At 36.6% G+C, this 72,089-nt stretch overlaps 3 protein-coding genes and 1 long non-coding RNA gene across 4 annotated transcripts; 1 reads left to right on the forward strand and 3 right to left on the reverse strand.

The window, feature by feature from the left end:
- Window positions 1-59: 59 nt before the first annotated feature.
- On the reverse strand, window positions 60-3,334 carry LOC115719296 (trihelix transcription factor GTL2). The gene is made up of 2 exons (XM_030648276.2): window positions 2,364-3,334; window positions 60-2,099 (listed from the first exon to the last, which is right to left on the reverse strand). The coding sequence occupies exons 1-2, from the start codon at window positions 2,951-2,953 to the stop codon at window positions 224-226; spliced, it is 2,466 nt and encodes an 821-aa protein (XP_030504136.2). The 5' UTR covers window positions 2,954-3,334; the 3' UTR covers window positions 60-223.
- A 2,508-nt stretch (window positions 3,335-5,842) lies between these two features.
- LOC115719111 (multisubstrate pseudouridine synthase 7) lies at window positions 5,843-14,398 on the reverse strand. The gene is made up of 20 exons (XM_061110451.1): window positions 14,153-14,398; window positions 13,770-13,851; window positions 13,461-13,667; window positions 12,597-12,802; window positions 12,059-12,131; window positions 11,279-11,335; window positions 10,950-11,029; window positions 10,795-10,857; window positions 10,593-10,680; window positions 10,183-10,286; window positions 9,940-10,042; window positions 9,745-9,818; window positions 9,499-9,563; window positions 9,214-9,392; window positions 8,956-9,023; window positions 8,807-8,867; window positions 8,635-8,672; window positions 8,452-8,520; window positions 8,016-8,349; window positions 5,843-7,782 (listed from the first exon to the last, which is right to left on the reverse strand). The coding sequence occupies exons 1-20, from the start codon at window positions 14,350-14,352 to the stop codon at window positions 7,756-7,758; spliced, it is 2,178 nt and encodes a 725-aa protein (XP_060966434.1). The 5' UTR covers window positions 14,353-14,398; the 3' UTR covers window positions 5,843-7,755.
- On the forward strand, window positions 5,988-6,826 carry LOC115719112 (mitochondrial import inner membrane translocase subunit TIM23-3). Its single transcript, XM_030648031.2, has one exon. The coding sequence runs from the start codon at window positions 5,988-5,990 to the stop codon at window positions 6,540-6,542; it is 555 nt and encodes a 184-aa protein (XP_030503891.2). The 3' UTR covers window positions 6,543-6,826.
- A 26,037-nt stretch (window positions 14,399-40,435) lies between the features above and the next one.
- Window positions 40,436-40,861, reverse strand: LOC133033958 (uncharacterized). Its single transcript, XR_009685961.1, has 3 exons — window positions 40,736-40,861; window positions 40,593-40,651; window positions 40,436-40,520 (listed from the first exon to the last, which is right to left on the reverse strand). It is a non-coding gene; the product is annotated as an uncharacterized LOC133033958 (long non-coding RNA).
- Between the last annotated feature and the right edge of the window lie 31,228 nt (window positions 40,862-72,089).

The raw sequence follows: 72,089 nt of genomic DNA on the forward strand, positions 1-72,089 counted from the left end.
GTAATGTAGGTACTAGAGTGTGGTATATATATAAATATATACATACTATTACATATATATGTGTGTAATTATGTAATTTTATTAAGATCAAAACCAAGGAAGGGGTAGTAGGGTACCGCATATTATTATTGTCAATAAATGCACACATGCACACACACTGATCACTCACAAAATAAATAAATAAATAAAATTAATATGCAACAAAAGAAAAAAAAAATTATGATCAGAACTCAAAATCAAAAGCCGTGGATGCCACGACTACTACTGCTTCCTCTTCTTCTTGATGGTGATCATCACGAATAATAATATTATTATTATCTGATAATGAACTCATCTCACCATGATTATGATGATGATGATGATCAGCTGGAGTAGTAGTAGTAGTAGTAATTGGAGAATGGTGGTCGCCGTTATTATTCATTGTAATAATAATATGATCATCCTGACGATGATCATGATTATTATTATCATTAATGTTATTATTATTCTGGGCTTGTTGAAACGACGTTGAAACAAGTGTCGTACTAGTAGTACTACTACTTCCTTTGTTATACAAAGAGCTTAACTGGTGAAAATAAGGGCAAGTCCTAGAGTCAACTGACCTCTTCTTGTTAACATCTTTGGTTTTTCTGAAGTACTTGTTAATGTTCTCCCACTTTTCTTTACACCTCTTGGCACTTCTTTTGTATCCCAACTCCAACATCCCTTGTGAGATTCTCTCCCAAAGAGGAGCTTTATGATTATGATGATGATGATGATGGTGATGATCTGATGTTGATGATGATTCTCCTGTAGCTGTAGCAGTAGTGACAGTACTGTAGAGATTGCACCTTAGGTTAATCAAGGCCAAGACTTCATCTCTCGGCCACCTCTTTCCCAAGTCTTCTTTGTCATTTATGGAAATAGGGTTTTGGACTGTTTTGATGGCTGATGACGTGGCAACTGGCTTATTAGTAGGAGTAGTAGCTGTTGATGATGAGAGTACTACTACAATATCCTTATTACTACTACTACTACTAGGTTTTTTATCATCATAATGAGGATGATGATGATTGGTTTGGTTTTTTTCAAGGTGGGTTATTGTTGGATTTGGATTTGAAGGAGGAGGAGGAGGAATATTTAAAGAAGAAGAAGAAGAAGAAGTGAGAGAAACTACATTATCTTTGTTGTTGTTATTACTAATATTATTATTGTCTAATTTGGTGAGTTGGGTGACCTTGTTCAAGAAGTCAATGATTGAGGCTTGTCTATCACCAGCAAGGGCTTGTTCATGAGCCATAATCTCAAGCTCCTTGTTCATTCTATCCATCTCTTGCTTCTTCCAAGCTTCTTCAATAGCAACTTTCTCTTCGTCCCTCTTAACCATATCTTCTAGAAGCTTGTTATGCATCTCCTCTTGTTGAGCCATCATCTTCTTCACAATCTCCTCACAAAAACCCTTGAACATATCAAACTTCATCATCTTGTTACTACTATGGTTCTTCTCATCATCACCATCATCATCATCATCATCATTATCACCATCATCATCCCCATCACCATCATCATCATGTTGTTGTAGTGATGATGACCTCTTTCTCTTCTTCTTCTTCTTCTTATTGTTGTTGTTTTCATTATTATTATTAATGCCACTTTTTGATATCTCCACTCCTCCAACAGCTGATACTACAACTTTTTCAGTCATCTCATCAGAGTAGTACTCCTTCGAATTCCCACCAAGCAGTAGTACTGTTTCGTTTCTTGTCGAGTCTGATATTTCCAATTCTTCCAATTCCAAACCTTGTCGATTATTCCCATTTCTTTTCATCACTTCTAATTCATCACTTGGATTTTCCTCCACACTTTGATGGTCCTTTTCATCCCCAGCTGTAGTACCATTGTGATGATTCTGATTCTGATGATTGTGATTCTGATGATGACCACCTTGGTTATTTTGGCCATGGTAGAGCTCTTCTAGCTCACTCAGCTGATTACACAACCTACTATAGCTTTTGCTACAGTTACTGTTATGATTTGTGGTGGTGAAGTACTGACTTTCCTCTTCGAATTTCTCTTTACACTTCTCTGCACTCCTTTTAAATCCAAGCTCTGCTAGCTTTCTGTGTCCACTCACATAATAACACAAAACATATGCAAAACATCATTAATTAAAACCCTAATTAACTACATACATATATATAACAATTTTTTAGTTTGTATTTTTGTTGTTCTTAATTTTCTAATGAAATTCTGTCACTCTTGTATACAATTAATTTTCCTTTTTCTTTTTACACTATAAAAATTTCTAGATAATTCCAAACAAAAGGAAACAAAAAAAACAGTTGGACACACACACATATATGTATATATGTAGTATCACATACCTTGATACATGTTCCCAAGTGAAATCCGGGAACCAATTCTCCATAGTAGATCTGATCCCCAACAGTGCCAGAACTTCATCTTCACTCCAGGGCTGCTGCAGATGAAGTTGATGATGATGATGATGATGATCAACGGTTGGTATTAATTCTGGGATTGGTGTATGGGTTTGCATCATCTCCAAATCAACATGGGAGACCAAGTTGTTCGGTCCCGAGGCAGCGGAGGCGGTGGCTTGTTCATCAATTTGTTTATGAAGATGGTGGTTAATAAGCTTGGGGTGTTGCACATGGTGCAACATGGGGTGTAAGAAGTTGTTGGAGTGGTGAAGAGGAGGAAGGAGTTGATGATGATGAAAAGGATTATGATGATGATGATGAGATTCATGGGCATGGTTAGGGGTAATAGTAGTGGTGTAATTGGCATGAATGATATGATCAATGGAAGAATTAGAAGAAGAGAAGGGAGTAGTAGTAGTGGTGGTGGTATTAGTGGTTGTGGTGGTGGAGAGAGGGAGTAGTGCTGCTACTGAATTGGGTCTTGAAGAGGCTATGAATTGGTGCAACTGGTCTGGTACTCCACCATTGAACATCTTTGTAGGAATTTTGTGTGTAGATAGATAAGAGTTTACTACTCTCTAATGATCTTTTTTTTTTCTCTCTCTCTCTTTTTTGCTTTTTTTTTTTTTCCTTTACCCTTTTCTCTCTACCCTTTTGGTTTAGCTCTCTCTCTCTCTCACTGTAAATTAAATTTGGAAAACATTGCAACACTCACACATCACTCCAAAAAATATATCAATCTCTCTTTCTCTCTCATATATATCAATTAAGGAGTTTTGTCCTATCATGCAAGAGAAATGACCAGGGCAGTACCACTCCCTTTAAGAAGAAAGTGAAGTCAGTACCCTCTCTAACTAATAAAAGCTTCTTTAGACTGATATGATATCTCCTCTCTCATTTGCACACTGAAAAAATAAATAAAATAAAAGTGATTAATGTTCTAAATTGCTCATCAAAATCCATTTTAAAATTACCCAGTAATCTTAATTTTAAGGCTGCAGCAGCAAGTTATGACAAAAGCCTAGCTAGGTAAAGCTATAATAGCTAAGCTACTAAGTAAGTACTAGCTAGCTAGTCAGTTATATGATTGGGGAGAGCGTTGTGAAGACGCGCTAGGGGGTGAGAGTGGGGAATGGGGAAGGCAATGTGGGCTGGAAACTGATACAAAAAAAATTCAATATTATTTTGTCCAATATTTTGTACCATTTGGGATCGTTTAGAATCCTATGCAGTAGCTGTTGCTCATGATGGTGTAATTAACGGCAAGGGGATGGCAGGACACGTGAAAACATGCAGAGACTGGGACCAATTAATTTAAGGAAGGGTTTATATCACATGGGAAACACCACACCATAAACCTCCATACATCCTCTTCATTTGGGGACACTTTTTAATTCAAACCCACCTTCCCTTTCCACTTGGGGGTTTTTCATATCATCATTAATCATATGTATCACTATTAATTTTCATTTTTAATGGAATGGAATGGAATGGTGTAGTGTGTGTGTGTATTAATTCCAAAAGTGGGAAACAAAAGGGTATTCTTGTCTTTTGATTTATTTTGTAGAATGAGTTTGTATTTCCATCTAACTAACCCTTTTAATTTGTAAATGAACTTGCTGTACCATATAATATGGTATAATTTCACACATGGTATGCTTCAATTTGTATTAATATGCATATTGAAGTTTTGTATTCAATTGTTATCATGAATATGTTGCAAGTAACGGAACAAGAACACTAAATGGGATATGGACAAACCTAACTTACATGGAAATACTCAAAGCTCACTTTAGCTTTGTATGTTTGGGTCTTACACAAAAGTGTCCAAGTTGGGCTTTAATTCAATTTTGGGCCCATACTGACCCACATGTGCTGCCCTCTTATTATAGCTTAAGAAAAAACTCTCCTCTTAATTTGAACATCATAAATATCCCACCATAGTAATTTGAACTAATATATCAAACACATTATATCCTAAACTCTCTTTCCCTATGAGTATGGCTCCAAAAGAAAAAAAAAAAAAGGTTGTCAAAGTAAGATGTATATGGGCCTTTGGCGGGCATGATATTTAATGCTCTATAACACAATACCACATTATTCACTATTTTGGTATGAGTTGTTGAAAGAGACTGGTCACAACTTGTAATGAATACAAGGGAACATTGTAAAAAGTTCAATTCTTCCTTGGTCGTTGTTATCCTTTCCCAACCACATTGACAAGATGTGTATGCAAAAATTATAGGGCAATATGGAGGAGCCTTCATTCATTTTTATTATCATTTGAAGAAAGCAAATACATTATTGTTTCAATTGATTTTCATAATATTGACTTTACTCATTGATTTGTTATTAAACTCCGTTTTAATTAGTATGCCCAAATTTTTTAATTTCTATTTTGATTGAACATGTTTGCATGTGCCTAAGTTGCTTTCTAATAAACAATAATAGTAACAAGCATTTCTTACTTTCTAAATTGTCTTGTAAATACCTTTTTTCTTTAACTTTATACACAAAATATGTACAAAAATGTTTCTTTTTTTATTTATTTTTTATTTTTTTGTAAACAGATGCACACAATTGTTAAAGAGTGCATAGTTTATACACAAAATGACAAAATATGATGTATATGTTTAGTCCTCATATTTTTTAAAATAATTATAACTAATAAGAGTACACTATTATCATAACGCGAGTAAAAAGAAAATACAACTTTTTTTAAAAAAAAAAAAATTGGTGAGACATAAAAATTAATATTTTACTCGTGAATTTTGGAATCAAATATTACTTACTCATAAATAAATAAAAATATATAAAATTTATGATTAAACTACACCCTCTACTACTTTGAGAACAAAAAATTACAACATATATTATATAAAAAATGGTAAAAACATTTTCATAATAATGAGGTATAAATCATTAAAGTATAATAAATGCATTACACCATTTGGGCCCAAGTTGCTTCACGAACGCGTATAGAGTCATATGTTAGCCCATAATAATTACCCAATGATGAGTTTGGGCTTCGGAGTTTCTAGTGCCGAAGCTTCCGTGCTCAGTCGCTGAACCTTTTTTTTCTTCATTTTTTTAGGAGTGTTACTGTGAACCTCCTGTTACAATTTTTTAATCAATCTCTACGCTCGAAAATATATGTCGGAATATTTTTTTTCAATTATTTTTTTACGGAGGTGTTCGTTATGCTTACAACATCATTCCTGTAAATTTTTAAAAAAATTCGAATAATTTACAATGCTAAAAATACATTTAAAATTTTTTAAACGTACATAAAAATTAACTAAAAGATTATAATAAAAAATTATAATTAGCACTCATTTTTCTTTTTTTCCTTTTTGTTCTTACTGATCGTTATTCCGTGAAAATAATAAATAAGTTATTAATTAATTAATTAATTTATTTTTAAGCTCAAAGATGCCAAGTCAGCTAAGCCCAAAACCCTGTTAGTTCCGCCAACGTCAATTTTGCTAGGGTTTTCTTTAACCCAGAAATTTCTCTCTAAAACCCTCTCCATCTCTTTCTCTCTCTTGTTGACCTTGCTCGATTCCAATGGCGGATTTATCTAGTTCGAACAACGATGAGCGAAAGGGCCGGCTTTACAACCCGTACCATGATCTCCATGTCCCGATGCAGAACCTCTACAATCTTCCAACCGCACCAGAACACCTCTTTATCGAAGAAGCCTCAAAGCCTCATCGATCATGGGGTGAGAACCTTCAATACTACACCGGTTGTGGTTACTTGTCCGGTGCGATCATCGGCGGCGCCAAGGGATCCATAGAAGGTCTCAAGGCAGCTGAGGCAGGCGATACGCTCAAGCTCCGCGTTAACCGTGTTCTTAATTCGGGCGGCTCACTCGGACGGAGGTACGGAAACACTCTTGGCATTCTTGGATTGATCTTCGCCGGTTTGGAAAGTGGGGTAATTCAATTAAGAGGTCAAGATGATTTGTTGAATACTGTTGTGGCTGGACTTGGGACTGGTGCGCTTTATAAAGCGGCGGCGGGACCGAGGTCGGCGGCCATTGCTGGTGCCATCGGAGGGATTGCGGCGGCGGCTGCAGTTGCGGGGAAGCAGGCTGTCAAGAGATACGTTCCGATATAGTGAAAGTTTATAAAGTTAGAAATTAGAATGTGTTTGGATGGTGGGAAAACTTCTTGGGGAAAATGGGCTTATGGGTTGTTTTAGTTGTTTTTTTTTTCTTACAGGTTAATCCATTGCATTGGGTATAAATTTAATAGTTTAGTGTTCAATGGTTTGTGCTCAAATTTGTCGATTTTTCATTTTGTGAGGCTGATATGATACTGGCTATGAAATTTGGTTCTGAGGTATTTAGCTGTAAGAGAGTATCCTTTCAATGGAAAAGAAAAAGGTTTATTAAATTCTTATATTTGGGTGAGAGTATGTTTAGTTTCTGTCATGATTTCTCAACTAAGACTACAAAAATGCTCACTTATGGAAAGAAAACTGACAAATATTGTCGTGTTTCTGTTATGTAAATGCAGAAAGGGACTTGTAAAAATGACTATTAGGTCACTCACTAATTAGTTTTTTTTTTGTAAGAAATTATACATGTATAAAAGCGTAGATGCTGTACTCCTTTTTCAGCAAAAAATAAAAAAAGAAAAGAAATTTACTCTGTAATCTCAACGTGATGACGAGTCTTACAAAAACTGGCCTAGCGTAGATACAAGACAGGTTGTCAAGTCAAGTTGATTTGGGGGTGAACAAGTGACCAATTTTGGGGTCAGCCACTTGTGGTTAGCTGACCGATCTTAATCAATTTGATTTGGGGGTTGGCCATTTTAGATTTTAGATCTTGTTGGGTAGAGTTGTCTTGTGAGTAATGTACTGGTGTTCTCATTATTCATTTATCTTTGTGTTGGATTTTATCTGATATGGAAGATATGATCTGGGATTGATGCTTTTGTTTAACTTTGTTGTTAGGTTGGAAACATATTTAAATAGATTGCTAAGGGGTGCCTGACATGAGGTGTCAAGCCATTGTAGTTTAATATCTGTATTACATATTTCAATTCAATAAATAAAATTGAAAACTGCTTAAAGGAAGATTGGTAATCGTGTCATACTAAAAGGTGATCATAGATGACTTGAAAGGATCATATTGTTAAGGAAAAGAATACAACCTTTGTAAAGGTGAAATTTTACAAATTGTATCGAAATACAAATTTAAAGCTAATACCTCTCTCCTTACAAAGGTGGAATTTGTAAAATATGGTACTCAAAACTGTGACATGGGCCCCTAGGGGGGTCATTTCCCCTGTCAAGGAATGCCATGAAACTTCTAACGCGCTCCCTAGTTTAACGTTTTATGGAAAGCGACCTGTACACAATCCAAAATAATAATTAGTAATAATACAGATAACTTTAGAAGATTGATATGATCATTACATTTGCCAAGCAAAATAAGCACAAAACGATTGATAGTATGCAAGTTTATCACCAGATGCTTTGGACTGATGGCGTAGTAAACTTGAATTCAACCATTTGGGTTGCAGAAATTTATCATTAAAAACATAATGAAATAATGGAATTCTTTGTAGAGTGAAAACATACGGAAGTTGATGTCTTCAGAAGCTCTCTGATGGCCATTGTTGCATAACAAGACGCCGGGAGAGTAAAACTAAGCTTGAGAGCTGTTTGGGCGTCTTGGAATTTAGGTTCAATTAGCATTCCAACTTCTCTCTTGCCACCCACCTCTTTGTCGTCTGCTTGAAGTTTTATGTCATTCTCAGAGGGGTTCAATCTTTCTGAGCAATCAAATTCATTTATCCCTTTGCTTTCATTGACTCCAAGCTCTTCCACAGGTTTTGAGCGTTTAGATTTAGCAACAACGTCTAAATCTGTTTCTGCTAGAGGTATGTTGCCATCGGTGTATTTCAGTAATTCCCTATGATAACAAACGAAAGCAGCAGTTATATACCCCACAAGAAATGACTTCAAAAAGCCAAAGACAAAAGGGGAAAAGAAAGTGTAAAAATTAGAAGCATACCATTCGTAATCGACTGGTTTTTGAAAAACACGCCTGTAACTACCAGTCATACTAGTAATTGAGAATTCTCTGAATTATGATGGAAACCTTTTATTAGAAGAAAATGAAGGCAAGTTTGATAGCAGGGGTTAAGAAAGAAGAAAAAAGGTGGTAGTGAAGTGATCAAGTAAACTGTAAACGTACTTGACATTGTGTACACTCTCTGTTAAACTGATTGTGTCCTGAATTTGATAGTAAAACCAAAAATTAGAAGACTCCCCTTTCTTTTTTAGCCAAAACAATATTAACCCAGGAACTTGGAGTAAGCAAAGATAGATTATAAACCAACAACAAAATTAGAAAGATATAAAATCACCTTCATTGCCAGATCATGATAAACTTGGGCAATGTCATTTGTTGGAAAAATTACTCTTGAACTACCAAAAGCATTGAAACAACAGATCAGGAAAGAACCATAACATATACACAAAAATATGAGCGAGATGCAGGCTGATAATTTTATACCCAGGTAATGGAAGAACAACATCATCAATGGTATAATTTCCATTAAGGATATCTTCTGCAGTAACAGCCTGAGAAAAGAAAAACAATCATACTTCTCAAGTTTTTACATAGGCAATCACCTTCGGCAATTTAATTTCAATAACCGCCAAAATAACAAATACAATTAATCGTCAATCAGAGCCTTACAACAAATTGAATTAGAGGCAATCTGGTAAATAAGCAGCACAAAAAAGCTTACAGCAAACAAAGGGCACAAACCTTTACAGGATTTTTCTTTTCTTCGGGAAGAACAGTGTCAGAGATTTCATCTAGTTCGTGAGCTTCAAGTGTATCATTAGGGTCTTCTTCTTCACACTCAGCATTACCAATTTCTTTCGCCTTCTCAATATCATGTTCTTTACAATATACTAAGTCTCCCACCACAACATGGTCAGTTCCTGCAACACGATGAAGAATAGTGAGATAGTTACACACAGGCTACAACAAGCACCTAAATACCCAGATAATGTCTTCTGAGATAGAAAAAACAAATATAAGAATTACCATGTTTTTGCACCCTTGTACTAGCTGCGTGATTCCACAAATAGCTTTGGTAACTATGGACATACCTAAATAACACAGTGATAATAATATGATCAATTTTCCAGTTTAAAATTGCATTCGACTACCATTTCTGAGGACCACAAATATTCTCTCTTAGGTCAAGTCAACTTAATGCCCAGCAAAATCTCCCAAAAAAAATCTACGAAGTAAAAAGGGAGAGGGAGAGAGAACAAAAGAGCAACTTACATCATTCTCAAAGTTCTCGGTATTGCTTTCAGAGCCTGCAGGTGGTTCCCAGGACATTTTTTCAAACACTGCAACTGTATGAGAAAGGAAGGAATGTGTGTGTCTTTACTCTTTAGAACTTATGGGAGCTCTAAACATTCGCCAAGTTTTATAAAATGAAATTAAAAATGCAGAAAATATTGCTGAAAAACTTACTACTGCCCTCTCAGCAACCAGGTATCGAGGTAACTGTCTCAGAGTCCCATCGATGTCATTAGTTTCCTTATAGTATTGACGTGCCATCGCAATTGTATTTCTTTGTAATTAAATGTCAAGATGAAGACAACACATAAAAGTTTTTCAAAAACAAGAATTTCCTAAAGCAGCTTGGAAATCCTAGAAGATTTAAAAGAAAAATATTATTTAGCCAGAGTTAAATGAAGAAACTAGAAGAGGATATCTCCTTCTCTTGGATCAAGAATCATGTTTACAGCTGCTTCCCACTCTCCCCTGAGTAGCTTAGACCCAATAAGATAAGTTGGCACAGAACCACTTCCGAAGCGCTGAAATTATTCAAATTCATGTCAGTTAGTTTACAGTGCATTGATTAACTTACTAGCTAGACTTGCACACGAAATTGGTGAGAATAATACTTTGATGTCCAAAGTCGTCTTATCATGGTAATAAATTAATAAAAACACACATCTTCTAAGCAGCATATTCATTAAAGAGAAAAGAAAAGAAAATGAGCTGAGACGAGAAGCCTCAAAGATACACAGATACAAACAGGAGAGAGAGAGAGAGAGAGAGAGAGAGAGAGAGAGAGAGAGAGAGAGAGAGAGAGAGAGAGAGAGAGAGAGAGAGAGAACTTGTAGACCAAAGTAATTAATAAAGCCCTGTCTTCCTAAGGCACTTGCAGCAGCTCTGATGGTCTCTTCACAATCTGCAACAACTCCTCTGAAAAATATGTCAGTGCAATGAGTACATACTGGAGAAATTTAAGTGGATTTTAAGAGCATCTAAACAATAACAATAACAATAATAATAATAAGATCTCAGAGAGACCCTCACCTCAATGTGACTGTAAATCTGTTACCCCAGAGTTGGCCAAGGACAAGTCCTTCCTTGACATAGCTGGGAACAATCCAGTTTATTAGAATTTAGACATGCAAATATACAAACTAAGCATGAACAGAAGAAAACAACTTAGAATTCATTTATCTTACCAGAAATCACCCACTTTAATACCAATCAACCTATCATTGAGAGCAGCTAATTTCTTAGCACGCTGCTTGAAAACAGTAACCTGAATTGAAAAATAAACCATCCATTTTAAGCATCATTTTTCATCTTTATCTATTCAAAGAGTTATATTTCTTCAACTTATCAGTTGTCCTTTGGTAATTTTCACTGATTGTGAAGAAATTTATTTTAAGATACACGTGCACTTGGCATATAAATGTAAAATGTTATACTTTTACCATAACTCAGCAATATCAATGTATCCACAGAATCATTATCTTATCAACAGAATAACTGCAAGTTAGAACATCACCCTTTGAGTCGACACAGCACGCTTATCCTTTGTCCCAGCAAACCCAAATGACCTTGGCTGCAGACAAGATATTACTTAGTTAACCAGTATATTTGAGAAGTTTGACATATCTGTCCTATAAGCAATGTTTGAATTTTAAAATGAGTAGACTATTCTCTATAGAACAATGAACATTTCAACCAAGAACAAAAGAAACCTATTAACATCTCATTCCCACTTGCAGGAACCAACATATAGTTCTTGGTATTAGACCCTTGATTCGGTTCACCTATGCTAAGAGGAAAGGGCAGGTTGCTGCTCAGGAGTAGTTTAGGCAGGTTTGTAATGAATCATTATGGGCATCTCTGTATTTCAGATTCAGAGTAAGTTATGCAAAAAGAATATAAGTAGGTCAGGGAGCGAGAGTGAGTTATGCAGAAATTCAGTGTTCTGTACTTGCATCTATAGAATACAGGTCTCTCGAATACCTGCTTGCTTATGTACTGAAAAGTTTCTTCTTTAACTCAGACCCATTTTTTCTTCTTCATTTCTGGTTGCTTTGAATATTTTCTGCTGTTCTATTGTGCAGGGGTACATCAGGTGACAATATAACGATATTAAAATGAACACTGATGGACATAAGTAGCACTTCAAAAACAGCTGCCCACATTTGTGATCCACTGCTTTTTATGGTTCAGGGTTCAAGTCCCCGTAAATGTGTTTTATTTATAAGTATATAAAAGAAATAAGAATAAAAAATGGTAAGATCGTAAAAGAAGATGAAGACACAGAAAAAAGTACCTGGATGCCAAGCATCTTTGCTATTACTCCTAATGCCTCCTGTGAATCCTTGTTTTCCTTGCAGATATGAAACCTGATTATGAAGAATGAAAATAACCTTTCAATCGAGGCTCAAAAACAGCTTAAGCAGTTCAGCTGAGCTTTCATGTATATGCATGCGTGTGAGGCAGCGAAAGACTAATAATAAGCTAGTACTGAATCCTAACCAGATGTAAATGTAAATTCCAGGATACTAGGGATATTGTATCTGATACTGTAACTTATGAGTGCTTATGTTAAGTACATCCAACATCTAAATAAATGGTTCAATAAGACCAATGGATGAGTATAGTTATATTACAAATTTATTATGTAAGTGTCTTTAAATAACATCTTTCCATATTCCCATATCTTCCTGAACCAAAAAAAAATTGGAAGAAAAACAGTCAACTATGTATAAGTGTGTAATTCATCAAGCACTATGCAAGAAAACAGCTAACAAGTAATCATATGTTTCTGATCTGTTGAATGAAGAAGATACAATTTATGCATCCTTTACCTAAGGAATTTGCCAATGTTCTCTTGCCAGTCATCTGAACCTCTGCTATCAAAAGGTTTACCACCTCTATCTTTCCGTTTCCTGGAGTTCTTCCCGTGCCCACCAGAATCTAATCTCACACGAATGCACTTTGAGGAAACATCTGGCCCGTCAATGGTATCAGTGACAAGGAACTTAAAATTTTTCTTAAAAAAATTGTGCATGGCCTGAAATAGTTAAAACAGATTCAACCAATTTACAAAAATATTTCAACCAAGAAAAATCAAAATTCACTAGGTCTAGCTTGAGACTAAAACAAAACAAGTTTTAACCAATGAAAATCTTCATAAGACCCAGAATCCAACTTAATGAAGCTGAAAGCAAAACCAAACCAGAGCAAATATCAAAGTGAGTTTAATTTGACTCTCAACCTCCGAGTTCTCATAATGGTAAGATATGCTAGATTGCTAAAGTAGAGACAGCATTTTACACTAAAAATTTACATTCAATGACATGGCATATTTCATAACCACTCCTGAATTTAATGGTGTCCCAACTAATGATGGAAAATATGCAACACCATTGTATTTATATTTTGAGCAATTTTTAAGTGCCCGAATCCTGATCATTACTCTAATGGTATATACCCTCTATTCTACATTTACAACTTATCTAAATTCAGGAGAAGTCCTCTCACCAGGCTGCTCAATATTTAGTTATAACAAGTTTGTTTCTCCTTGTTTTAAAAATACCATGTTTGATGTCTATTAAGATTCAAACTGCAAACTCAATACAGCTCAACAAATCACTCATACAGAATTGTGATGTCTGCACTGTAAAATCTCATAAAGATACAAATATACAGATATTGAAATCAGAACTAACCGTTCGATGAAGTTTATCAGAATCGGGCGAAAGAACAATAGGTGAAACACTCTCTTTACCATCACTAGAATTGATTTGACCCATAAAAGCTTCAAAGCTCTCAGCATCCGAATCACCAGCAAGACTTCTAAAAGATTCAAATTCAGAAGTATAATTTTTGCTAGCTGCATCATTTGCTTCTGTTTCTGTTCTAATTTCCTCAGCAATCTGAATGGTTTATTTTTTTAAAAAAAAAAGGTTGCCATCATGAAAATTATGTACATTTGTAAAGTAAATGGAATGCATAGTTTAGGGAAGAATAAACTTTACTTCCTCTGGAGGTGCCTCCATAGTGGTCAAATGGACGACATTTCCATCAGTATCTACTTCATTCACAATAAAGTCAGAATACCTACACACACCACCAATTATACCATCACAAACGAGTCAATACAAATAATTATATATTAATGACTCCCTCCATTGTCTTCATTTTTTTTTTTCAGATGGAATTTTATACAATGCATTACATGACAGTAATGTTAATTTGATGAAGCTACCAATTTACTTAAGACACAGCACAATGCTAATTCTAAATTTACCAAATTCTCTTAAAGTCTGTCTTCCTTTTTTGGATACAAATTCAATAACATTCAACGTTTCTATATTTTCCCAGAGAAATAACAATATCAGATTCAAGTACTGCATTTGACCTTTGTTTAAGAACACCGCGAAAGCCAGGGAGGTTGGAGATGTAGCAGAATACGCCGACGTCCGATTCGTCGAGATTTTTCATGGTAATTTGGGGTTTGGGTGATGCTCTAACAATGGTGGTGTTGCAGAGGAAGTAGGGTTTTAGAACAGGTAAGCTCAAGCACCCCCACGACGCTGCCGATATAGCTTTCTGCCACATTTCGGGGTTTTACGAATCTCAACTAAAACGCACCGTTTCTAGTCAAAAAAATAAAAAACTAACCGCACCGAAACTTTCCCTTCCTTCTAGGGGTGTGCAAAAAGTCATCCAATTCAATTCCAACCGACCGATCCAATCCCAACCGATGCAATAGATTTGGATATCCAATCATAATTGGATTGGATCGGATGCAAATTTTAAAAATCCAATTGGATCGGATCGGATGTTGGATGAGACATCCGATCCAATAGATAACCGATCCAATCCAATCCAATATCATCCAATGTCCATCCAATCATATTTAATATTTATAATTTTATATATTTAATTATTTTATATATTATTTTATTATCTATGTTAGATTATTAGGTTTTAAATTATGTTTTTTCATATATATTTTTTTTTAATGAAATTAGTCTAAATAGTGGTTAAAATGGATTGGATTCATCCATGGGATCCATTGGATGGATCCAATCCAATCTAATAAAAAACCAGTTAAAACATCTAATGGATGGAACCGATCCAATCCAATACATCCATTGGATCGGATCGGATCGAATGACTCAATTCAATTGGATTGGATCGGATGGAAAAATCCAATATCCAATAAATAATTGGATTGGATTGGATGGGTCCAAATCCATTGGATGTGATCCAATGAACACCCCTACTTCCTTCCTCACTTTTTTTTTTTTTTAAAGAAAAGAGTATCAATATCTATCTATCAATCTATAGATTTATATAACTCTATTGTTAGGGATGGTGATGTGGCATCTTCTATGAGTTTTCTTTTTAATTCTTTGCTCTTTAATTTTTTCATATTTTTTTAAATTTTTGTTAGTTTCAAGGTGATGTGGCATCATTTATGAAGTGCTTCTTCTCCTTTAATTTTCTATCTATAAATAATAATAATTTTAATAAGGAACTTAAAAATTTGTAATGACAATATTATTTATTATGTTCATAGGTAACCTATTAGCTTAATTACTAATATATTATTTATATGGTGTATTTAATTACGTTCATTTTATGTAAGTTATATACACTTAATTGCTATAACTAATTTCATATATTGTTAGAGATATGAGACTCTTTATTATCATCCCACATTTGAGACTCTTCAATACTCCACTTAATTTATATATCCTTATGCCAACAGAAAAATATATATATATAAATATATATTTATATATATCAATCATCTTCAAATCCTATCATATAGGGGTTTCTCAAAAAAAAAAAAAATTGTATCATATAGGGAGATGTTAATTATAAACTCTAAAGCAAATGCTCTATCTAAGCTAAAAGTGATATTACAAATGTGATATATTTATATAATTCTATTGTTAGGGATGGTGATGTGGCATCTTCTATGAGTTTTCATTTCAATTCTTTGCTCTCTAATTTTTTCATATTTTTTTAAATTTTTGTTAGTTTCAAGGTGATGTGGCATCATTTATGAAGTGCTTCTTCTCCTTTAATTTTCTATCTATAAATAATAATAATTTTAATAAGTAATTTTAATAATAATTTGTAATGACAATATTATTTACTTAAAAATTTGTAATGACAATATTATTTATTATGTTCATAGGTAACCTATTACTAATATATTATTTATATGGTGTATTTAATTACGTTCATTTCATGTAAGTTATATACACTCAATTACTATAACTAATTTCATATATTGTTAGAGATATGAGACTCTTCATTATCATCCCACATTTGAGACTCTTCAATACTCCACTTAATTTATATATCCTTATGCCAACAAAAAAAATATATATATATATAAATTTATATATATCAATCATCTTCAAATCCTATCATATAGGGGTTTCTCATAAAAAAAAAAATAAATCCTATCATATAGGGAGATGTTAATTATAAACTCTAAAGCAAAGGCTTTATCTACGCTAAAAGATTTTTGTTAGTTTCAAGGTGATGTGGCATCATTTATGAAGTGCTTCTTCTCCTTTAATTTTCTATCTATAAGGTAATGTGGCATCATTTATGAAGTAACTTAAAAATTTTAATGACAATATTATTTATTATGTTCATAGGTAACCATAGGTAACCTATTAGCTTAATTACTAATATATTATTTATATGGTGTATTTAATTACGTTCATTTCATGTAAGTTATATACACTCAATTACTATAACTAATTTCATATATTGTTAGAGATATGAGACTCTTCATTATCATCCCACATTTGAGACTCTTCAATACTCTACTTAATTTATATATCCTTATGCCAACAGAAAAAATATATATATATATTTATATATATCAATCATCTTCAAATCCTATCATATAGGGGTTTCTCAAAAAAAAAAAAAATTGTATCATATAAGGAGATGTTAATTATAAACTCTAAAGCAAATGCTCTATCTACGCTAAAAGTGATATTACAAATGTTACAAAACTATAATCACACACTTTTAGAAAGAATATGAGCTGTATTTTTTTTTTTTAATTTTTTTAGAATTTAATAGTGTCTTTTTTTCTGTCTTTTATTTTTTAGTTTATTATTATCATATTGTGATGTTAACTATTGTGTATGTGTGCAGCTTATCTATGGCTCTTCTTAGGTGCGTGCACTATTTGATGTTATAATTGTTTGGTTACAAAAGGAGCTAGAGAGGAAAGAAATAGAATGGTGCAGAACATATATTTGTGTAAGTTGTTCATATATTAAATAAATTAATTGTTGGTTCACAAAAATATGTAAGGAAAGAAAATGTAAGCAAATGAAGTTGCTTTTAATTTTATGTTGAAATACAGTGTTCTATAAACAATTTTAATTATTATCAATTTTGGAATAATACACCAAATTAGAGTTTTAAATTTCGTTCAAATTTTCATTTTCAAATAATCTTTTTCTTTTATGATCACTTTCTTTCTCATAGATTTTGAAATTTAGAATTTACTTTATTTATTATTTTTTTTTCAAGTGAAATTTTATATACTTTTAGTATGTTTTAATGTGGGCTTTAACAATTTAAGATTTGTGGAACAAAAACTGTTGACCGAGGTTTTCGGCAACCAATAAAATATTATAAGATTCTAGAGCTGTAAGAAAATTAGAGAAGGATTTTTACGTGGTTGGGGCGTTAATGAGCCTTAGTCCACGAGTCTATCTTATTTATAGATGTATTTAATACAGAGAATGTATTTGGTGAGTGTTTCACTCTTATAAATACAGAGAATGTTCTTGGTGAGTATTTACTCTTCTTGCTCTTATGCAGCCCAAGATTCTCGATCCCATTTAATGAGCTTTGAGGGGGTATTTATAGTGTTTTTGGTGGGGTGATCCCCAGAACTATTGTACAAGTGTATTTGTAAGTGTCCATAAAGTTGGGCATTCCCAATGAATATACCGTGAGTTATGCATGGTCAAATCCCTAGGTGCTGTATGGCTTTTATGTGGAATGTCCTTATTGTCTTTTGACTGATGTGACTCTTCACAGTGTAGCCGTCGATAGACTTAAATGATCATTACTTTGTAGCTGCTGGTTGGAGGTTGTGCCATCAGACTTTATTGCGTGTATCAGTCCCAACATGCTTCCTCCCATGCGGCATTAAATGCGACTTGATTGCTCAGGAGAAACCTGACACCCCGCGGAGATGCCTTAACGTTACTTGGGCTTCCGGGAGCATATGGGGTTCCATATGCCTTCTCCGGGAGACGTGTCCCGGATCCTGCTTCATTGCATAAAGACTTATCAAATAACTTGGATTATAAGTTGCTTGATCCACGTGTCCTTGTCTGGTTGGTCCACGTATATTGGGCAAAAATCAGGGGCAACATTTACCCCCCAAGCCTTGTTTATTTGAAAAATAAAACAAGGCTTGCTCAAGTGCTTCCGGTTGACTCCTTGGTTTTCTGGCACGAGCTTTGCGCGCGTGAGGGTGCATTTAATGATGGCCTTTAATGCAGCGATTCACTTTTTGCAGAGGTCGATTCGTTTCACGCCTATTGATTGATACGGCGCATTAATGGTGTCAGACGGACACTCAAACGTTTCCACCGCCTTAATTACAAATCAATCTGATCCGTTGATCTTTGAGAATTCGAATCGTGTGTTTCCCCGACCGTTCGATTGGTAGATGATAGTGCCTGTTCCTCATGCAGTTTTGCCTATAAAAGCCACCACCTTTCCTTCATTTCGGTTACTCCCCATTTCTTTCCAACTTTGCTCAAGTTTTCCAGAGAGAAAGATTCTCAGACCAAGAAAACACTGTTGAACACTTTGCAATTTTCCCAGTCCATCTTCGTTCACTACTGTCAATCCTTCTTATCTTTGTTTGATCTACAGCAGAACCCCCAGTCTCAACACTTCACTGTAAGTTTCTTGCACCCCTTGCTTTACTGTTAATGTACATGGCATGCTTTTACTTATCTGCTCGTTTTTTCTGGGTTTTGTATTTGAAGTTTCTGGGAATGCAATCTTTTAGATTTTTCACGTAACAGGTCTAGATTCACCATTTCTGGTGTTAGGATTACTCTTGTCACGTATTTGTTACTATTTTTTGCAAAACACAATACGTTCTTCGTATACTGGTCGTTTAAGGCATAAGAAAGATTGCTCTCTTTCGATTTTCTGCCCTTTCTTTTTCTTTGGTGCGCAATGTCGTCTTCTGTGAATTTATTGCACCCGACTCTTGTCCAGGAAATCCTTCTAGGGTTCCCTGTTTGACAGATGTCCGGAGGGGGCCTCTTTCCAGCGGTTAGGGGTGTTGGAAATTATTTTACCAGGATCTTAGATCTACTCGCAAGTATGTTTATTAACATCCTAAATAAGAACTTTCTAAAACGATAAATTAAACACATATAAAGTTTAGGAAACCTTACATTGGGTGCAGCGGAATAATATGACTCCTTCCGTTCAGATATCTAGCCCTTGATTCCTTTCTGTAGCAGAGCATTATCAATATCTGAACCTGGATCTCTTTCTCTGAATCTTTGATGCTGAAACTCCTTTTGCTGAATGTCTTTCTTCACGATCTTCCTCACTATGATTGAGGTATCACTTGATGTGTGTGGGCACTACTCATACACTAAGGATTTCGAAATTTCGATGAACAAGAGAGAGAAGAAGTGGCAGCTAAAGATAGGGAGAGAGAGAGACTCAGTTTTTTTCTGATTCAGAAGTCTGAAGAAAAGTGTAATTTTCCTGAAGCCTTCACTATCTATTTATAGCATTCCACTAGGGTTAGATTTGAATTATATGGCATTAAAATAATGAAAAAATCAACTTAAAATACACACAAAGGTGGCCGGCCATACACTTAGTGGATTGGGCCTTGCTTTTTGCAATTTTGCAATTTTAACACCTTTTGTATCTGATTTTCTCAAAAATGCCAATTTCCTAATTCAACCATTTAAATGTTGATTCTAACTATTTAATAACTATAAATAATTATTAAATAATATTGTCATTTATCATATTTATTAATTGAACCATACAAAGTATCATAATTAACAAATATGCCCCTATAAACTCTTTCTTTACAATTTCGCCCTTACTTAGTGAAAAATTCACAAATAGACATAGTCTAATTTGAGAATTATAATTGATTAATCAAAACCAATTACATGAGTCTTACAAGCAATATTATCTCAACTAGTGGGGGGACCATGGGTCTATATAACCGAGCTTCCAATAAGTAGATCAAGAATTTAGCACTAAAATTCACTAACTTATTAATTCTTCGTTGAATCCACGCATAGAACTTAGAATTGCACTCTCAGTATATAGAATGCTCTATATGTTCCACCATATAGACACATCATTAGTTATCCATTGTTATAATCCTAATTTGATCAATTATCCTCTATATGAATGATCTACACAGTAAAGGGATTAAATTACTGTAACACCCTACTATGTATTTTATCCTTAAAACACTTGACCCCGTATAAATGATATTTCAGCTTATGTGAAATGAGATCTCCACCATTTATTTTCGTTTGGTCAAGCTCGAAGGTGATCATCCTTTGCTTACTATTCGCCAGATAGAATCTATAGATTCCATGTTTATGATAGCACTCCCACTCAATTGCACTATCGTGTTCCCAAAAAGTACGTATCACCCTGACTTAAAAGTAGGCTTAACTAACAATTCAAGGAACACGAATAGCCTTTCAAGATTGAGCCTAATCATAACAGGATTAAGATCATTTGATCTAGGATCAACTAGGCGATATTGACTTGAATAGATTTTACGGTAAGTTTAATTAAATCTAAGTCAAAGTTGAATATCGGTCCCTTCCGATGCATACTCCATGCATCCAACCTGAGCTTTACTTTAACTAGGGGTGTGCATAAATTGATCCAATCCAATGAGAACCGACCGATCCAATTACAACCGACCGCCAAAAATTGGATATCCAATTGTGATCGGATCGGATTGGATGTTATTTTTAAATATCCAATTGGATCGGATCGGATGGTGGATGGGGTGTCTAAAAATCCAATACATCCAACATCCAATCGAACTAATTAGTATTTTCATTTAGTTTGGATGAATAATTAGATTTTATATTGTTATACGTCAAATCTATATGTATATATGAAAATTAACATTAAAGTTTTACTTTTCTTTTCTTGGATTGGATGGATCCAGTCCAATCCAATACATACTGGATCTAAAATATTGGATGGATACGATCCAATCCAAAAAATACTAGGTTTAAAATATTAGATAAACCCAAATTAAACAAATAAATATATATGAAATACATCCAATGGATAGAACCGATCCAATCCAACATCCAATGGATATTGGATCGATTGGATGACGAAATTAATTGGATCGGATCGGATGGTAAAATCTAACATCCAATATATGATTGGATCGGATCTGGATAGGCCTAAAAACATTGGATGTCATCCAATGAACACCCCTAACTTTAACCAATGTTCTGGAAAGAACATAATATTTCTCCAAATACAAGTAAACTCTTGTTGTAGATTATCATATCAGTAAAACCCTGTGTCTGATAAATCTAGGAAACTTTATTCACATAGTCATGTTTACTTTCCAATGTGTTGACGGCACAATAAACAGGATCAAGTATGTGAAAAGGGTTTCAGATGAATCTATACATTATGTACATATAATCATGAAATAAATCATGTGAACCATGCAACATTAAATGTTATTTCTGATCTATATTAATAAGTAAATCTGATTATATTGAAATGAGTTTTATTTAGGGCATAAAACCCAACAAACTCCCACTTGCACTAATATAAAACAAAAAGTGTGTTTCAAATAATCTCAACACCTTGATATACAAATCAAGTGTAGTAGTAGTAAACTCCTCGTAATAGGATCTGAAAGGTTGAATTAACCACAACCTTTTCTCCACTATTACTCTTCCTTTAATCACAAAATCATTGATAATGTGAAATTCCTCTCTATATGTCTACTCTCTTGGGATACTGTATTCTATATCTTTGGCAACTACTTTTGGTTAATCAGGAAATTAACACTAGTAGTTTAAGGCAATTTGGAATGATGCCAAAAATGTATAGAACTTTCCTTAGACTGAATAAGTACCTTTCCTGCAACCTTAACATTCAGTCCCTCTCTGGTAGACCTAGAGACTTCAGATAGGTTTTTACACTTCTCCAAAATCACTATTCCACCCCCAGAGTAACCACCATCTTATCAGAAATATTTACTAGCACATAGGCAAATTTCGAAATCTGATGTGGTGTAGTCTAAGAGTTCTAAACACACTCTTATAGACTAACATATAGTTCCTCTTCTTAATCTTAGGATTTACTTGATTATCTTCCAATGTTCTTCTCCTGGATTAATCTGATACCTACTCATTACTCCCACTCAACAGCAGGTGTCTGGTCTAAGGCATACAAAAGCATATCTAAGACCTCTCACTGTTGATATAAGAAATTCTTTCATGGCTTTATCTTTTCTGGAATAGTTAAGACTTTTCCTTAGATAAATAAGATCTATACCTAAGATCTATACCCACTTTTATGGCTCCCAACTCTCACACAAGGCCCAAAAGAGAGGAATTTAACCTTAATAAGAACAACTGTTATTAATTGAATAAGCCCAATAACTAAATGGGCCTAAATAAATTCTATCAAGAACTATGATAATTTATTTTAGCAACAACAACCTATATGTATCTATAATCAAATTAAACACCTAGGCTCACACATGCACACTTTGGATGGGTCCTATCATGTTGCTAGGTCATACACAGATGAAAGAAGATTGTAAATATACCTGTTACAAATTATTATCTTGACCAAGGGAGCCATCAGATCATTAGATCTGGCAAAAGGTAACCATGGCTATTTGCAATCAAGTAATAATAGGTTTTGAAAACTTACACATAAGCTAAAACACATACTCCTGCAACAAGGTTAGTTGGATAGTTGGATGTAGGATTTATTTAATTTTAAATTAAATATTTAATTTCGAAAATAATTAATTAAATAATAAAAAAAAATCGAAAATTTAAAAAAGAATTTGAAAAATTCGAAATTTAAAAAAAAATTAAATTTAAAATTAAACCTACAATTTTTGAAAAATTAGGTTTCAACCAACCTAAATATCATTTCAAAAATTTGCTAACTACTTTTAAATTTTAAATGTTATTTTATAAATAAAAATTAAATAAAAAATTAGAAAAGATAAATAAATATCTTTTTCAAATTTTAAATGTAATTTAAATAAATAAAATAACAAAATTTAAAAAATTAGCAAAATATCTTATATCATTTAAAAATTACATGATTATAAATATCTTATTTTAAATTTACAATAAGATAAGATATAATCAAATTTTAAAATAAGATAGATTTTTAAGCAAGAAGATAGATACTAATTCTATTCAAATTCAAATTACACTAATATCTTGAATTAAATTTAAAAAAATATTAAATTAATTCAAAATGATAATTAGAATTGAATTAGGAATAGTAATAGTATAAATACAAAACTATACCAAAAATCGGAAGTTAATTCCATGAAAAAGCATGAAAAATCGAAGAAAAACGAAAAAATTGTGAACTGTACAGACAGATTTGCGATCGCAGGAAAATTTCAGCACAGCCCCGATTTTTTCAAATCTTCAAAAATTCATAACTAATTTCAAATAAAATCGAAATTGAGTTATGTAAAAGGCTAACTTGCTTAATTTTTTCCATACTATCCAATAAAAATAATTTCAGAAACAAAATCGCAATTATTTTTCACGAAAATTTATAAACATCAATCAATCATCAAATAACACTCAATACAACATGATACCATCCAAAAATCATACAAACAATCGTTTTAAAGTCCAAATTTCTTGCAAGTAAATCAATTACCATGGCTCTGAGGCCAGTTGTTGAAAATTATTTTACCAGGATCTTAGATCTACTCACAAGTATGTTTATTAACATCCTAAATAAGAACTTTCTAAAACGATAAATTAAACACATATAAAGTTTAGGAAACCTTACATTGGGTGCAGCGGAATAATATGACTCCTTCCGTTCAGATATCTAGCCCTTGATTCCTTTCTGTAGCAGAGCATTATCAATATCTGAACCTGGATCTCTTTCTCTGAATCTTTGATGCTGAAACTCCTTTTGCTGAATGTCTTTCTTCACGATCTTCCTCACTATGATTGAGGTATCACTTGATGTGTGTGGGCACTACTCATACACTAAGGATTTCGAAATTTCAATGAAAAAGAGAGAGAAGAAGTGGCAGCTAAAGATAGGGAGAGAGAGAGGCTCAGTTTTTTTCTGATTCAGAAGTCTGAAGAAAAGTGTAATTTTCCTGAAGCCTTCACTATCTATTTATAGCATTCCACTAGGGTTAGATTTGAATTATATGGCATTAAAATAATGAAAAAATCAACTTAAAATACACACAAAGGTGGCCGGCCATACACTTAGTGGATTGGGCCTTGCTTTTTGCAATTTTGCAATTTTAACACCTTTTGTATCTGATTTTCTCAAAAATGCCAATTTCCTAATTCAACCATTTAAATGCCAATTCTAACTATTTAATAACTATAAATAATTATTAAATAATATTGTCATTTATCATATTTATTAATTGAACCATACAAAGTATCATAATTAACAAATATGCCCCTATAAACTCTTTCTTTACAATTTCGCCCTTACTTAGTGAAAAATTCACAAATAGACATAGTCTAATTTGAGAATTATAATTGATTAATCAAAACCAATTACATGAGTCTTACAAGCAATATTATCTCAACTAGTGGGGGGACCATGGGTCTATATAACCGAGCTTCCAATAAGTAGATCAAGAATTTAGCACTAAAATTCACTAACTTATTAATTCTTCGTTGAATCCACGCATAGAACTTAGAATTGCACTCTCAGTATATAGAATGCTCTATATGTTCCACCATATAGACACATCATTAGTTATCCATTGTTATAATCCTAATTTGATCAATTATCCTCTATATGAATGATCTACACAGTAAAGGGATTAAATTACCGTAACACCCTACTATGTATTTTATCCTTAAAACACTTGACCCCGTATAAATGATATTTCAGCTTATGTGAAATGAGATCTCCACCATTTATTTTCGTTTGGTCAAGCTCGAAGGTGATCATCCTTTGCTTACTATTCGCCAGATAGAAGCTATAGATTCCATGTTTATGATAGCACTCCCACTCAATTGCACTACCGTGTTCCCAAAAAGTACGTATCACCCTGACTTAAAAGTAGGCTTAACTAACAATTCAAGGAACACGAATAGCCTTTCAAGATTGAGCCTAATCATAACAGGATTAAGATCATTTGATCTAGGATCAACTAGGCGATATTGACTTGAATAGATTTTACGGTAAGTTTAATTAAATCTAAGTCAAAGTTGAATATCGGTCCCTTCCGATGCATACTCCATGCATCCAACCTGAGCTTTACTTTAACCAATGTTCTGGAAAGAACATAGTATTTCTCCAAATACAAGTAAACTCTTGTTAAAGATTATCATATCAGTAAAACCCTGTGTCTGATAAATCTAGGAAACTTTATTCACATAGTCATGTTTACTTTCCAATGTGTTGACGGCACAATAAACAGGATCAAGTATGTGAAAAGGGTTTCAGATGAATCTATACATTATGTACATATAATCATGAAATAAATCATGTGAACCATGCAACATTAAATGTTATTTCTGATCTATATTAATAAGTAAATCTGATTATATTAAAATGAGTTTTATTTAGGGCATAAAACCCAACAAGGGGACCCCCATTCCCTTTTTCTTGGTTTAGGGTTTGGGATAGGGCTTAACTGCTGGAATCTTAATTCTTTTTATAGAATCAAAACATGTCTGCATCTAGTTCAAAGTCATCCAAGAAGAGTGGTAAGCGTCTGGCTACCCTCGAAGATGTCTCACTGGGTCCCGTTGCCCAGGAAGGGTATAAATCTCGGGCCACCGGATGGGAGGCGGCAGAGCTTCACTCTACTCTAACTTGCCCCCATCAACTGGAGAACATCGTGGAGGTAGCAGGAATCAAGCCTTCCACGTCCGGGACGTACCACCGGCCGCCTCGCGATGCGGAGACGCCCAACCATAACTACGGCGGCTTCGGGGCTTGGAGCCAGACGCACTTGATGGCCGGGGCCATGCTTCCTCTCCAGGACTACTTTGTTAATTTTTTAGTTTTTATCGGCCTTGAGCCATACCAACTGATTCCTTAAGCATACTGCCTGCTCTCAGGCTTATTTATTTTTTACTCCGCCCGGGGATGGGGCTCTCCCAGCCCGGCGGAGATATTGTATTTTTATGAACTTGTTTCCGTCCCCAAGAAGGGGGACAAACTTAAAGACGATTTTTATGGATTCCGGGCCCACCCTGCCAATGATGGGGTGGTCCCTTATAATAGGCAAACTCATGTTAAGGAGTATCGCCATTGTTTTTTCTTCTCCTCCGGGTTCCGAGAAGTGGAACATCCGGAGCTCCTCACGGAGTGGGTTAGGATCCCCCCTTATGAGCGGACCGCGCCCACTCAGGTCTTTCTTCAAAGAGCCCAGGCCTTTGCCACCTATGACCGGGCGGACCTCGACGTCGGGGGCCTGGTTACGACGGAGAATTGCCGGAAGGCCAAGCTCATCCTGCCGCACTAATCAGTGGAGGACTCTAACCTTTCCAGGATTATCTGTCCCAATGTGAGGGCGCCTGCCGCGGAGAAGATCTTCCGGGACGAGATCATCGCCACTGCCGAGAAGAAGTACCAGGAATATCTCTACCGGAAGGCTCAGGAGACAGCTTACTCCAAGGCTCAAGCAACTTCCGGGAGGCCACTTCGCGTGGGGAGCCCAGTCGAGAGGAGAAACTAGGCGATCGCTGGGAAGCCCCTTCGTATTGGGGACTCGGCTGAGAGAAGGGCTCCTAGGCCAAAGCCTTTGGCTCAGGAGCCGAACACTAGGGCTCCTGGCGCCAGCACTTCCGGCTCCAGTAAGTCTCCTTTAGCAGTACATTACGTTCCTTCTGTTGGCGAATATGCCAGTCTTAGGCCTGTAGGGTTCGATGAGCGTCTTTATAGGTTTAGGATGCCCTCGACCCGGTGGGGAGACCATATGAAGGAATTTTATTTTTCTAACTTAAGAGATTTCCTAGGTCGGTCCCGGATGGGTTCTGGTCCTCCGGAGCCCGTTCCCTTAGACCCTTCGGCTTATATTTCATCCAGCTGGTTCTGGCCTTCGGACAGCTATCTCGGAGACGATGCTGCCAGCGTTAAGATTTGGAACTTTGCTAGGGCCGAATTAGAGAGTCAGGGTAGGACTAGCTTGATTGATATATCTGAGTGTTTGTTGTTTTCCATGGATGTCCTAACACTTGCCTTTTTTCTTTTGTTGTAGCAGGTACTCCCATGGATGCCATTTTGGCCGAACTTGTCGGGGTTCATGTTGTATACCGAAATGGTACGTTTTACATTTATCAACTCCCAAGCCCACAAATCTTTATTGTAGTATGGAGATTGTGAAGAACGAGGTCGAACCCATGGGAATTGCGTGAGATCGAAGAAAATACTAATTTAATCTAAGCTAATAAAACTCTAACCTAGTTCCAAAAATAGTGAGGTTTTTTTTTTTGTAACAAAATAAAATAAAGTGTTTAAACTATAAAGATGACAGTAACAGATATTTTCAGAGATATTTGGGGATATTATTAAGGGTTCAGAATCCACTTAAGTGTATATAAAAATATTTATGTTTATATTGATTCTCATAATTTTAATCAGTAATCAAACCAATTATTTTCTAATAAAAAATAGATTTTCCTTCGCTTTAAAATTATAACTTCTAAGCATTAAATGTGAAACAATTTAATGTAAATACAAAAAATCAAAGAATATTATTTTTAATAAAATTTAGAACCAAGCATTAATAATTTCTAACTATCAAAAATACGTGATATTAAAGATGAAAGAAAATTATTTTAAGAAGCGAAAATCATAAGCATATATTGTACTGAGAATCAAAATAAAAATAAATACTTAATTAAATACACTAGGTTTCATCGTCCTCCTTAATAATAAGGGAACTTAGAAACCCATAAAAAATTAACTAACAAAAGCGATAAACTAACACTGACCGCCTCGAGCGTTTTCTTTGGATTTTTCTGTCTGAAACTCTGAAACTGTAATTGAATTCTAAAAACCTAAGCTTCTATTTATAGAAGGGTAAAAGGACTAATGTGCAATTAAACTTATTACAAATTGCATGTGGGTAATTTTACAAATTCACAAAGTTAATTTCGGAGTGCCACGTGTCGTTCTTGGATTGGACGAAGTGGGCTGTAACTGTGCCACGTGGAAGGCTCGGGTTCATTATCTTTGTGAGTCGGTGCCACGTGTCGTATGTAGAAAATGCCACAAAATGATTGTTGGTGCAAGTAGTCCATGCGTGAAGAACGAAGCCCACTCTCGGGCTTTGAAATGAGCCACACACTTGGCTTTCATGTGTGAGTGTGCGTCACTTGCTGAAGAAGAGAGAGAGGGACAAAGGAAGAGAATGTGGGAGACAAAACCTTGCGCGTGGAGCCCGCGGCTGCTCTGCTGCTTGTGTGCGTGACATGTGGCGGAGGGGACCTCTTGGAGAGGTGTTTGGGCTGATTGTTGGGCCTCTTTTGTTGGGCTAAATTGCATTCAAAAAAATACTATTTTTCTATACTTTGAACCTCATTTTTATCACCTTTTTTATTTCTTTTCCACTCTTTCACAAATGCTATTTTCTCAATCAAGCACAAACAAAATTAAATCTAAACAAAATATTTTCAACATAAAATATATCGCAATAATTTTAATGAAAATATTTATTTAAAATTTAATTAATTTGTATTTCTTTAAATAAAAACAATGCATTTTCTTAACTTTTTATTTCTTTTTCTCTATATGCCATAAATACTATTATTATTTATAAACAAAGCTAAAATTAATCTTAAATAAAATATTTTCAATATAATAATATATTGCATTAATTTCTTAAAAATATTATAAAGAATTAATTTTATTTTGTATTTTTACACTATAAAATATGTAATGTTTTGGCATTTAACAGTTCACACTCCCGAAGCTCCTCCTCCTTTAACTTCTTCCTAGATGGCCGCCCCTTTAAAGGCTTCTTCCAGTGCCCCTCCAGACACTATTGACTTAGTGGATGAGGAGGTGCTTCCGGGAGAAGGTCAAGAAAAGCAATGGGGCTTTTCTGAGGAAGTTGAAGAAGGTGAAGAAGAGCAACGGGCTCTTCCTGAGGAAGTTGAAGAAAGTGAAGAAGAGCAAGAAGTTGCTCTGATTCGCAAGCGCAAGGGAAAAATGGCTGCCCAGGAGGAGCCCAAACGGCAACGGAGAGCTGATACTCCGGCCCACGGTCTTGATGGCGGGATCTCTCCCGAGATGGAGGAACACACTGCCCCTCCCAACATTGTGCTGACTCCGGTTCCTGGAGATGAGGCGAGACAGGAGCTCCGGATAGCTAAACACAACTACGCCATGGATGAATACTCCCGGGGGTATGCTGAAGTGGAGGCTCTGAAGAGGATTTTACGAGTTGAGATGCAAAATACTCTCAACAACCCGGAATACCAGAATCCGTGGGATTTAAATTTGGATCCCTTGTCGGATTGGTTTGGTCGTTTCCTCGGGCCCACACTAGCTCCCTTTGCCGCGGAGATGACCGGCGAGTTTGCGTCCCAGCTTACCCGGTGTGCACCCAGGCGGTTCGCTGCTTGTGCATCCTTGAACTCCATCTTCCAAGTCCAGGATCTCAGCCACTCCCTCACTGTGGTAAGTATTTTGTGGTTTACTTTTCTCCTTATTATTTTTTCTTGGAGATTCTTACTTATACTTGTATCCTTTCCCAGCTTGCTGTTAAGGCCGGCCGCCTTTCCAAGAACATAATTAATCATGGCTTCGTCCTGTCCGATTTTGGGGACATGGACGAAGTTAAGAAGATCCTTCAGGACCTTATTGCTGAAAGGCGGCTTTATCAGGAGGATGCTGAGCGCCGGGAGGCCCTTGCCAAGGCCAGTGAGGAAGAGGCCAAGCGGAGGGAAGCGCAAGCGGAGGCAATGATCCGGGAGGAGGCCCTTCGGAGAGATAGGCTGGAGGCCAGGCACCAAGAGGAGCTGAGGGCGGAGGGCGAAGCCGCTGCTAAGGCCAGGCGAGAGCTTCAGAGGCGAGGGAAGCCTTGGATGAAATGGCTGCCAAGGTGAGGTCCTTAGAGGACACTCACCGGGCAAACTTGGAATCCAGGGCCAACCTGGCCGCGGAGCTGAAGGAGCTCAAAGACTTCAAAGACCAAGCCTTAAAGAAGGCAAAAAGAGATGAGCTTCTTTCTCCTGTCTCCTGCAGCCGGTGCGCCAAGCGTTTTGATGATGGCGTCTTCATGGCCTGGTCCACAAATGACCAGAACATCAAGCTTACCTTCTACCCCAAACCCGAGGAGATGATCGCAAAGTTCCGGGAGAAGAAGAAAAAGCTTGATGCCATGGTGGAGGCGCGCATCGGTCCTCGCCTTCCTCCTCGCATTGATTAGGCCGCTTCGAGTTTAACCCATTACAACCAGGATTTCACTCTTTTTCTCTTTTTTTTTTTATTTACAGCCAGTTTTCTTGTATTTAAGACAATATTTACATAGCTGTTTCTTTTTTATTTAAAGGGGAGACAATATTTAAGGCCTGTCCCCGGGCCATTTGTATATATTTTGACCTGCCCTTAGGGCTAGGATTTTTATATTTATATATGATCTTTTTCGATGCACATATCTTTCTTTTGGACCTGCCCTTTGGGTCAGGATGTTTATACTCATGCTTTTCATTTTTTTTTTGTGCATACTCTTTTTTGACCTGCCCTTTGGGTCAGGATATTTTGACCTGTCCTTTGGGTCAGGATATTTTGACCTGCCCTTTGGGTCAGGATATTTTGACCTGCCCTTTGGGTCAGGATATTTTACTTAGTTTGTTTTTTGTCTGTCCGTGTGGTATACCTTAGTACCCCCCTGAGTGGCATAGAAACTTTGTTTTTAAGGCACTCAGTTTTATTTATCATGCGGAGGCTGTATACATTTAGACGGTACAAACTCTTTAAACAAAATCTAAGTTACATTTTTGGCTATTGGTAGTACTTTCTGAGGTGATCGGCATTCCAGGCTCTTGGCACAATGGTTCCGTCCATCCTTTTTAGCTTGTAAGTGCCTGAATCGATTTCGTCCTCGATTTCATATGGTCTTTCCCAATTTGGCCCAAGTACCCCCACTCCGGGTTCTTGGGTAGCTGGGAAGACTCTTCTTAAGACCATATCCCCAATAGCAAATTTTCTGTTTTTAACTTTGGAGTTAAAATATTTGGTCACCTTCTTTTGATAAGCTGCCATCCGTATTTGAGACTCGTCTCGGAGTTCTTCAACTTGATCCAGAGCTTCTTGAATCAAAGCCTGATTCGTGGCTGGATCGTAAGTCGTTCTCCTGTAGGACGGGAATAACGTTTCTACCGGGACCATCGCTTCGCAACCGTACGCCATTGAAAAAGGCGAGTGGTCGGTCGTGGTTCTGGGGGTCGTCCGGTAGGCCCATAACACTCTTGGCAACTCTTCGGGCCAGTTGTTTTTGCAGGCCAGCAACTTTTTCTTCAGGGTGACCTTTAGGATTTTATTGACTGCTTCTGCTTGACCGTTTTTTTGCGGTCTTGCCACCGCAGAGAAGCTTTTCACTACTCCGTGTTGGTTGCAGAAGTCAGTAAATTCTTCACAATCAAATTGCTTTCCATTGTCAGAGACTATTTTGTGAGGCAGGCCATGTCGACACACTATGTTTTTGATAACAAAGTCTAGTGCTTTTTTAGCAGTTATAGTCTTCATGGGCTCAGCCTCCGTCCATTTGGTGAAGTAGTCTACCGCTACTATTGCATACTTTACTCCTCCTTTTCCTGTTGGCAGGGACCCAATAAGATCTATTCCCCAAACCGCGAAGGGCCAGGGACTAGTCATCAGGGTAATTTCATTGGGAGGAGCTCTCGGTATGTTCGCGAACTTTTGGCACGAATCACACTTTTGGACGTAGTCTATGCAATCTTTTTTCATTGTTGGCCAGAAGTATCCCTGTCTCAATATTTTCTTCGAGAGACTGGGTCCTCCTGTATGATCTCCACAGAACCCTTCGTGGACCTCTAGCATGATTTGTCTAGCTTCAGGGTCCGATACACACCTTAAATAAGGCCTGCTGAGTCCTCTTCGGTAGAGAATTTGATCCATCATCACATAATGATGAGCCTGATACTGAATCTTTCGAGACAGTGCCCTTTCTTGGGGCAACTCACCTTTTGTTATGTATTTTATGATGGGGACCATCCAGCTGGGTTCTTGCCCAACCGCCATTATGCCCTCTTTTACTTTGATGCTTGGCTCTGCCAAGCGTTCCACTGGTACTACCCCCAGCCCTTCGATTTCACTATCTGAAGCTAACTTAGCCAGACAGTCTGCTTGAGCGTTCTTTTCCCAGGGGATTCTTTCTATTTTGTAATTCGTGAACTCGTGGAGCAGCTCCCGGACTATTGTTACATATGCGGCCATTCGCTCGCCGCGCGTTTGGTATTCTCCCGATATCTGATTTACGACCAACTGGGAATCACTGTAGACTTCCACTCTTTTGGCCCTTACGACTTTCGCTAATTTCAGCCCTGCTATTAGGGTTTCGTATTCTGCCTCATTGTTCGAAGCTGGGAAGTCGAACCGTAGGGTCTCCTGGAGTCGCAGTCCGGTTGGGGATATCATTGCCACTCCTGCTCCAGATCCGTTTTCATTGGAGGCTCCGTCCACAAACACTCTCCATGTGGGGACCGATGGTGCTGGCACATTTGCGGTTGCCTCGGCTTCGTTGCATTTAGTAATGAAGTCTGCCAAGGCTTGGCCTTTTATGGACATTCAGGGAATGTAGTGTAAGTCGAATTGACTTAACTCCATTGCCCACTTGAGGAGCCTTCCGGATGCTTCAGGTTTGTGGAGGACTTGCCGGAGTGGGTGGTTGGTTAGTACCTTGATCGGATGCGCTTGGAAGTATGGCCTCAATTTTCTTGAGGCCATCAAGAGGCAAAAGACCAACTTTTCGATGATGGGGTACCTCATTTCTGCTCCTATCATGCGCTTGCTAACATAGTACACGGGATGTTAAGTTTTCTCTTCTTCCCGGACTAGGGCAGCGCTGACCGCGTGCTCGGAGACAGCCAAATATAGAAATAGGTCCTCTTCGAGAACAGGTTTTGACAGGATAGGGGGCTTGGCCATATGTTCTTTTAGTTTCTTGAATGCCTCCTTGCATTCGTCCGACCACTCAAACTTTTGACACTTTTTTAGTATGTTGAAGAAGGGGATGCATTTGTCTGTAGACCGTGAGATGAAACTGTTGGGTTTTATGCCCTAAATAAAACTCATTTCATATAATCAGATTTACTTATTAATAAAGATCAGAAATAACATTTTATGTTACATGGTTCACATGATTTATTTCATGATTATATGTATATAATGTATGAATTCTTTTTTAAGTCCAGAACATATGAGTTTGTTAAGATTATAGTGTTGTCAGCACAGTGGAATATAATCTTAATTATATGTTCAAAAGTTTATTCCCTGATTTGTCAGAACACTGTATTTAGACTGACATGGTATAATCAGCGATAGATATTCTTACACCTTGGAAAAGTGTTATGTCCTTTCCAGGACATTGGCAAAGTTTACCAGTATCGGATGTATGGAGTATACATCGAAAGGGACCGATATTGAACTTTGATTAGATATGTTAAAATTTACCGTAATATCTATTCAATTCAATATCACCTGTTGATCCTAGATCAAATGATCTCAATCCTGATATGGTTAGGCTCAGTCTCAAGAGTGTTATATGTGTTCTTTGATTTTTTAGTTAAGCCTAGTTTTGTGTTAGGGTGATATGTACATTTTGGGAACATGGTAATGCAATTGAGTGGGAGCACTAACATAAATATGGAATCTATAGCTTCTATTTGGCAAATAGAAGTAAAGGATGATTTCCTTCGAGCTTAACCAAACGAAGATAAATGGTGGAGATCTCATTTCACTTAGGTGAAATATCATTTATACAGGGTTAAGTGTTTTAAGGATAAAATACATTGAAGGTGTAGCGGTAACAGTAGTGCCTTTTCAATGTAGATCATCTATATAGAGGATCATTGATCACATTACGGTTATAACAATGGATAACTAATGACGTGTCTATATCGTGGAACATATAGAGCGTTCTATATGACTGAGAGTGCAATTCCAAGTTCTAAGTGTGGATTCAATGAGGAATTAATAAGTTAGGGAATTTACTTGGTAAATTCGGTTCGACTTATTAGAAGCTCGGTTATATAGACCCATGGTCCCCATACTAGTTGAGACCATACTGCTTGTAAGACTCAGTTAATTGATTTTAATTAATCAATTAAAATTCTAAAAGTTAGACTATGTCTACTTTATGAATTTTCACTAAGCAATGGCGAAATTGTAAAGAAAAGAAATTTTAGGTTTATTTATTGATTAAGAGACTTTATATGTCTAAATTAATAAATATATTAAATGGCAATATTATTTAATAATTATTTCCAAGTTATTAAATAATTAGAATTGACATTTAAAAGGTTAAATTGGAAAATTGGTATTTTTGAGAAAATGGGAATGAAAAATAACAAAATGGGAAAGTTGCAAAGTGAGGCCCAATACCCTTTGTATGGCCGGCCCTATGCATGAGAAATACCATTTGTAGTTTCCATTATTTTAATGCCATACAATTCTAACCTAAACCTAGAGGGTTTTCTATAAATAGAAAGTGTTGGCTTGAGGAAATACACACACATCTTTGATCACTTTGTTTTCTCTCAGAAAAAGCCTCACACGCCTCTCTCTCTTTTCTTCTCTCTAAATTTCGAAACTTTGAGTGAATGAGTAGTGCCCACACACATCAAGTGGTATCTCAATCATTGTATGTAAGACTATGGAATTTCTGCATCAAAGAAGGAGAAAAGAAGATCCAGGTTCAGATCTTGGTGATTCTATGCTACAGAAAGGAATCAAGGGCTAGAGATCTGAATGGAAGGAGTCATATTATTCCGCTGCACCCACTGTAAGGTTTTCTAACTTTATATGTGTTTATTTTCATTGTTTTAGAATTCATATTAGGTTGTTAATCCAACATACTTGTTAGTAAATCTAGATCCTGGTAAAATAATTTCCAACAACTGGCACCAGAGCCATGGTAATGATTTACTTTCATGTAATATGAATTAAAACGATGATTTGCATATTTTTGTGTTGATTTGGATGGTTTCATGTTGGTTTATGTGCTTATGTGATGAATGTATGTGCTGTACGAAATTTTTCCATGAAATATATTTTTTCAATTTTTGAAAATATTTTATTTGGATTCCTTGTAAAAAATTGAGCAATTTTCGTTTTTACGGAACTCGATTCCGATAAAAATTGAGAAAGATATGAATTTTGGAAGATTAGAAATCATGGTTGCTGCATGCAGCCTATCCTGGCAGTTCCCCACAAATTGCGAATTTTTGAGTTTTTTTTCCCAAAAATCCAATTTTTTCATGGGATTGTTTCCCAAAATTTATTTTTCCAATTTTAAATATTTCTAAATTGAAATGTTTCCAATTTTAAATATTTTCAATTTGGAATTTTTCCAATTTTTAAATATTTCTATTTTGGAATGTTTCCAATTTTAAATATTTCCTATTATGATCAGATTTAAAAATTTGTTAACTTCTTTAATATTTATTTATTATTTAATTATAAGATTAGATATTTTGATATTTAAGATATTTTAAATTAAAAGATAACTTTGTCTTTTTATTTAAAATATTATATTAAAATTATCTTATATGGCAAATTAAATAATTAATAAATTTGAAATTAACATAGATATTTTTATAGATATACTTACCATAATGTTTTCAAATTCAAAATTTGTTATTTTGTTAAATATTTAATTATTTATAAATTATAAGTTTAAAAATGATATTTTTCTATATATATCATTTTTTTCCTTATTAGAAATTTATAAATCATATCTTAAATATTTAAATAACATAGATATTTTGTAGAGATTTGAATGTTGCTTAATTTGAGATATTTTGACATATAATTATGCTAATTATTATTCATTTATTATTTTCCTAAAATAATAATTATCTAACCAAATCTATTTTAAAATTGGTTTATTTTATTAAATTATAAGATCTGAAAGTGATATTGAAAATTATTTCTTTTCAAATCATTGATCTTATTAGATATTTAATTTAATTTGATTCAAATAAACCTAGATATTTTAAAATTAGTTTCCTTTATTTGGTTAGTTTAAGAATAATAATTTAATTATATTAATATCTTATTTCACATCTGCTACATGGACAATGTTTGTTTATTTATATTGTTTATTCAATTTTTTTTTTAACAAACCTATTATTTATCTGATCTAAATTGGTATGATTAACTTGTTGACAGATCCAATGATCTGATTTTAATCATAGTCCAATTGTCAATAGATCTTATGAATAATTTGTAACAGGTAAATTTTGTACTTCTTTCATCTGTGTAAACCTAGTAACATGATAGGGTCCATCCAAATCATTTGACCTGTGTGAGCCTATATGTTTGCTTTTGGGCTTAGATGCATATAGGAAGCCCATTTAAGTTTTTACTAAGTAAATGGACTAGGTTGCTAAAATAAATTTTGACATAAGGAAATTTATTTAGGTCCAATTAGATTTGGACTTATTCAATGAATAACAATTATTTATTTAAAGGTTAAATTCCTCTCTTTTGGGCCTTGTGTGAGAGTTGGGGGCCATAGAAGTGGGTACGACATACTGAACCCAGCTCCCCCTCACATGAACTACCCCAATTGTGAAGGCCCATTTGCCTTATTTAAATAATTGTATTAGGTTAATTATATTAGTCTAACCTAATTAAAATTGAATTAGCAACATAATTAACTTTTAAAATATATGAAATTTATTTTTCATGTAATATTTTAAAGTTAATTTTAGAAAAACACTTAGTTAATGGTATATATTCTAGACAGTTATTTCTAGTACTAGTTATTATTTCTAATATTAAATAGGAAAATATCATAGATTGTGAAATTAATTGTTTCCTAATTAATTTTGGTACAATCTAAGTTTAGTATATTTTCCTAGTATTAAACTAGAATTAATAATTAAGTTTTCTCTTTACTTAATTATTTATTTCTTGAATTTAATACATTTAATTAAATTGAAAATTTCAATATCTAAGTTGATTTTCATCATGATACTTTAATATTGTTATTTTCATGTTATTTAATTAAAGTTGAAAATTATTTTAAGTTTGGAATCTTATTTCAGGATAACTTAAGTTTGAATAATTTTTAAAATATATTTTATTTTATTTTATTAATCATTTCCCAAAATTTTGAAATTGCATCACTTTGATGCAGAAATTTCGAATTTTATTTGAAAAATAGATTAAAGTTGAAAATTATTTATTTAATTTTGGACCAACTTAAATCATTGATTTTTTCATTTAATGATTAATTAAAATAAATGAACTAAAATATATTATAATTAGAAATTGGATTAATTAGTCAATGAAAGTCTAGATAGTTATTATCTGTTTTGCTTGAAGTATTTTTCTAGTGTGTTTAATTAAATAGAAAATTAATATTTAAGTTAATTTTTTAATCATGATACTTAAATATTTGAAATTTTTCTTAGATATTTAATTAAATAGGGAAATTATATTTTTTGTTGAAAATTAATTTTTATTAATTTTGGGCCAACATAAAATTAGAGTAATTTTCCAGGATTTATTTTATTTTATTTTAAAGCATTTTCGAAATGCAATATATATTTATAGAAAATTAAATCTGAGTTGTAAATTAATTTAAATTAATTTTGAAACAACTTAAATTGAATAATTTTCTAAATATTTATGGAAATTATTACTAAGATGGAAATAATTCACGTTATTTATCCATCTAAGTATAATTTATAAATATTAAATTAAAATTTATATTTAAAATTTTTCATTCTAAATTGGAAATTTTAATTAAATATATATTTAAAATAAATGGATTAAAATAAATATTAGAAGAAAATACAACCCTTCATTAAATAATGAGCTTTATTATTATAAGGATATTCGATCTCCATTGTTGGTTTTACATAGCTATTGTTTTAGTGAGTAATCCTCCCTAATGGAGGAACGTTCATTAGCAAGTTAGCACCGTTTAATCTCGAAAGATAAGTAATCTTGTAAGTTTTTTATATAGTTTATGCTCACCCTAATGGTGGCGACTGTATAAGACTTGCAAGAATATGAAACAATGGTGGAAGCTCATAAGATAGAATAGCCTTGACTCTCGCCTAAACGGGACAACGCGGATTTCAATCTTGATCGAATAAAAGGTTGCTAGAATGTTGATCATTTTAGATGAGCTGACAACTCTATTCAATGGATGGTAGCTTTGACTCTCGCCTAAACGGGACACTGATATCAGTTTGTTGAAAACCTTGGAAATTATTTAGGATTGTATGTTTTAGTATTTTCACTTGTCATTCCTACTTGCTATGTGCGTCATAATTTCTGAATTGTGTATGAATTTGTATTGAACCATGTTATTTTCTGTTATTAAATTGTAGTTTAATTTCGAATCTTCATTGTTGGTCTAACTTGGCTTGTTTTTCTAATGAGATAAATCCCTAATGGATTTTCACCATTAGACTAATATAATAGTGTTAGATCTCGAAAGATAAATATTGTATATGCAACATCTAACTGTTCATCAATTGATGACACCTTAGACTAGTATTTTACAATATGAAACAAGAAGATTGTATAAATAAGATTACTTTGACTCTCGCTAATCGGAGCATCGTTGGATTCTTATTTAAAACGAAATTATCCTAATTCCTCTTAGCTTATTCATTTCGAATTACCTTAATGACATATCATTGGATGAATGGTCTATAAATCATATAAAGTCTTATTTTCTCTTAAGAAATTAGATGACGCATATCATTATATTCCCCGAATTCTATCCCAAAATGATATAAATCCTCAATCTTAGATATCTCCTACTTGTATAGGCAAATCATAGAGTTAGACTAGTAGTGGTGGTCCAAGAAAGAGTTACTAATTATACAGTTACACTTTCACAAGTGTTTCGTAACCATTTTCTTTCAATGGATTCAAACTGTATGAGTTTAGTATTCTGTGACCAGAATCCACTTGCACTATTCTAAGAACTCTTTGTTGTAACTAAAAGATACAACCACATTTTATAAATCTATGGCATTTGTATCTTGTTCATAGTGGTTTTGACAAGATCATTCTCTGCAAAGAGTTAATATGCCTATATCCACTGAAAGTATAATCATCTCATTCGCAGATGGATGTACATTCAGGGGTGGATATGAGTTTTCGTTGTATTCTTAAAACGATCACTCTAGATTTTACCTTATGCAAAAGAAATTTGAAGTGTTTGAAAAATTTCATGAATTTCTAGCAATGGTAAGTGGTTAAAGATCTTGCGAACTGATAGGGGTGGAAAAAAAGTTAGTAGATATGCAGTTCAAAGATCATTAATTTGATTTTGAATTATATCCAAACTTACCTCCCCAGAAATTCGAGTTGCATATTGATGATTAGTTACTAGTCGTTGCTTAAATCCTTCTATGGTAATATAATTTCAGAATGATGCAATGGTTGTATACTTTATGTAAATCATTACTAGATTCATGGATGACCTAATCGAAATCTTAAGAAAAGCTAGAACTGCTAACCTTGGTTTGCATGTTTGTTAGCTATTCTAAGTGATTAGGGGTGGAGCATCCCATAGTCATTAGATAAGAAAGTGTTTTGTTTAAACAAATACCACTTTTTCTAAGAAAATGACTAAGTCTGAAAATAAAGTAGCAAATAAAGGAGATTATTTTTTCTTGATTCCATAAGTGTTCTATCATCTTATTCATTACATATGATGATCCCACTACCTCTGTTGTCTTAACACAACTAAAGAGGTCTATACCATTTAGTTTTCTTTGACATAGTTCACGGTACCTTGTTGTAGTGGGTAGGAATGTCAATGGGGCGGGTCGGATCTGATCCGACCTGATCCAGATCATGTACGGATCTGCCCCGCCCCGCCCCGCTGGATCCGATACTCGGATCGGATCTGATCCGACCCGTCTTATACGGATCGGATCTGATCCGACCCATTTTTTTTTTTAAAAAAAAAATTATTTTTTATCTAAATTTATAATTTTTTTTTTCCAAAATTTATTTGCTTAAGAACTAATAATGCATCATTTTTTTTCTTATATATTTTATTTTATTTGTCAAAATCAATAAAAAAAATATATCAAATTCTTATCACATAAAAATATAATTTTACTATTGAAAAATTAAAAATTTACCAAATTTTAAAAATTCCACTAATATAATCATCAATAATAATGTAGTATGATGATTACATAAAATAAATCTCTTATAAAAAATACATGAAATTAACTATAAACTTTTTATATGTTGTTCTTCTAGTCTTCAAGATTTACTGTGTACGGCTCCTGCAAAAAAATAAATATGTTAATAATAAAAGTATAATTTAATTTATAAATTTTAAAAATGAAAACAATTACCATATTCGGATCTACATCATTATCTTGATCATTTACGGTAATTAGTTTAGTTTTTGTGCCTGAAAAAAAATTATTAAAATAATATAATAAAGCAACTATTAATTAATGTATAAACTTATATAATAAGAAATAAATAATTATACCTTGTTTGTCAATTGCCAACCAACTTTGAGTACAGACCAATGCCTCCAAAGTAGTAGGATGAAGTCTTGCTCGATGTGGACTCACGTGTCTACCCCCAGTACTGAATGAAGACACTGAAGCAACAGTGCTAACCGGCACATCAAATATGTCTCTGGCAATCATGTTCAACACAGGATATTTAGATCCTGTTATCTTCCAATAGTTGCATATATCAAAGAATTCATCAGTCCTGGGTAACACTTGGTCATCTAAATAGAAATCCAACTCTCACTTTTCATTCATTGCACCAGATGAAGCTCTAACATATAAGTCATAGTTAGATAGATGATCTTGTGTTGAAGAAGATGATGACCCTTCCACAAGTGAACTGTTTTCACTTAAAGTAGGACATTTAGATTTGTACTCATTGAATAGATCAACACAAAGCCTACGCACCTTTCTAATTTCAACCTCCCATTTATCATCTCCATAGAGTTGAGGAAAATAAAATTGGAGCAACAAAAACTTGTATCTAGGATCCAAAACCACTGCAATAGTCATAATCCCATGAATTTGTTCCCAATACTTTTGAAACTTGAACATCATTTTAGTTGACATATCCTTAATAAATAACTCATTTGATGACATTCCTTCTTCAATTTTCCTCTTGATTTTACACATCTCCGGGAAGAATAGATTGGCAGTAGGGTACTTGGTACCAGAAAATAACTCTGTCACCTCATGAAAAACTTCTAGCCCTTCACATAACTTTTGAGCTCTAATCCAATCATCTTCTGATGGCAAAAATTTATACTTTGGATCACAAAGCTTTGCTCGCTCAAATACTGTTTTGTACAATAAAGCTGTCTTTATCATTAAGTATGTTGAATTCCATCTTGTAACACAATCAAGAGACAACTTTTTAGTACACGTGACTCCAAGGTGACGAGCATTCTCCTCAAATTTCTCATACCGTTTTGGTGTGCCTGACCAATAAGCGACACTATCTCGAATCTTATCAATGCTATCACCGATAACAGACAAACCACCTCTAACAATTAAATTCAAAATATGCGCACAACAACGCATGTGAAGCAACTCTCCATTCAAAATAAAGCAACTAGGATCAAATTTTTCCTTCAAAAGTGGAATCATTGCATCATTAGTGGATGCATTATCAAGTGTCACCGTACTAACCTTATCTTCAATGCTCCATTCAGACATTGAAGAACTTAGTGCCTCTGTAAGTGTTGGAGCGTCATGTGGGCATGGTACATACTTAAAGCTTATAATCCGACTATGCAAGGTCCAAGCATCGTCTATAAAATGAGCTGTAACAGCCATATATCCTCTCTTTTGATGATTGGCAGTCCACATATCGGTGGTTAAAGCTATTCTACTTTTATTTTTCTTCAAAATTTCTCCACATTTTTCCTTCTCAAGCTTATGTATCTTCATAATGTCAGACCTTATTGTATTCCTTGACATCAATTGAAACATAGGAGAAATTGTGTTTGCAAAATCTATAAATCCACTGTGTTCAACCATCGATAAAGGGTACTCATGTAGAATAATCATATGAGCTAACTTTTTTCTTCCTAGTTCTTGATCAAGATTGTAGGTGACTACAGGACTTGCAATGGCATTTGCACGTTGTTCTTTCAACACAAGACATCGAGCTACATGAAGATTTAAATGCTTAGTCCCCTTATTTTTTCCTGCCGCCATGTGCCTCCCGCAGTGATTGCACACTGCTTTCAATACATTGTCAATCGTTTGCAAAGTAAAGTAATCCCATGCAGGAGATCTTCTCTTTTTCTTATTTGTTGTCTCTCCACTCTGAGTTTCATCTATTCTATCACTAGACTCTACTTCTTCTGATGTAACAAATTCAGCACCCCCAAAACTAGAATTCATTTGGCCAGACATATAACCTACATTTAACATCATACTCAATTATATAAAAACTAATGCAGACAAAATATATTTATAAAAAATTGGACAGCATTTTCCCTATTTTATCAACCATAACCATTTGTTAATTTCAACTATAATCAATAAAACAATACACAAGTTCTCATCCTTATATCACCGCAGCACACAAATTTTCTCAGAACTTACTTCACTATGGATGAATATATAAGATATTCAAACTCTTCTATAAGAAAGGTTATAGTGTATTCCTTTAATAATTCTAAGAAAACTTACAAATTGTTGCTTATCTCTAAGTCCAAGATTATCAAGCAGATCTTGTACCTCAACTTCCCTATCAGTCTGCACAAAGTGGAAAAACCTTTAAAATTCAACACCATAAATAGCAAAGCAAGGCATAAGTTTTAATTACACTCAACAAATGCACCCTAATTGTTAAAATTTCAAGACATGTATGTTAAAGAAAACTACAGTGTGAATAAATAGAAAGAGCTAAATAACAATAATAGATATGAGTTCATATTAAAATTTTAATTCAATAATTAAATCTGATTAGGTTCCATTTTTCATAATCTCTATTTTATTTTATTTTGCATAATATCATATTTTTTTCCTCTCTGCTCTGCATATATAATATAAATTAACAGCAATATATATCTGCCTTTTATTTTCTTGTCTACCATCACATTATTAATTTCAATCTGAAAAAAGAAAAGAAAATGCAAGTTTATGAATAATGAGAGCATGTGTGAATGTGTCCAGCTGGGCCTGTAACCTGATACACATACCATCAATTTTATAAGTTTCACATTCTGACCCACCCAACTTCCTTGCAGCCTATTCCTTTTTCTACCACTCTGTATACGACCCATAACTCACACCACACCACATTTTGATTCCCCTAAAGAAAACCCAGAATTTTAACATTCATGTACCTTCACATATATTGGCTTAAAATTTGCATGAATTAAGCGATTTCTATTGTTTTTTAACTCAAAAAAAAAAAAAATACAGTAAGACATTCAAAACATTGCAGTCCAGTTACGGAGTGACAACTTAATTTACTTATATGACTATTTGAGAATTGATTGGTGCCAATTTAAAGAGAGAAAAAATGGACGAACCAGATTCTGTGCCACTTTTGGATGAAATGAAAATACTAGTTATGTTTCACTTTCGAACTTTTATTACTTAAAATGCAAAGTTGGTAACTCAATATCTAATACGTAATGAGTTAGCAGAAAACCATATTATTAAAATATTAAATGGACGAGAGAGGAACCCATCTAAGGCATCTTTAGCAGAAAACGTGTAGAAAGCATCTAAGGCATCTTTAGCAAAATTCAAAACATTTTTTTGGCTCCGATTCAAAACATTAAAACGCACAACATACCTTATTTAGATGAGAGGAAGGGAACCGGCGAAGTGGGCAAGCCGGAGGACCCAATTGGAGCGGCCACAGTAGAGAAGTTTAGGGGTTTTTCTGTGAAAGAACTGTGTAATGTTTAGCTTTAGTAGTGAAAAGTGAAAACCCAAGAATTGTTAAGAAGGAAGAGCCGCCCAAGGATTTCGCCAGAATCGCCACATATAGAAAGGGGACGGAGAAGAAGAAGCTGAGACTGAACACAGGAATTGTTTGGAATTTGGATTTTCTCGGGAAAATGAGGAGAAGAAAATGAGATTTGATGAAATTGAGATTTAATTTAGGGTAGATTCAAATTTCTTTTTTTTTTTTAAAAAAAAAAATATTAAAAAGTAAATTTTTTTTTTAAAAAATATATATTTAAAACGGATCGGATCAGATCCGATCCGTAAAAAATTTAAGCGGGGCGGGTCGGATCTGATCCAAGATCCAATAACTATCCGAATGTTTCGGATCAATAATGATCCGTCGGATCGGATCACTGATCCGATCCGAATGAATGGATCTTTTTGCCATGCCTAGTAGTGGGAGAGTTTCTAGGAACTCACCTTGTTATAACTTGGAAGACACTAGTGATTAAAATCTATTGTGAGTTTAAACAAGTAATTGATTGTCAAGATAAGAAACTAAGAAGAAAGCCAAGAGAACTATGGTTTGATCCATTCACATGGAGTAACCTTAAGTTTTCTGTTACAAGGACATGAAAGGAAATTTTTGTTAATAAGTCTATTCAATGGACTTAACAAAACTTCATGTTCCTAGTATTGTAGGTTTGAATTTATCTAAACCTATGGCTTGTGGTATACCTGGAAATTACTTACTCTAATGCAAGCAACTTACTTTAGTAAGATGCTGGAGCATTTTCTTTCCAATGGCAATCTATAGAAGCTTCACAACTTCTAAGCATAGATTATATTTATCTAAGGAAAAGTTTCAACTATTCCAGAGAAGATAAAGCCATGAAAGGATTTCTTAAATCAACAGTGAGAGGTCTCAGATATGCTTTAGTAAGCCTTAGACCAGACACCTGCTGTTGAGTGGGAGTAATGAGTAAGTATCAGATTAATCCAGGAGAGGAACATTGGAAGACAATCAAGTAAATTTTAAGATTAAGAAGAGGAACTATATGTTAGTCGATAAGGGTGGTTTTGAAACTCTTAGACTACACCACATCAGATTTCGAGACTTGCCTGTGTGCTAGAAAGTCTGCTGATGAGATGGTGATTACTCTAGGGGTGGAGTAGTGATTTTGGAGAAGTGTAAAAACCTATCTGAAATCTCTTGGTCTACCAGAAAGAGACTGAATGTTAAAGTTGCAGGAAAGATACTTATTCAGTCTAAGGAAAGTTCTATACTTTTGTGGCACCGTTCCAACTTGCCTTAACTACTAGGGTTACTTCCTGAATAACCAAAGAGTATGTAATACCCAGAATTAAGAAAAGGATTAGCAAAACCCTAATTAGATAATTATGAGTTAATTGAGGAATTATATTATTATATAGTTCTATATATGTGAAATTATATGAAATTTAACATGTTAAAGACCCCGTTGGTGAGCTAGGGGCATTTTGGTAATTATGATCCGAGAAGGGTAAATTGTTGAGATTAATTTAATTACGTGTTTAATAGAACTATATTATCATATAGTATGCCTGTGTTGTCTTTTCAGGTGTATTCTGACAGGTTGGCGCGGTATAGTCACACCCGGGAATTTCGGGCCGAACCGGGTTCGGGCCCGAAATGTAAATTGAATTGATTATTTGGCATTTCATTTGATAATATGATAATCTGAAATTTATTTGGCAATATTTGAGTGTGAAATGGCATTTATGCCCTTAAAAAGGAATATGTATGTTTTATAGGCCTATGGGCAAAATGGTCATTTGACCATTATTGAGTAAATTGAATTTATTGGATTTTTAGAGAAAATGAATTGTGTTTTCTGATTTTCTCTCTCTCTCTCTCTCTCTCTCTCTCTCTCTCTCTCTCACCGAACCCTCTCCCTCTCTTTCACTCCTTTCCATTTTCAAAGTTTAATTTGTGAAAAAACTAGTTGATTTGAAGTTGGTTGTTTGAAAGAAAGGTGTTGGGAGGCTTGAGGCTTGGTTGTGCAAGTATTTGAGGTAGTTTTCTTGATTTTTAATTTATGTTTCTTGGCTGAATATTGTGATAGAAACATGTTTAAGTTTGTTAATTTTGGTTATGCATGGGTTAGGTTGTTCTTGCTACATGTTGGGTGATTTAGAGCTATCTTGGATTGGATTTGAGTTTAGATTGTTGTATGCTTGTTAATGAATTGGGCTGAGATTATTGGTAATTCTAGGTTGAAATTTCAGGTGTGAAATTTAATGTCTAATTGCTGGTTTTGGCTTGAAGAACTTGGTTTTGAAGTTCTTGAGTTTGAGCTTAGGTTTTGTTAATCTTAAGCATGATATTGAGTGTTTTTGAGCAATTTGTTTCTGGGATTTCGATGCATGTCATGTGATAAATGAGTATTTAGTATGTGCTATTAATCCTATGTGCAAATTTGTGTTTTGGTTATGAAATTTCTATGAAAAGATTGAGTTTTTGGGTTAAAATTCGAGTTGAGCTTGCTGGTTTTCTGGGTTCTGCACCGAGAGGCCGCGACATGCTCTGGAGCATGCCGCGGCCCGCTCCTCTGAGTGGACCTGGGAATTGGTCCCAGGTGCCGCGGCATGGTCTGGGCATGCCGCGGCCTGCCCTCGTGATTTTTGGGCAGTTTGTGTTGAATTTTCGAAAATGCATAACTTTGTGATCCGAACTCTGATTCGGGAGTTCTTTATATCGTTGGAAAGCTCGTTCCGAGCTCTGTATGATTATCTGAGTTATAAATGCCATGCTTGAATTTTATGAGTTGAAAATCAGGGGTTAATCCTAAGTGTGAATTATCCCGGATTTGTGTGACTAGGATTACCGGCACCTGATCAGGAGCACACGGGGATTCGGAATCTCCTTTTATAGCTGGACAACAGGTCAGACAGTAGTTTGCACGTAGAGTATGCGCACTGGCGCTTATGTGAATATGATATGCATGAATGTTTAGTAATCGGGATTAGGGTTATTACCCTAATAGGAACGGTCTGGTAGCCTAGGGTTATTACTCTAGTGGAATATGTGTATAATGCCATGCCATGTTAAATGAAATGAAATTTAAGGATTATGCGCTCAAGGCATAATCAGGTTGGACTCGGTACTCATACCCGAGATGAACCACTTCTAAGGCCTTAATGTAATTAGACGTGTGAGAGTAACACGTGGGTCTACGCCACGTAGATTTAATTAGATGTGTGAGCGCAACACATAGGTCTATGCCACGTAGACACAAATGGGCATGTTGATATAGTGTTCAGGTCTGTGCTATACAGACATATATGTGAATAAGCATAATATATGTGTTATGATTTATATTGTCTTGCTGGGCTTGGCTCACGGGTGCTCTACTGTGCAGGAAAGGGTAAGGCAATAGCTGATCAGCCATGAGTTTCAGGAGCAGACGAAGAATGTACATGTTCACGCCACTTCAGACCAAGCGGGTTATGGGTCTAGCAGCGTTTACTTTTGTATTCTGTTTTGCCGCTTAGGTCGGCTAGTAAGAAAGAACTTGTAATAATTTTGTAAATATTTTTGGGATCCCAACTATGTTTGAAAAGTTTAAATATATTACAAGTTTATTTTCAATCTGTTTAATATAAAAGTTTAAATTCTGCGCTATTTTTAATTAGTAATCCCAGTTAGGGGATTAGGGTTTCATAATCATTTTGGGTAGCGTGCCTAATTAGTTAGGGCGTTACAATTTGGTATCAGAGCGCCAAGGTTTTTAAACTTCCTGTAGACCGGCCGAACATGTACATTCGTCGTCAGAGATAAGCTCGACTCATGGTGCAGTAAGTATTGAGAGTAAATACTTGACTGTATGTGTGATCATCTGTTTACCGCTTTCCATTTTAGGCAGTATGCAAGCGTCTAGAGTATGTATGTGTGATGTGATGCCATGCTATAAATGTTAATTATTATGTATATATGAATGAGGTAAATAGATGAGTTAGGGTTTAAGGCAATAAGTGCGTAAGTGTGGTATTGGTGCTTAACTCGCTGGGGTTGTTGATTTCAGGGGTACTAGTAATGGACCCTCCGCAATCATCCAGACCACAGGGCGAGCAAGTAGAGCCCGGGGCTACCCGAACCGATCCACCAGCACCGCCTCTACCTTCGCAAAATCCGGGGGATACCGCGGAGGCTGTTAATGCTAATCCTCCTGCTGATTGGCAGCAGATGTTTCATGAAATGAGGAGTGTTATACTTCGTCAAGAAGAAGAGTTACAACGTTTGAGGCAACAAGCTGTTCCAGCTAATCAAGGGTTACCACCAGCTCCTGTGCCAGTGGTGGGTAACCAAGGGTTTGTTATGCCGCATCGGGACTCGGTGTTCGAGCGGTTTGTGAAGCTGCAACCTCCGGTTTTTCTGGGAGGTATCGACATTATTAAGGCCGATCAGTGGATGAGCACTGTTACCTGGATCCTCGATAATATGGGGGTGACGGGAACTGAGAGGGTAAATTGTGCGGCCTTTATGTTTCAAGATCATGCCCGCGTCTGGTGGGACATAGTGAATCAAACCCGAGATGTCAGTGTGATGATATGGGATGAGTTTAAGAAACTTTTTGAAGAAAAGTTTTATAATGTGGCTGTACGGACTTCACACCAGGAAGACTTTGTGAAGTTGACTCAAGGGAAGATGTCGGTGGCTGAATATACTCTGGAATTTGACCGATTATCTAAATTTGCTGGTGATTTGGTGCCTACCGATTTTACCAGAAAACAAAAGTATGTTCGAGGACTGAATGCTACAATCAGTCGAGACTTGAAAATTACCACATCCCATGACACCCTGTATAAGAGGGTGGTAGACTTGGCCTTAATTGCTGAAGAGGCTGAGCAGCAAGTGATGAAAGAGGAGGCTGTAAAGGATGCTGCCATGGCATCAAACCTTCCTGTTGGTGGTAATTTCAGTAAGGGGATCGACAGTAGCAACCCTGAGCACAAGCGGAAGGCTGAAGCTTCCGAAGCTTCATGAGGTAATAGAAAGTTTCGGGGAAACAGAGGTGGCCATCAAGGCCGCGGGTCCTCATTTCGGTCATACCCTGAGTGTCCTAAATGTAAGAAGCATCATCCTGGTGAGTGCCGAGCCAAGGCATGTTTTTAGTGTGGCGTGGTGGGCCACTTTATCTGGGATTGTCCCCAAGCTAAGAGAGAAGAGCCTAAGAAGAATGTTGCTCAGAACCCGGGGCGACTTTTCACTATAACTCAGGCAGATGCTGATGCTAGTCAGTCAGTTGTGACAGGTCAGTTATCTATTAATGGTTGTGCTTATACTGTGTTATTTGATTCTGGAGCTACTCATTCATATGTATCGAGTAGAGTGATAGAAAGTTTGCATAAGCCATGTGATATTTATGCTTCGGGGTTTGGAACCCTGTTACCCTCGGGACACCTGATATTATCCACAAGGTGGATTCGGTCCTTGTCTTTTTGGATTGACGGTTGCGAATTGACTGCCAATCTAATTGAACTGCAATTATCTGATTTTGACATAACCCTGGGAATGGATTTTCTGTCTAAGTATGGAGCAATGATCGACTGTAAACGGAAGATGGTGGTGTTTGAGCCTGAGAGTGCTAACCCAGCGGTGTTCGTGGGTAAAGTTCAGGGGGCGCGCATACCAAGAATATCGTTGTTGAGAGCTAAAGACCTGATGGGTAGGTTGTCTAGGGTTCATAGTCACTGCAGTGGACACTAGCCAACCTGTGACATCAGGGCCTGAGGATATGAAATTGGTATGTGAGTTCCTTGATGTCTTTCCAGAAGATTTTCCGGGATTGCCACCTGTTCGGGAAATTGAATTTGTTATTGAGCTGGCTCCGGGAGTGGATCCAGTGTCTAAGGCACCGTACCGAATGGCTCCAGTTGAGTTGAAGGAATTGAAGATACAGTTGCAAGAATTATTAAATCTGGGATTCATTAGACCGAGCTACTCACCTTGGGGTGCTCCGGTTCTATTTGTGAAGAAGAAAGACGGAACCCTGCGAATGTGTATTGACTACCGAGAGTTGAACAAGCTTACCATTAAGAACAAGTATCCTTTACCTCGAATTGATGATCTGTTTGATCAACTGAAAGGGAAGACGGTCTTTTCTAAGATCGATCTTCGCTCAGGCTATCATCAGCTGAGAATTCGAGAGGAAGATATCCCGAAAACGGCGTTCCGTACTCGGTATGGACACTATGAATTTCTTGTGATGTCTTTTGGAATCACTAATGCCCCGGCGGCATTCATGGATTTGATGAATCGGGTGTTTAAGGATTATCTGGATAGGTTCGTGATTGTGTTTATTGACGACATTTTAGTGTACTCTGAGACGGAAGAAGAGCATGAATTGCATCTCAGAGCGGTTTTACAAAGGTTACGGGATCACAAGCTTTATGCTAAATTTAAAAAGTGTGAGTTCTGGTTATCTCGTGTCTCATTCTTGGGGCACATAGTGGATAAAGATGGGATCGTGGTGGATCCGGCCAAGATTGAAGCTGTTCGTGATTGGCCAGCACCGAAATCAGCTACAGAGGTTAGAAGTTTTCTGGGTTTGGCTGGTTATTACCGTCGGTTCGTTGAGGGTTTTTCTAAAATTGCTGTACCCTTAACGGAGCTGACTCGAAAGAATCAGAAATTTGTTTGGAATGATCGGTGTGAGAAAATTTTCCTGGGGTTAAAGCAACGCTTAATTACCGCTCCTGTACTAACTCTTCCTTCAGATAAGGAAAAGTTTGTGGTATATTGTGATGCCTCGAGACAGGGTCTCGGCTGTGTGCTTATGCAGGCAGGGAGGGTAATAGTTTATGCTTCTCGGCAGTTAAAGGAGTACGAGCAGAGGTACCCTACTCATGATTTAGAACTCGCAGCAGTGGTATTTGCGCTAAGATTTGGCGGCATTACCTTTATGGCGAGAAATGTGAGATATACACTAATCACAAAAGTCTAAAATATTTCTTCACCCAGAAAGACTTGAATATGAGACAGAGGCGTTGGCTGGAACTGGTGAAAGATTATGATTGTGAGATTCTTTATCACCCTGGTAAAGCCAACGTAGTTGCTGATTCCCTGAGTAGAAAAGGTCAGAGTCAGCTGAGTTCTATGAAGCAAATCTCCCAACAACTGGCAAATGAAATGACTCAAGCTCAAATTGAGTTGGTTGTGGGGCAATTGGCTAATATTACCATGCAATCCACTCTTCTTGAGAGAATTGAAGAAGCGCAAAAGCAGGATTCAGAATTGACAAAAACCCGAGTTAGGGTTTCGGCCGGGAAGGCTAGTGATTTTTCAGTGGATGAAACGGGAATGTTGAGATTTGGGAATCGAATTTGTGTACCTATGGATGAGAACATCAAGAAAGATATCATGGATGAGTCTCACACGACTCCTTATTCAGTTCATCCAGGGTTGACAAAGATGTACCAAGACCTAAAAGCCATGTTTTGGTGGCCAGGTATGAAGAATGACATCGCTGAGTATGTTGCAAAGTGCCTTACGTGTCAGCAAGTAAAGGCTGAACACCAGCGACCTGCAGGGTTGCTGCAACCGCTGAAAATACCAGAATGGAAATGGGAAGATATAACTATGGATTTCGTGGTAGGTATGCCTAGAACCACGGGACAGTTTGACTCTGTGTGGGTCATAGTGGAAAGATTTACAAAGTCTGCTCACTTTTTACCTGTTCGGACGAACTTCTCCATTGATCAGTATGCTGAGTTATATGTCAGAGAAATTGTTCGTCTGCATGGTGTCCCAAAGTCTATTGTGTCGGATAGAGATCCGAAGTTTACATCAAGATTCTGGGAAAGTCTGCATCGAGCTATGGGAACACAGTTAAAGTTCAGCACAGCTTTTCATCCTCAGACGGATGGACAATCCGAGAGGACCATTCAGATTTTAGAAGACATGCTACGGGCATGCGTGCTTGACTTTGAAGGATCATGGGTAAAGTACCTTCCCCTGATCGAGTTTTCTTATAATAACAGCTATCAGGCAACAATCGGGATGGCTCCTTATGAACTTTTGTATGGAAGGAAATGTAGATCGCCCATTCACTGGGATGAAGTGGGTGAAAGAAAGTTCTTGGGTCCCGAAGCTGTTCAGAAAACAAGTGAGGCAGTTGACAAAATTAGAGCGCGAATGCTCGCGGCTCAGAGTAGGCAAAAGAGTTATGCCAATCCAAAGCATCGAGACATTGATTTTCAGGTCGGAGACATGGTATTTCTCAGAATATCTCCGATGAAAGGCATAAAACGCTTTGGGAAGAAAGGAAAACTTAGCACGAGGTTCATTGGACCTTTTGAAATCCTTGAGAGGATAGGGCAAGTAGCGTACAGATTGGCTATGCCCCTAGCGCTGGCAGCTGTACACAATGTGTTTCATGTTTCAATGCTTCGGAAGTATGTCTCAGACTCGTCCCATGTTCTGAGTTATGAAGCGTTAGAACTACAACCGGACTTATCATACGAGGAACAACCAGTGCAGATACTTGATAGAAGAGAGAAAGTCTTGAGAAGCAAGATCAGGCGCTGGTGAAAGTACCGTGGAGGAACGATAAAGTAGAAGAGGCAACACAGGAGCTCGAGACGGATATGCAGCAGAAATATCCGGAGTTGTTCAGGTAAATTTCGGGATGAAATTTCTATAAGGAGGGGGTAATTGTAATACCCAGAATTAAGAAAAGGATTAGCAAAACCCTAATTAGATAATTATGAGTTAATTGAGGAATTATATTATTATATAGTTCAATATATGTGAAATTATATGAAATTTAACATGTTAAAGACCCCGTTGGTGAGCTAGGGGCATTTTGGTAATTATGGTCCGAGAAGGGTAAATTGTTGAGATTAATTTAATTACGTGTTTAATAGAACTATATTATCATATAGTATGCCTGTGTTGTCTTTTCAGGTGTGTTCTGACAGGTTGGCGCGGTATAGTCACACCTGGGAATTTCGGGCCGAACTGGGTTCGGGCCCGAAATGTAAATTGAATTGATTATTTTGCATTTTATTTGATAATATGATAATTTGAAATTTATTTGGCAATATTTGAGTGTGAAATGGTATTTATGCCCTTAAAAAGGAATATGTATGTTTTATAGGCCTATGGGCAAAATGGTCATTTGACCATTATTGAGTAAATTGAATTTATTGGATTTTTAGAGAAAATGAATTGTGTTTTCTGATTTTCTCTCTCTCTCTCTCACCGAACCCTCTCCCTCTCTTTCACCCCTTTCCATTTTCAAAGTTTAATTTGTGAAAAAACTAGTTGATTTGAAGTTGGTTGTTTGAAAGAAAGGTGTTGGGAGGCTTGAGGCTTGGTTGTGCAAGTATTTGAGGTAGTTTTCTTGATTTTTAATTTATGTTTCTTGGCTGAATATTGTGATAGAAACATGTTTAAGTTTGTTAATTTTGGCTATGCATGGGTTAGGTTGTTCTTGCTACATGTTGGGTGATTTAGAGCTATCTTGGATTGGATTTGAGTTTAGATTGTTGTATGCTTGTTAATGAATTGGGCTGAGATTATTGGTAATTCTAGGTTGAAATTTCAGGTGTGAAATTTAATGTCTAATTGCTGGTTTTGGCTTGAAGAACTTGGTTTTGAAGTTCTTAAGTTTGAGCTTAGGTTTTGTTAATCTTAAGCATGATATTGAGTGTTTTTGAGCAATTTGAATTCTGGGATTTTGATGCATGTCATGTGATAAATGAGTATTTAGTATGTGCTATTAATCCTATGTGCAAATTTGTGTTTTGGTTGTGAAATTTCTATGAAAAGATTGAGTTTTTGGGTTGAAATTCGACTTGAGCTTGCTGGTTTTCTGGGTTCTGCACCCAGATGCCGCGGCATGCTCTGGAGCATGCCGCCGCCCGCTCCTCTGAGTGGACCTGGGAATTGGTCCCAGGTGCCGCGGCATGGTCTGGGAATGCCGCGGCCCGCCCTCGTGATTTTTGGGCAGTTTGTGTTGAATTTTCGAAAATGCATAACTTTGTGATCCGAACTCCGATTCGGGAGTTCTTTATATCATTGGAAAGCTCGTTCCGAGCTCTGTATGATTATCTGAGTTATAAATGCCATGTTTGAATTTTATGAGTTGAAAATCAGGGGTTAACCCTAAGTGTTAATTATCCCGGATTTGTGTGACTAGGATTACCGACACCTGATCAGGAGCACTCGGGGATTCGAAATCTCCTTTTATAGCTGGACAATATGTAAGACAGTAGTTTGCACATAGAGTATGCGGAGTGGCGCTTATGTGAATATGATATGCATGAATGTTTAGTAACCGGGATTAGGGTTATTACCCTAATAGGAACGGTCTGGTAGCCTAGGGTTATTACTCTAGTGGAATATGTGTATAATGCCATGCCATGTTAAATGAAATGAAATTTAAGGATTATGCGCTCAAGGCATAATCAGGTTGGACTCGGTACTCATACCCGAGATGAACCACTTCTAAGGCCTTAATGTAATTAGACGTGTGAGAGCAACACGTGGGTCTACGCCACGTAGATTTAATTAGATGTGTGAGCGCAACACATAGGTCTACGCCACATAGACACAAATGGGCATGTTGATATAGTGTTCAGGTCTGTGCTATACAGACATATATGTGAATAAGCATAATATATGTGTTATGATTTATACTGTCTTGCTGGGCTTGGCTCACGGGTGCTCTACTGTGCAGGAAAGGGTAAGGCAATAGCTGATCAGCCATGAGTTTCAGGAGCAGACGAAGAATGTACATGTTCACGCCACTTCAGACCAAGCGGGTTATGGGTCTAGCAGCGTTTACTTTTGTATTCTGTTTTGCCGCTTAGGTCGGCTAGTAAGAAGGAACTTGTAATAATTTTGTAAATATTTTTGGGATCCCAACTATGTTTGAAAAGTTTAAATATATTACAAGTTTATTTTCAATCTGTTTAATATAAAAGTTTAAATTCTGCGCTATTTTTAATTAGTAATCCCGGTTAGGGGATTAGGGTTTCATAATCATTTTGGGTAGCGTGCCTAATTAGTTAGGGCGTTACAGAGTAGTTACCCAAAAGTATAGAATCCAGTATCCCAAGAGAGTAGACATATAGAGAGGAATTTCACATTATCATGGATTTTGTGATTAAGGAAGAGTAATGGTGCAGAAGAGGTCGTGTTTAATTCAACCTGTCAGATCCTATTACGAGGAGTTTACTACTATTACACTTGATTGGTATATCAAGGTGTTAATGATTATTTGAAATGCACTTTTTGTTTTATATTAGTGCAAGTGGGAGTTTGTTGGGTTTTATGCCCTAAATAAAACTCATTTCATATAATCAGATTTACTTATTAATAAAGATCAGAAATAACATTTTATGTTGCATGGTTCACATGATTTATTTCATGATTATATGTATATAATGTATGAATTCTTTTTTAAGTCCAGAACATATGAGTTTGTTAAGATTATAGTGTTGTCAGCACAGTGGAATATAATCTTAATTATATGTTCAAAAATTTATTCCCTGATTTGTCAGAACACTAGATTTAGAGTGACATGGTATAATAAGCGATAGGTATTCTTACACCTTGGAAAAGTGTTATGTCCTTTCCAGGACATTGGCAAAGTTTACCAGTATCGGATGTATGGAGTATACATCGGAAGGGACCGATATTGAACTTTGATTAGATATGTTAAAATTTACCGTAATATCTATTCAATTCAATATCACCTGTTGATCCTAGATCAAATGATCTCAATCCTGATATGGTTAGGCTCAGTCTCAAGAGTGTTATACGTGTTCTTTGATTTGTTAGTTAAGCCTAGTTTTGTGTTAGGGTGATACGTACATTTTGGGAACACGGTAATGCAATTGAGTGGGAGCGCTAACATAAATATGGAATCTATAGCTTCTATTTGGCAAATAGAAGTAAAGGATGATTTCCTTTGAGCTTAACCAAACGAAGATAAATGGTGGAGATCTCATTTCACTTAGGTGAAATATCATTTATACAGGGTTAAGTGTTTTAAGGATAAAATACATTGAAGGTGTAGCGCTAACAGTAGTGCCTTTTCAATGTAGATCATCTATATAGAGGATCATTGATCACATTAGGGTTATAACAATGGATAACTAATGACGTGTCTATATCGTGGAACATATAGAGCGTTCTATATGACTGAGAGTGCAATTCCAAGTTCTAAGTGTGGATTCAATGAGGAATTAATAAGTTAGGGAATTTACTTCGTAAATTCGGTTCGACTTATTAGAAGCTCGGTTATATAGACCCATGGTCCCCATACTAGTTGAGACCATACTGCTTGTAAGACTCAATTAATTGATTTTAATTAATCAATTAAAATTCTAAAAGTTAGACTATGTCTACTTTATGAATTTTCACTAAGCAAGGGCGAAATTGTAAAGAAAAGATATTTTAGGTTTATTTATTGATTAAGAGACTTTATATGTCTAAATTAATAAATATATTAAATGGCAATATTATTTAATAATTATTTCCAAGTTATTAAATAATTAGAATTGGCATTTAAAAGGTTAAATTGGAAAATTGGCATTTTTGAGAAAATGGGAATGGAAAATAACAAAATGGTAAAGTTGCAAAGTGAGGCCCAATACCCTTTGTATGGCCGGCCCTATCCATGAGAAATACCATTTGTAGTTTCCATTATTTTAATGCCATATAATTCTAACCTAAACCTAGAGGGTTTTCTATAAATAGAAAGTGTTGGCTTGAGGAAATACACACACATCTTTGATCACTTTGTTTTCTCTCAGAAAAAGCCTCACACGCCTCTCTCTCTCTTTTCTTCTCTCTAAATTTTGAAACTTTGAGTGAATGAGTAGTGCCCACACACATCAAGTGGTATCTCAATCATAGTATGTAAGACTATGGAATTTCTGCATCAAAGAAGGAGAAAAGAAGATCCAGGTTCAGATCTTGGTGATGCTCTGCTACAGAAAGGAATCAAGGGCTAGAGATCTGAACGGAAGGAGTCATATTATTCCGCTGCACCCACTGTAAGGTTTTCTAACTTTATATGTGTTTATTTTCATTGTTTTAGAATTCATATTAGGTTGTTAATCCAACATACTTGTTAGTAAATCTAGATCCTGGTAAAATAATTTCCAACAGAAACGGCTCAGGGCAGCAACCTTTCCGGTTAGGCTTTGCACATCTTTATGCTTTTTGGGGGATGGCATGCTCAGGAGTGCTTGGATTTTTTCCGGGTTTGCCTCAATTCCCCTCTGGCTGACGATGAAGCCCAGGAACTTCCCTGATTTGACCCGAAAGGTGCATTTCTTTGGGTTGAGCTTCATGCCGTATCTCTGGACTACCTCGAAACACTCCTCTAAGTCGTCCGCATGGCTATTGCATGCTTTGGACTTGACGAGCATATCATCTACATAAACCTCCATGTTTCGTCCCAAGAGGCCTTTGAACATTCGGTTGACTATTCTTTGGTAGGTCGCTCCGGCGTTCTTCAGTTCGAAGGACATGACTAGGTAACAGTATACCTCCTTATCGGTCCTGAAGCTAGTGCACTCTTGGTCCGCCGTATGCATCTTTATTTGATTATACCCGGCATAGGCGTCCATGAAGGATAGTAATTTGAATCCAGAAGTGGCATCTACCATCTGGTCGATCCTGGGCAGCGGGAAGCAGTCCTTCAAAAAAGCTTTGTTTAGGTCAGTGAAATCTATACAAACTCGCCAAGTTCCATTCGGCTTGGGCACCAGGACCGGATTTGCTAGCCATTCCGGATAGTATACATCGCGGATCATGCCGTTGGTCAGAAGCTTATCCACCTCTTTCTCAAGAGCCTCGGCTTTTACCGAGTCGAGAGGGCGTCGTTTTTGTTGGACTGGTGGCATGTCCGGATTGACGTTGAGGACGTGGGTGATGACATGGGGACTTATGCCAGTCATGTCCTCTTGGCGCCATGCAAACCTGTCGATGGCGCCCTTCAGTGTTTTTATTATTTTTTCTTTTTCCTCCGGATTCAGGCTCTTTCCCAGCCGGAGTACTTTGGTGGAGTCGAGGTCGCACACTGATATTTCCTCGACATCCTCCATAGGTTCCACAATTTTTTCGAACCCCACCCGGGGATCCAACTCATCTTCTTCAGCCATTTCTGGCTCAATGGTTTCCCGGACCATCAGTACGGGCAGGTGGGTTGCAACATTGTAACATTGCCTTGCTTCCCCCTGGTTTCCTCTCACCGTCCCGATCCCAGCTTCTTGGGTAGGGAACTTTAGGCACAGGTGCCGAATGGACGTGACCGCACCGAAATCTACCAAGGCCGGTCGGCCGAGGATCGCGTTGTAAGCGGTCGGGCAGTCCACTACCACAAAAGTGCAGTACTTGAATGTGCTCTGGGGGGTGTCCGGACACAAGGTGACTGGAATTCTTACTTTTCCCATCAGGATAAGCGTCGTTCCATTAAACCCTGTGAGTTGGGACCCATTGGGTGAAAGGTCCCGGTCTGTCAGGCCTATTGCAGTGAAGGCCTCCTTGAAGAGTAAGTTCACGGAACTTCCGTTGTCAATCAAGACTCTGGCCACCACTTTATTAGCGATGGGGGTCTCTATGACCAACGGGTCATGATGAGGGAAGCGCACCGTCTTAGCGTCTTCTTCCGTGAATGTGATGGGTTGATCCATCAGCCGGGGCCTTTGAGCTGGGAGTTGAGTGACCTCCCAAACCTCATTGTGTTTCACCGCCCCCGCGTACCGCTTTAGCTCCTTGCGAGTAGTTCCTTCGATATGGGGACCTCCGGAGATCATGGCTACCCTCCTGTTGGGCCTGGGCGGCAGACCGGGGGTGTGCTGGGCATCGCCCGCGGGAGCAGCTGGAGCCAATGCTCCTGCTGCACCCCCCGGTGTTCCCTGGGGCACACCCCCTGTCGCCTGGCCCAGATTGAGGTGAGGCAGGCTATTCTTGATCCACTCATAGAGGTGGCCCAATCGGATAAGGTTTTCAATCTCGTCCTTGAGATTCTTGCATTCGTTGGTGCTATGACCAATGTCGTTATGGTACTCGCATCTTTTGCTCGGATTCCTCCGGGAGCTATCTTTGTACAACGGGTGCGGTCTCCGGTAGTGCGAATTTTGCCTAGTAGCAAAGTACACACGCTCTTGGTAGTCCGTCAGCTCCGTGTACTGGGTGTACTGAGGAGTGTACCCCCTTTTCTGGCGCTTCTCCCCCGTCCGGGTGCTGCCTTTGGAGGATCTCTTACTCCTCGAGCCCTGGGAAGGGCCTGCCAGGCTAGCGGTCAGAGCGGAGTGCGAGGGAGCTTGTCCATTCATCCCTGAGGGATTTCCAAAATGGGATGATGCGGGCGCCAAAGCCTGGCCCTGACTATACCCGGGGGTGGCAGAGAACTGTATGCCGCTCATCGGTGGAGCCGCGGTCGGGGCGGTATCCGAGGGCGGTACTCCGGGCATGTACCCTGCTATCCCGGTGGGATAGTATCCTCCATAGGCCACTATTTGGGCTTCTTCAAGGTTGATATATTTTTGGACTCTCTTCTGGAAGTCCTGAAGGCTAGCAGCCCCCTCTTGTTGTAGTTCATTCCAGAAGGGAGTCCCTGTACGGATGCCTGCCTGGAGAAGCGCAAGCTGTTGTCCGTCATCAACTTTCTTAGTTTTTGAGGCCTCCTCTCGAAACCTCTTTATATAGTTTTTCAAGGTCTCGGTGGGCAGTTGCTTGATGTTAGTCAAGGCACTGACCTCCAGGTTGACCTTTCTTGCGGCGACAAACTGTCTCCGGAAATTGGTCTGTAACTTGTTCCAACAGCCCACGGATCCTGGTTCCAGTTTCTTGAACCATTCCTCCGCGGACCCACTTAAAGTAAGTGGGAAGCACAGACATTTTGCGTCATTGCTGACTCTCATGACCGTCATGACACGGTTGAACCGTGACAAGTGGTCGCTTGGATCGGAGTTCCCGGTATAAGCGGCCATTTCGGGCATCTTAAAGTTCTTGGGGAGCTCTGCCTCCAGGATGTGCTTAGCACATGGCTCCCGGTCCTCACAGTCTGAGTCGGAGTCATCCTCTTTTTGCCTTCGGGAGACTCGGGCAATGTCTTTTCGAAGTATGGCGAGTTCTGCCATAATTCCTTCATTCAACGTACCCGTGGAGATTGCGGGCCCGTATCTTTTTTGGTCAAGGTGATCCCGAAGGTCACCTTGACTCCCATTGATTTGATTTCTCAAATCAACGGGAGGACATCTCTGTCCTCTTCTCCCTCTACCTCCGGGCTCTTGGTGCACGGAAACGCTTTTTCGGTCTTCTCGATCCTGAGGGCCAAGACTCCCTTTTTGGAGCTTGCCCCTCTGCGGACCTTTCCCTTTAGGGAAATCTGAGCGGACCTTTCGCGGATCCTGCGCCTTTTTCTTTCGCCCTGGAGTAGAGGTAGGGTTTTTCTTTTGGTTCCCTTCAGCAGGATACCTTATGGGGCTAGGCTCCCTAGACTTCTGCTGTTGGGTACTAGGCGAGGATTCCTCTGGTTCCTTGCCGAGTCCAGCGGTCACTGCCTTAGGATGCACGTGAATGCCAGCCGCCTCCATGACCTTTTGCATGGCCAGCATCACTTCTTACATTTTTTGGTTTTGTGCTTTCTGGGCTTCGATCTCGGCTTCGTGATCGATAGCTTTTTGCTTGAGAAGCACCAACTCTGAGTAGCTACCTTCGTCGTAGGCATACTCATCGAGGTTTCCCTCGTAGTCATCATCAGGAATTCCTTCTTCTTCCTCAGAACCCTCAGGTGCTCTTGAGGCTACATCTTCCTCATTTGGATCTTGAGCATCTTCTAGTGGGCGAGGTTGACGAGTACTTCTAGTCTCCACCATTTTTGTGAAGGGAAGTGTATGTTTGCAGTAGCTTTCTTCAGCTCTCAATGAAAGCACCAAAATGTTGACCGAGGTTTTCGGCAACCAATAAAATATTATAAGATTCTAGAGCTGTAAGAAAATTAGAGAAGGATTTTTACGTGGTTGGGGCGTTAATGAGCCTTAGTCTACGAGTCTATCTTATTTATGGATGTATTTACTACAGAGAATGTATTTGGTGAGTGTTTCACTCTTATAAATACAGAGAATGTTCTTGGTGAGTATTTACTCTTCTTGCTCTTATGCAGCCCAAGATTCTCGATCCCATTTAATGAGCTTTGAGGGGGTATTTATATTTTTTTTGGTGGGGTGATCCCCAGAACTATTGTACAAGTGTATCTGTAAGTGTCCATAAAGTTGGGCATTCCCAATGAATATACCATGAGTTATGCATGGTCAAATCCCTAGGTGCTGTAGGGCTTTTATGTGGAATGTCCTTCTTGTCTTTTGACTGATGTGACTCTTCATAGTGTAGCCGTCGATAGACTTAAATGGTCATTACTTTGTAGCTGCTGGTTGGAGGTTGTGCCGTCAGACTTTATTGCGTGTATCAGTCCCAACACGCTTCCTCTCATGCAGCATTAAATGCGACTTGATTGCTCAGGAGAAACCTGACACCCCGCAGAGATGCCTTAACGTTACTTAGGCTTCCGGGAGCATATGTGGTTCCATATGCCTTCTCCGGGAGACGTGTCCCGGATGCTGCTTCATTGCATAAAGACTTATCAAATAACTTGGATTATAAGTTGCTTGATCCACGTGTCCTTGTCTGATTGGTCCACGTATATTGGGCAAAATCAGGAGCAACAAAAACAATTCAACACCAATCCAATAATCTAAATTTATTATTATTATTATTATTATTATTATAATAATAATAATAATAATAATAATAATAATAATAATAATAATAATAATAATAATAATAATAATAATAATAATAAATATTTTTCTATGGGAGTTATCAAATGAAAAGATACTATTATTTTTCTATTGGATTATTATTATTATTATTATTATTATATGTTGAATGCTCATTTAAAAACAAAAAACAAATATAATTAAATATATAAAAAATATAGATATATATTACAAATTTAATCTACAATAAAGTTAATTAGGATGAAACATTATTTATAATAAAAAATAAAAAATTAGAGAAACTTTCAATTGAACTATGAACTCATAAATTAAATGATAAATATCATTAGCTAATCATATTTAGAGCTATAGTGATATATTGAAGAAGTTGAAAATTTGTTAAAAGTTCTCAGACATGTTTACTATAAGTTATGCTAGAGATGTATATTTTATTTTTCACACATTCATTTTTATAATGAATGAATTAATAAAAATAAGAAATGATACTTTTTAATTAAGTAAGAAGTTATGTTGTTAATAATATTATACTTTTTATTTTTAATTTATTCTCCCCATGTAAAACCAGAAAAAAAAAAAAGAATTATATAGTAAATAAAAAGAATGTTTGAGTTCCATATGCAATATATAGATTAATTATTTTATATAGTGTAATAAATAATTATAATAAAGAATTTATGATTTTGTAATTTAAGTTAGTAATTAATACTTAATCATGATAGGACCATTGCCATTGGGCACCGGTGTTTAGCGCCACTTAAGAATCACTCCTTAAAAGTTATTATATATGAGACCTGATACTTAATTACACTAATAACAATATAACACCGAAAAAAGTACTATGCACCACTGATATCATTTAGCATTTCTCATCATAGTAGCCAAGTGAAGAATCAACCTATTACACTTTCTCTCTTAATTACACTTATGCGTTAATTAGTAATTAAAAAAATTAATGACAAATTTATTTATTCAAATAAAAAATGTAGATGTTAAACTTCATCTTATTTAAAAAAAAAATATACAAAAAAACTTAATTAATGACCAATTTATTATTTCAGTTAAAAAAATAATTTAGAATAGAGTACTTTAATTATGTGATTTATTAGCCTTAAAATAAGATAATAAACACTCCTAATAATTCTGTAAGGTAATCTATTATTTAAAAAAAATATAAAATGCAAGATTAATTAGTAAAAAGATAAAACACACTTTAAAGTTATAGTATAATAATATATTAAAAAATAACAAAACAAAATATTAAATTCAAATCAAATGTTGTACCGAATCTCAATTAGGCATAAAGGAGGATTTAGCAATAATTAAGAATAGTCTTAAAAAATATGAATTTAACAATAATTTTATTTTTATTTTCTCATTAGGCATGAATGTTCAAATGGTAATATACTTGACATACTATGATGTTAAATCAATTTTAGTAGTCACCTACAAAAGTCAGATTAAGGCTAAGTAAGTTTTAGAAATTAATTATTCATTTTAATAATTTAAAGAAAATTAATTTATGACAAAAAATAATGCATATAGAAAAGTTTCCAATCAATATTTAATTATCTCTTACATTTTATTACAAAATTGATTACCTTTCATATATTGACATTTGACAATATAACATTTAAATGTAATTATAAACCTTTTTGTAATATGATATGGTAAAATAACAATTGTTATATTTAACATTTTACATATAATTAGATAATGTGCACTTAGAATAAAATTATGAAAATAAAATTCACAACAAAAAATAATAATAATAAGAAAAAAGAAGTAAAATTATAAATTTTATTTGAATATATAATTAGACGAATATAAAATGTACACAATCTATATTAACATAAATATGACATGATCACATACCACATTTTATTACATTTTTTCTTAAATCAACAGATTAACAACAGTAACAATATTAGTAATATTATATAATAAACTTATCAAAAAATATTATTATTTTTTGTTATTATATTTATTACCTTTATAAAAATTATCTTTCTTTTTATTAAAAAAATGTACAACCGCGCAACGCGCGGTTTTATTGCCTAGTATCAATATAAAGGAATGCACAAACAAGTTTATGTGGCATTCTATAATTTTTTTATTCTATTTTTCCAATTTTTAAAATTTTTCATATTTTGTCCAATAAAAAAACACACAATTTATATTAATTATGTAATAAATTTTCTATTATGCTAATTAATTATTGGGAAATTATAGTAAATGGCCCCAAATCATAGGAATATGTTAGTTTATGTCCTCATTTCAAAAAAATATAGCAAATGGCCCTAAATCATAAGACTATGTTAGTAAATGTCCTCATTTCAATTTTTTTTTTTTTTTTAGAATTAGAAGCAAATTATTTAAACATTATGATATATCTATATTAGTTTGTTAAAATCCTTTTTATTTTAAAGTTATGTCAATTTTTTTTAATTTTTTATGAGTTGTTTTGGGTTGTTGGTATATAGATTTTGTTGTACGTTATATTTCTATTTTGTTGTATGGTATATTATTATTCTTAGATGATATTTATTTTATATTATGATATGTATAATAGTGGTATATAATTTTATTAGCATAATAAAAATATTTTAATGTATGTATATAATTTTATTGCCATGCTACATATATTTAATTATTATTTTTATATTTTTTGATTGTATGATTATTTATTTTAAATAATATTTAATTAGTTTTTATTTTATTATATACAATGGTCATGGTATATATATTTTAATTGTGGTATATAATTTAGTTAGTATAGTATACATATATATATGTATTAGTAATCTATATTTTTATTATTATTATTTTTTGTATATATGTTTTGGTGTATGGTATATGTATTTTTTGTTATACGGTATATAATTTTTTTTAAAATAATATTTAAGTTTTATTTTCTATTGTACTTTTGTTGACATGATATATAATTTTATTAGCATCCTATATATTTTTATTTTTATTTGTTGTTATTATTATATATATTTTTTATTGTAAGGTATATATTTTATGTTATATAGTATATAAGTTTTATTGTATAGTATATCATTTTATTTCAAATAATGCATGTTTAGTTTTTATTTTAGTATACATAAAGGTGATATATAATTTTGTTAATATGATATATATAATTTTTTTTAATAATATAATATTATTTTGTTTTATTTTTTATTGTAGGTATATACGTTTTATTGTATTGTATATAATTTTTGTTGTCTATAATATATTATTTATTTAATATGATATTTAGTTTCTATTTTATTATATATAAATTTTTTGGTGTGTATTCATATTTAAATGGTGGTATATATAATTTTGTTAGCATGATATATATTTTTTGAGTATTAATTTAGTATTGTTATAATTTCTTTGTGGTATATAATTTTATTACTACGGTATATTAATTTTCTGTACTACGATATATCTAATACTGCTGTATATATTTAAATGATCTAATATTTTTATTTATTTTTGTTATAATATCATAATATGCAATACTAAAAAAAATTATGTAACTTAATTTTGTTATTATATATATTTTAAAAAAATATGTGATAAATCTATTTTTATAATTTTTATTATCTAATTTATTAGATTTGGCCATTTTCTTAATTTTTTTAAAAAGTGGACATTTACTAACTTAGTTACCAAATTGAGGACTGTTGACCGAGGTTTTCGGCAACCAATAAAATATTATAAGATTATAGAGCTGTAAGAAAATTAGAGAAGGATTTTTACGTGGTTGGGGCGTTAATGAGCCTTAGTCCACGAGTCTATCGTATTTATGGATGTATTTAATACAGAGAAAGTATTTGGTGGATATTTCACCCTTATAAATATAGAGAATGTTCTTGGTGAGTATTTACTCTTCTTGCTCTTATGCAGCCCAAGATTCTCGATCCCATTTAATGAGCTTTGAGGGGGTATTTATAGTGTTATTGGTGGGGTGATCCCCAGAACTATTGTACAAGTGTATCTGTAAGTGTCCATAAAGTTGGGCATTCCCAATGAATATACCATGAGTAATGCATGGTCAAATCCCTAGGTGCTGTAGGGCCTTTATGTGGAATGTCCTTATTGTCTTTTGACTGATGTGACTCTTCACAGTGTAGCTGTCGATAGACTTAAATGATCATTACTTTGTAGCTGCTGGTTGGAGGTTGTGCCGTCAGACTTTATTGCGTGTAGCAGTCCCAACACGCTTCCTCCCATGCAGCATTAAATGCGACTTGATTGCTCAGAGGAAACCTGACACCTCGCGGAGATGCCTTAATGTTACTTGGGCATCCGGGAGCATATGGGATTCCATATGCCTTCTCCGGGAGATATGTCCCGGATGCTTCTTTATTGCGTAAAGATTTAGCAAATAGTTTGGATTATAAGTTGCTTGATCCACGTGTCCTTGTCTGGTTGGTCCACGTATATTGGGCAAAATCAGGGGCAACATTCACCCCCCAAGCCCTGTTTATTTGAAAAATAAAACAAGGCTTGCTCAAGTGCTTCCGGTTGACTCCTCGGTTTCCTGGCACGAGCTTTGAGCGCGTGACGGTGTATTTAATGATGGCCTTTAGTGCAGCGATTCACTTTTTGCAGAGGTCGATTCGTTTCACGCCCATTGATTGATACGGCGCATTAATGGTGTCAGTCGGACACTCAAACGTTTCCACCGCCTAAATTACAAGTCAATCTGGTCCGTTGATCTTTGAGAATTCGAATCGTGCGTTTCCCCCACCGTTCGATTGGTAGGTGATAGTGCCTGTTCCTCATGCAGTTTTGCCTATAAAAGCCACCACCTTTCCTTCATTTCGGTTACTTTCCATTTCTTACCAACTTTGCTCAAATTTCCCAGAGAGAAAAAATTCTCAGACCAAGAAAACACTGTTGAACACTTTGCAATTTTTTTTCCAGTCCATCTTCGTTCACTACTGTCAATCCCTCTTAACTTCGTTTGATCTACAGCAGGACCCCCAGTCTCAACACTTCACTGTAAGTTTCTTGCACCCCTGGCTTTACTGTTAATGTACTGGCATGCTTTTACTTATCTGCTCGTTTTTTCTAGGTTTCGTATTTGAAGTATCTGGGAATGCAAACTTTTAGATTTTTCACGTAACAGGTCTAGGTTCACCATTTCTGGTGTTAGAATTATTCTTGTCACGTATTTGTTACTATTTTCTACAAAAGACCATATGTTCTTCGTATACTGGTCGCTTAGGGCATAGGAGAGATTGCTTTCTTTTGTTTTTCTGCCCTTTCTTTTTCTCTGGTGCGCAATGTCGGCTTCTGTGAATTTATTGCACCCGACTCTTGTCCAAGGAATCCTTCTAGGGTTTCCCGTTTGACAGATGTCCGGAGGGGGCCTCTTTCCAGCGGTTAGGGGACCCCCATTCCCTTTTTCTTAGTTTAGGGTTTGGTATGGGGCCTAACTGCAGGAATCTTAATTCTTTTTACAGAATCGAAACATGTCTGCTTCTGGTTCAAAGTCATCCAAGAAGAGTGGTAAGCGCCTGGCTACCCTCGAAGATGTCTCGTTGGGTCCCGTTGCCCAGGAGGGGTACAAGTCTCGGGCCACCGGATGGGAGGCGGCAGAGCTTCACTCTACTCTAACTTGCCCCCATCAGTTGGAGAACATCGTGGAGGTAGTTGGAATCAAGCCTTCCACATCCGGGACGTACCACCGGCCACCTCGTGATGTGGAGACGCCCAATCACAACTACGGCGGCTTCGGGGCTTGGAGCCAGATGCACTTGATGGCCGGGGCCATGCTTCCTCTCCAGGACTACTTTGTTAATTTTTTAGTTTTTGTCGGCCTTGCGCCATACTAACTTATTCCTCAAGCATACCGCCTGCTCTCAAGCTTATTTATTTTTTACTCCGCACGGGGATGGGGCTCTCCCAGCCCGGCGGAGATATTGTATTTTTATGAACTTATTTCCGTCCCCAAGAAGGGGGACAAACTTAAAGACGGTTTTTACGGATTTTGGGCCCACCCTGCCAATGATGGGGTGGTCCCTTATAATAGGCAAACTCATGTTAAGGAGTATCGCCATCGTTTTTTCTTCTCTTCTGGGTTCCGAGCGGTGGAACATCCGGAGCTCCTCACGGAGTGGGCTAGGATTCCCCCTTATGAGCGAACCGCGCCCACTCAAGTCTTTCTTCGGAGAGCCCAGGCCTTCGCCACTTATGACCGGGCGGACCTCGACGTCGGGGGCCTGGTTACGACGGGGAATTGTCGGAAGGCCAAGCTCATCCTGCTGCACGATTCCGTGGAGGACTCTAACCTTTCCAGGGTTATCTGTCCCAATGTGAGGGCGCCTGCCGCGAAGAAGATCTTCCGGGACGAGATCATCGCCACTGCCGAGAAGAAGTACCAGGACTATCTCTATCGGAAGGCTCAGGAGAAAGCCTACTCCAAGGCTCAAGCAGCTTCCGGGAGGCCACTTCGTGTGCTGAGCCCGGCTGAGAGGAGAAGCCAGGCCATCGCTGGGAAGCCCCTTCATATTGGGGACTCGGCGGAGAGAAGGGCTCCCAGGCCAAAGCCTTCGGCTCAGGAGCCGAACACTGGGGCTCCTTGCGCCAGCACTTCCGGCTCCGGTAAGTTTCCTTTAGCAGTACATTACGACCCTTCTGTTGGCGAATATGCCAGTCTTAGGCCTGTAGGGTTCGATGAGCGTCTTTATAGGTTTAAGATGCCCTCGACCCGGTGGGGAGACCATATGAAGGAGTTTTATTTTTCCAACTTAGGAGATTCCCTACGTTGGTCCCGGATGGGTTCTGGTCCTTCGGAGCCCGTCCCCTTAGACCCTTCGGCTTATATTTCATCCAGCTGGTTTCGGCCTTCAGACAGCTATCTCGGAGACGATGCTGCCAGCGTTAAGATTCGGAACTTTGCTAGGGCCGAATTAGAGAGTCAGGGTAGGACTAACTTGATTTCTATATCTGAGTGTTTGTTGTTTCCCATGGATGTTCTAACACTTGCCTTCTTTCTTTTGCTGTAGCAGGCATTTCCATGGACGCCATATTGGCTGAACTTGCCGGGGTTCACTCTCCGGAAGCTCCCCCTCCCTTTACTTCTTCCCAGACGGCCCCCCTTTTGAAGGCTTCTTCCAGTGCCCCTCCAGACACTATTGACTTAGTGGATGAGGAGGTGCTCCCGGGAGAAGGTCAAGAAAAGCAATGGGGCTTTTCTGAGGAAGTTGAAGAAGGTGAAGGAGGGCACCGGGCTCTTCCTGAGGAAGTTGAAGAAAGTGAAGAAGAGGAAGAAGTTGCTCTGATTCGCAAACGCAAGGGCAAAATGGTTGCCTAGGAGGAGCCCAAACGAAAACGGAGAGCAGATACTTCGGCCCACGGTCTTGATGGCGAGATCTGTCCCGAGATGGAGGAACACACTGCCCCTCCCAATATTGTGCTGACTCTGGTTCCTGGAGATGAGGCGAGACAGGAGCTCCGGATAGCTAAACACAACTACGCCATGGATGAATACTCCCGGGGGTATGCTGAGGTGGAGGCCCTTAAGAGGATCTTACGAGTTGAGATGCAAAATACTCTCAACAACCCGGAATACCAGAATCCGTGGGATTTAAATTTGGATCCCTTGTCGGACTGGTTCGGTCGTTTCCTCGGGCCCACATTAGCTCCCTTTGCCGCGGAGATGACCGGCGAGTTTGCGTCCCAGCTTACCCGGTGTGCACCCAGGCGGTTTGCTGCTTGTGCATCCTTGAACTCCATCTTCCAAGTCCAGGATCTCAGCCACTCCCTCACTGTGGTAAGTATTTTGTAGTTTACTTTTCTCCTTATTATTTTTTTCTTGGAGATTCTTACTTATACTTGTATTTTTTTCCAGCTTGCTGCTGAGGCCGGCCGCCTTTCCAAGAACATAATTAATCATGGCTTCGTCCTGTCCGATTTTGGGGACATGGACGAAGTTACGAAAATCCTTCAGGACCTTACTGCTGAAAGGCGGCTTTATCAGGAGGATGCTGAACGCCGGGAGGCCCTTGCCAAGGCCAGTGAGGAAGAGGCCAAGCGGAGGGAAGCGCAGGCGGAGGCAATGATCCGGGAGGAGGCCCTTCGGAGAGATAGGCTGGAGGCCAGGCACCAAGAGGAGCTGAGGACGGAGGGCGAAACCACTGCTAAGGCCAGGCGAGAGCTTCGGGAGGCCAGGGAGGCCTTGGATGAAATGCCTGCCAAGGTGAGGTCCTTAGAGGAAACCCACCGGGCAAACTTGGAATCCAGGGCCAACCTGGCCGCGGAGCTGAAGGAGCTCAGAGACTTCAAAGACCAAGCCTCAAAGAAGGCAAAAAAAGATGAGCTTCTTTCTCCTGTCTCCTGCAGCCGGTGCGTCAAGCGTTTTGATGACGGCGTCTTCATGGCCTGGTCTACAAATGGCCAGAACATCAAGCTTACCTTCTACCCCAAACCCGAGGAGATGATCGCAAAGTTCCGGGTGAAGAAGAAAAAGCTTGATGCCAGGGTGGAGGCGCGCATCGGTCCTCGCCTTCCTCCTCGTATTGATTAGGCCTCTTCGAGTTTGACCCAGTACAACCAGGATTTCACTCTCTTTCTCTCTCTTTTTTTTTTTATTTTTTATTTACAGCTAATTTTCTTGTATTTAAGACAATATTTACATAGCTGTTTCTTTTTTATTTAAAGGGGAGACAATATTTAAGGCCTGTGTAACGCCCTAAATAATTAGGCACGCTACCCAAAATGCTTATTAAACCCTAATCCCCTAATCAGGATTATTAATTAAAATAGCGCAGAATTTAAACTTTTATATTAATCAGAATGAAAATAAACTTGTAATATATTTAAACTTTTAAAATAGTTGGGATCCCAAAACATATTTACAAACGCTATTACAAGTCATTTATTTCTAGCCGACCTAAACGGCAAAATAGAATTCAAAAGTTCATCACTGATAGACCCTTAACCCGCTTGGTCTGATATGGCTTGAACATGTACATTCTTCATCTTGCTCCTCAAACTCATGGTTGATCAGCCACTGACTTACCCTTTCCTGCACAGTAGAGCACCCGTGAGCCAAGCCCAAGAAGATGCGTATAAAACATATCAATAATATGCTCATCATACAATATAAACAACAATGCTATTCAAATTTGTCTATGTGACACAGACCTGCATGTTACGCTCACATGCCTATTTATGTCTACGTGTTGCGCTCACACGTCTATTTATGTCTACGTGGCGTAGACCCACGTGTTGCTCTCACACGTCTATTTACAATAAGGCCTTAGATCAGTTCATCTCGGTTCTTGTTGCCGAGTCCAACCTGGTTATGCCTTGAGCGCATAACCCTTAGTCTCAACATATATATTTATCACATAATTATTGGTGCCACTGCACTATTTGTCTATTTGCTATAGACCTGCGTGTTACGCTCACACGCCTATATATGTCTATGTAGCATAGACCTACGTGTTGCTCCCACGCGTCTATATATGTCTATGTAGCATAGACCTACGTGTTGCGCTCACACGTCTATTTACAATAAGGCCTTAGTAAGGTTTATCTCGATTATAATTACCGAGTTTAACCTGGTTATGCCTTGCTCGCATAACCCTATTCATATATATTTACGTAATCCATACATTACGTTATTTCAGTGGTTTATCCTAGTAATATACTAGGTCTAACCAAGTTATGTCTTATGCACATAACTCTTGAAATATATGCATGTATTCAATAGATATCAAAACACATATAGAATCTTAGGGTAATAACCCTAAATTACATACCACATAGTCTCTCATATAACATATCATTGCATGCTCAAAATATCACTTATAGAGATTAATAACCCTAATTCATGCTTTCACTTGATTAGCAATATTATTGTACATCATGACTTTCTTACCTTCACATAAATTCTAGGGTAATAACCCTAGACCGCATTACTATCAAACTCAAGGTACTAATTTACCGAGTCGAACTTAATTATGCCTTGTGCGCATAATTCTTTATTACAATATATTTAGCATGGCATAGCATTTATACATTAATAATTACTAGGGTAATAACCCTAGGCCATTAAACCGCTCACTTTAGGGTAATAACCCTAATCTCGGTTTCTAAGTATCACCAATATAATATTCAATATAAGCACCACCGTGCATA

This window comes from Cannabis sativa, chromosome 2 (assembly GCF_029168945.1).
Source record: "Cannabis sativa cultivar Pink pepper isolate KNU-18-1 chromosome 2, ASM2916894v1, whole genome shotgun sequence".
Classification (NCBI taxonomy): Eukaryota; Viridiplantae; Streptophyta; class Magnoliopsida; order Rosales; family Cannabaceae; genus Cannabis; species Cannabis sativa.

Excerpts from the sequence above, each read along its gene's own strand:
- LOC115719111 (XM_061110451.1), bottom strand. The coding sequence starts at position 14,352 with ATGTGGCAGAAAGCTATATCGGCAGCGTCGTGGGGGTGCTTGAGCTTA. Across the intron at positions 10,858-10,949 it reads ATTAAAGTGGGTGATTTCTG|CTATGTCAAGGAAGGACTTG; the intron begins GTAAGATAAATG and ends GATTGTTCCCAG. Across the intron at positions 10,681-10,794 it reads AGATTTACAGTCACATTGAG|AGGAGTTGTTGCAGATTGTG; the intron begins GTGAGGGTCTCT and ends CATATTTTTCAG.
- LOC115719296 (XM_030648276.2), bottom strand. The coding sequence starts at position 2,953 with ATGTTCAATGGTGGAGTACCAGACCAGTTGCACCAATTCATAGCCTCT. Across the intron at positions 2,100-2,363 it reads ACTTGGGAACATGTATCAAG|AAAGCTAGCAGAGCTTGGAT; the intron begins GTATGTGATACT and ends GAGTGGACACAG.
- LOC115719112 (XM_030648031.2), top strand. The coding sequence starts at position 5,988 with ATGGCGGATTTATCTAGTTCGAACAACGATGAGCGAAAGGGCCGGCTT.